The sequence below is a fragment of the Ranitomeya variabilis genome, chromosome 1 (genome assembly GCF_051348905.1).
Source record: "Ranitomeya variabilis isolate aRanVar5 chromosome 1, aRanVar5.hap1, whole genome shotgun sequence".
In the NCBI taxonomy this organism is placed as follows: Eukaryota; Metazoa; Chordata; class Amphibia; order Anura; family Dendrobatidae; genus Ranitomeya; species Ranitomeya variabilis.
Window position 1 is genome coordinate 991,583,733 of NC_135232.1, and position 72,089 is coordinate 991,655,821.

Here is a 72,089-nt window from a genome sequence, read left to right on the forward strand (position 1 = left end):
TACGCCCCCCTGAGGTCAAGCTTAGAGAACCACCTAGCACCAGCCACCTGATTGAACAGATCGGGTATCAGCGGCATTAGGTATGGGTCACGAACCGTAATATGGTTTAACTCCCTGAAATCCAGACACGGGCGTAAACCGCCATCTTTCTTCTTAACGAAGAAGAACACTGCTGCCACAGGCGAGGACGAAGGCCTGATGTGCCCTTTGCTCAGACTCTCAGCGATGTAGTCTTTTAAGGCTTGCCTCTCAGGACCAGAGATGTTAAACATCCTAGCTTTCGTCAATTTGGCCCCTGGTTTTAACCTAATAGTGCAGTCATAGGGACGATGTGGTGGCAATTCTGAACAACCCTTCTCAGAAAACACATCTGCGAAATCCAGCAGAGACTCAGGAATACTAGGAGTCACAGCGGACACACAAGTGGCCAGGCAATTCTCCTGGCAGAATCCGCTCCACTGGATGATGTCCTGGGTTTTCCAGTCAATCACCGGGGTTGTGCATAGCCAACCATGGAAAACCCAGAACCATTTGTGCAGGCAGATTACTGAGCACCCTACATGTAACTTGCTCCGAATGTAGGACCCCAATGTGGAGTTTAACCTCAGCCACAAACTCAGTAATCTCCCCATGTGGGAGAGGAGCAGCATTGATGGTGACCACCCGGATAGGATGAGGCAGTTTTTCGATCCTGAAACCGGCTGTGCGCGCAAACTCCTCATCAATAAGATTAGTGGCAGAACCACTATCCACAAACACAGTGATTGGCAGCTCTCTGCCAGCGACCATAACTTTGGCAGGGAGCATGCATTGAGAAACCACAATGGAGGATATGCATAAGTTCAGATTGGCCTCCTCCACACCCTCTGAGCTTAGTAGTTTTTCCACCGTAGCGCTTTTCTTAGATAGCAGAGGACAAGTATTAACATAATGACCAGTTTTACCACAGCAAAAACAGGCTCTCTGCTTCCTGAGCAAAGGGGCACGATGCTTCACATGTGACACCCCTGCGATTTGCATAGGCTCCGTGGGCTCACCTGCAGCAACCTCGCGTGTACCTACGCTCTCTCCCATAGGCAGCGTCTCTTGCACCCCCTGATGCAGACGGTGATCAATGCGGATAACAAGACTCATAGCGGATTCTAGAGAAGCAGGAGTCTCGTACATCAAAAGGGCTTTTTTAACCTTTCCTGAAACCCCATGAACAAACTGACTCCGCAGCGTGGGATCATTCCACTGTGTATCTACTGCCCAGCGGCGAAATTCAGAACAGTAATCCTCCGCCATACGCTCCCCCTGGCGGATAGCGTGAATTTTAGATTCTGCTAGACCCATTCTGTCAGGATCGTCATAAATGAGTCCAAGAGCAGAAAAAAAACTCTCAACTGTTACATGCAGCAGAATCAGATGGTAAAGAAAACGCCCATGCTTGAGGATCCCCGTTCAGTAATGACAACACCAGGCCCACACGCTGAGCCTCATTACCTGAGGAGATCGGGCGCATACGAAAATATAGTTTACAAGATTCACGAAAAGTAACAAATTTATTGCGTTCCCCAGCAAACCTTTCAGGTAAAGGAAACTTTGGCTCAGCAACTCTACCTGCAGATTCAGCTTGCACATTAGATACTACTAGACCCTGTTGCTGAACTGTCCCCTTCAGCTCAGTGACCTGCAGGGACAGCGCCTCCAACTGGCGGGTTATGGAAGTCATGGGATCCATGGAATACAAAAAATATGGCCAATTATAATGTCACGGGGGTACTGGGTAGACTACAGCTGATTACCCTGGCCCCTGCAATATCCCTCTCCCAGAGTTTACACTGAAGGTGTGCATGTCTGGGCCGCCAGGCCTGACCCTGAGTCCTGTTTCAGTACTAAGCTGAAACCTGCACCCGCCACCCAGTGATAAGACCTCTCACCAACCCCTACAGAAAGCACAGATAGGGAAAACTAAAAAACGCACCACGCCGCAGACACACAGGAAAACACTATAATGTGCACAGGGCAAAACAATACAAATATAGGAAGGAGAAATATAACGAAGGATAATACACCACCAGATATGATATTTCCTCTCCTAGACCACCACTCCAGACCGAGATCACCAGGCACAAGACACAAGCTATAATCGGCGACGTCCAAAGCCCAGCAAAACTATTTAAAGGCAATGGGCGTGACTAAGCCTCCAACCCGAGTACCAGCCAGATTAACCCCGGACAATCTGGATCAATCTAGCCGGCGCCACTGAGCATATAGTGGACGAATGAGGAATTACCGCTGTCTGTCGGACGCCCTAGTGTGAACAGCGTCCGACATGACAGCAGGTTTACTCTTTCTTTTGGTACGGATCAGTATAAAAGACACCTGTCCACAATCTCAAACAGTCACACTCCAAACTCCACTATGGTGAAGACCAAAGAGCTGTAGAAGGACACCGGAAACAAAATTGTAGCCCTGCACCAGGCTGGGAAGACTGAATTTATAATAGGCAAGCAGCTTGGTGTGATGAAATCAACTGTGAGAGCAATAATAAGAAAATGGAAGACATACAGACCACTGATAATCTCCCTTCATCTGGGGCTCCACACAAGATCTCACCCCGTGGGGTCAAAATGATCACAAGAACGGTGAGCAAAAATCCCAGAACCACACCGGGGTACCTAGTGAATGACCTGCATAGAGCTGGTACCACTGTAACAAAGACTACCATCAGTAGAACACTACGCTGCCAGGGACTCAGATCCTGCAGTGCCAGAAATGTCCCCCTGCTTAAGCCAGTACATGTCCAGGCCCGTTGAAGTTTTCTAGAGAGCATTTGGATTATCCAGAAGAGTAGTGGGAGATTGTCATATGGTTTGAAGAAAACAAAGTAGAACTGGTTGGTTGGTAGAAACAAAACTTGTCATGTTTGGAGGAGACAGACTGCTGAGTTGCATCCAAAGAACACCATACCTACTGTGAAGCATGGGGGTGGCAACATCATGCTTTGGGGCTGTTTCTCTGCAAAGGGACCAGGACGACTGATCCGTGTACATGAAAGAATGAATGGGGCCATGCATCGTGAGATTTTGAGTGCTAACCTCCTTCCATCAGCAAGGGCATTCAAGATGAAATGTGGATGGGTCTTTCAGCATGATAATGATCCCAAGCACACTGCCAGGGCAATGAAGGAGTGGCTTTGAAAGAAGCATATGAAGGTCCTGAAGTGGCTTAGCACCATCGACAGGCCCAAAACATCACTGCTCTAGAGGAGATTTGCATAGAGGAATGGGCCAGCATACCACCAACAGTGTGTGCTAACCTTGTGAAAACTTATAGAAAACGTTTGACCTCTGTCATTGCCAACAAACAATATATAACTAGATATTGAGATGAACTTTTGTTAATGACCAAATACTTATTTTCTACCATAATTTGCAAAATAAATATTGCCAAATCAGACAAGGTGATTTTCTGGATTTGTTTTCTCAGTTTGACTCTCATAGTTGTGGTCTACCTATGAGGTCAGTTACAGGCCTCTCTCATCTTTTTAAGTGGGAGAACTTGCACTGGTTTGGCAATTGGTGGCTGACTAAATACTTTTTCCCCACTGTAAATAGCTTTGGTGGTGCTATGATATTGTTGGAATGTACTACTGCCTCCTTGTTGGCTACCGCTACATCTGGAACCCTACAGCTACATTGCGTGACCCCAGATTGGAACCAACAATGCAATTTAAGTATCATATTTTATTAATTTAGGTTTAATTTATTTTTCTTAAAGGTAAGGTACCGCGTTTGTAGATCATTATTAATCAATGTAATGTAGCATAACATGCTGTTATAACCAAGATTTGAATGCATGTAAAACAGATTTTGTGTGTTATACCAGTAGAAAGAAGGAACTGGGGGCTGACATCTTGGTTTCACAGCAGTAGCACGACACTAGCAGTGTCATTTTATGGCACCCCACGGACATAGGAGATAATAGACCGCCGCGGACCCTATCTATAACATTGAAGAGGCATTAGCAGTGAGCTGGGCATGCCTCTGTGGGCTGTTCAACTCACTGCTGTAGGTGTGACTAGCAGCCATTTTACTATAGCCCATTGATCTCTGCCCAGCTTGCTCTCTATCGCTGCAGGACAGAAGCGCTGACTGGAGCCGGAGAGTGGGGAGTGGGGAGTGTGGGTGATTTACCTCCCTGCTCCTCTGTCTGTACTCCAGGCACTGCACGTTCTGGGCAGACATCCCCTGCTCTCACACGCTGCCCTCCCTGGGTGCTTTTCCTGCTATGTCTCCGCCTCCCCACTTGCACACAGTCCCGGAGATCTCCGGTAAGCTGCATTCTCTCCCCCTGTGTCGCTCTTCCTCCTCTCCTCCCTGCATTCTCTCCCCCCCCCCGTGTCCTTCTCCCTCCTCTCCCCCCTGCATTCTCTGACCCCCCCGTGTCGCCCTCCCCCCTGCATTCTCTCCCCCCGTGTCGCTCTTCTTCCTCTCCCCCCTGCATTCTCTCCCCGTGTGGGGGGGTCTCTATGCGTGTGTGCAAGCCCATCGGACGATGCCTGCTGCACTGACAGTGATTGACACATTAGCCAATGATGGGACAGTAGTAGTCCCATCATCCGGCTAATGTGTTGAATGAAAAAAAAAATACTCCATACATGCTACATACATGCTACATACATACTGCATACATACATCCATACATGCTACATACATGCTACATACATCCATACATGCTACATACATACTGCATACATCCATACATGCTACATACATGCTACATACCTACTGCATACATCCATACATGCTACATACATGCTACATACATCCATACATGCTACATACATGCTACATACATACTGCATACATCCATACATGCTACATACATCCATACATGCTACATACATGCTACATACATCCATACATGCTACATACATGCTACATACCTACATACATACATGCTACATACATGCTACATACATGCTACATACATACTGCATACATCCATACATGCTACATACATACATACATACATGCCACATACATGCTACATACATGCTACATACATACGTACATACATGCTACATACATGCTACATACATGCTACATACATACATACATACATGCTACATACATACATACATGCTACATACATGCTACATACATGCTACATACATCCATACATGCTACATACATGCTACATACATACTGCATACATACATCCATACATGCTACATACATGCTACATACATGATACATGCTACATACATGCTACATACATGCTACATACATACATCCATACATGCTACATACATGCTGCATACATTACATACAATACATACATACAGACATACAGTAAATTAAACATAGATTACATACTCACCATTACTTGTCATTTTGTTCCCCGAAGCCAGTGTCATCTGTAAAAAATATGAAAAAAACAAACAACCAATATACTCCCTGTCCGCAGAAATCCACGAGTGTCCCACGACGATCTCCCATGGAGAGCAGCAGCATCAGATAATGCGACTGCTCTCTAGGGGCTCCAGGAACACAATGAGGGCAGGAAGGTATCCTTCCGCCACTGTATTCCTCCGCCACTGTAAAAAAAAAAGACCCTAGTCTCACTTTTTGGCTTTGCTGGGTGAGACATTTTCCCACTCAGCTTTTTGCCATAAAGTGAGACTTTGAACCTTAGTAACCTCAGTGATGCACTGCAGGAGCCATTGTCTGTCAGTGTGTCACTGAGGGTCCTATAGAGCAGTGACATCACCCGATGTCACTGTTCTATAGGGGAGATCGTCATGGGACACTCGTTATTAATTGGACTACGGCGGACAGGTAGTATACGGTTTATTATTTTACATTTTTTTGCAGGCGCTGAAGTATGGTAAGTATGGTGAAATGAAGAATATTAAAATACTTTTTCCTAATGTGTGCGTGTTTTATTAACCCTTTCTTACTATTGGATTAATAACGGATGGGCGACTTATTGACGCCTCACCGTTATTAACCCGGCTTAATGTCACCTTACAATAGCAAGGTGACATTAACCCCTTATTACCCCATATCCCACCGCTACACGGGAGTGGGAAGAGAGGGGGCTAAGTGCCGGAATTTCTGGGGCGGCTGTGGACTGGTATTTGTAGCCGGGGGGGGGCCAATATCCATGGCCCCTCTCTAGGCTATGAATATCAACCCGCAGCTGTCTGCGTAGCCTTTCTGGCTATAAAATATAGGGGGACCCCACGTCATTTTTTGGGGGGTCCCCCTATTTTAATAGCCAGTAAAGGCTACGCAGACAGCTGCGGGCTGATATTCATAGCAGGCGACAGATATTGGCCCCCGGCCGTCGGCTTTCCCCCTCTGGCGCAGAAAATTGCGCGGGAGCCCACGCCATTCTTTTTTTTTTTTTCTTTCTTTTTTTTTAATTCAACGCTCATAAAGGCCTCTTTCACACTTGCGTCGGTACGGGTCCGTCGCTATGCATCGGGCCGATGTACCGATGCACGTTGTGAAATTTGTGCCCGACGTGGGCAGCGGATGCAGTTTTTCAACACATCCGCTGCCCATTCTGAAGTCTGGAAGGAGGGGGCGGAGTTTTGGCCGCGCATGTGCGGTAGAAAATGGCAGACGCGATTGACAAAAAAGCTCACTTGAACGTTTTTTCGTGCCGACGGTCCGCCAAAACACGACGGATCCGTTGCACGCCGGACGCGACGTGTGGCCATCCGTCACGATCCGTCACTAATACAAGTCTATGGGTAAAAAACGCATCCTGCGAGCACATTTGCAGGATCAGTTTTTTTACGCCAGATCCGGGTTTTTCCGCCGGATCCATTTTTTTTCCGCCAGATCCATTTTTTCCTGCAGGATCCGTTTTTTTCCGCCAGATCCGTTTTTTTTCTGCCAGATCCATTTTTTTCCCCTGGATCCATTTTTTCCTGCAGGATCCGTTTTTTTCCGCCAGATCCGTTTTTTTTCCGCCAGATCCATTTTTTTCCCCCGGATCCATTTTTTCCTGCATGATCCGTTTTTTTCCGCCGGATCCGTTTTTTCCGCCGGATCTGGTTTTTTCCACCGGATCCTTTTTTCCACCGGATCCGTTTTTTCCCCGTCGGATCCGTTTTTTTCCGCCGGATCTGTTTTTTCCTGCCGGATCTTTTTTTTTTCCGCCGAATCCGTTTTTTTTTTCGTCGGATCCGTTTTTTCCGCCGGATCCGTTTTTTTATCTGATGCTGCTGCTTTCCACGGGAGATCGTCGTGGGACACTCGTGGATTTCTGCGGACAGGGAGTATATTGGTTGTTTGTTTTTTTCATATTTTTTACAGATGACACTGGCTTTGGGGAACAAAGTGACAAGTAACGGTGAGTATATACTCTGTTATATGTACTGTATGTCTATATGTATGTAATGTATGAATGTACTGTATGTAGCATGTATGTAGCATGTATGGAGTATGTATGGAGTATTTTTTTTATATTCAACACATTAGCCGGATGATGGGACTACTACTGTCCCATCATTGGCTAATGTGTCAATCACTGTCAGTCTAGCAGGCATCGTCCGAAGGGCCTTGTAGTCCCATCGGACGATGCCTGCACAGACACAAAGACCCCCGGCAGGCCGTACATACCCCGGAGATGCCGTACAGATCCCCCGGAGAGGCTGTACAGACCCCCCGGAGAGGCCGTACAGACCCTCCGGCAGGCCGTACAGACCCCCCGGCAGGCACGCTCACACAGGGTTAATGCCGGCGGTAACAGACCGCGTTATGCTATGTTTGACGCACTCCGTAACCGCTGCTATTAACCCTGTGTGTCCCCAACTTTTTACTATTGATGCTGCCTATGCGACATCAGTAGTAAAAAAAAATGTAATGTTAAAAATAATAAAAAAAACCTGCTATGCTCACCCTCCGTCATCGCGTCCTCTCCTCGGCAGTGCAAGCGGCAGGCTCCAGTGCCAAGAATGGTATGCGAGAAGGACCTTCCATGACGTCATGGATTTTCTGGATTGGATTTTCTGAATTCCGCAGAAGTGTATGTCTTTTATCTTCCTCCCATGGTTCTCCACAAAATGTCGCGACAAGGGGTGTCCCATATATTCCTTTTAGATGTTGGTGAGGTGTTCCTTGATCCGTATCCTGAGTTCCCTCTTGGTTCGACCTACATACAATTTTTTGCATGGGCATATGGTGATGTATGTCACATATGCCCATGCAAAAAATTGTATGTACATACATACACTTCTGCGGAATTCAGAAAATCCAACCGAATCCAAGGAAAGGGGACTTCCTCAAGCAGATGTCGAGAATTGAGTCTCAATGGATATTTTTACTGGATAGTCTATCTCCAAGGGGCCTCAACCAGGAGTTGGAATTGCATGCCCTCTGAAGTGGGCATCAAGATTCTAAGTAATTTCAACTTAGTAAAGACATACATGTGTGATTGGTTATATAACCTTTGAGGAAAGGCGGCTAGTACTTCTTCTTATTTGTAACCCTTCCTTGATCCCCCTTGCTCCTCCCCCCAACAGACACATAATCTATACATAATCTATCCGTTTCCTTTAAATGTTTCCTTGCTCTCTCTCTCTTCCCACCCCCCTCCCCCCCATAATAGGGATATACGCACATGAAACAGACTAGGGGGTATGGTTTACCTTCTAGTGCGTATAGGCGCAGACATTACCCTAAGCACGTTAATAGGTAGCTGTATTGGGAGGCAAAGGGATTGGGCTATGCCCCTAATTCAGGTACCCCCACTGATGTAATTTTTAAACAAAAGTTTTAAATATTTTAAGTCTCAAGTAGTTTTTTTATATAGCGTTTCATTTTTTAAGTTTTTAAGTTCTTATGTTTGCCCACGTGCAATATCTATTTAAGATAAGCAGAACAATCCACGCACTATTAGTGACATATAGTTCCATATAGTGACATATAGTTCATAATGTTTAGGTTTTAACCATGTTCTAATAAAGCATTTCATTTTAAATTCATATTCACTTATGAATGTGAAGGCCAATCTGAGAGGTCCAAACCAGTCATGTCCTGGTCATAATAGATATGATATACTGGGTCCACAGCGCTCAGTCTAATATAATTACAAAGATTCCACGCAGTGTAGCCTAATGAGTTATATAGGGAGGCGGGTGGTGGGCGTATTAGCAGCCTATCTGTACCATATAAAGGGAGAAGATGGAATGACACACGGTAACCCTGATGAAGAAGGCCGAGCACCTTCGAAACGCGTTAGTTAGTCATTCCCTTTTTGGCCCCAACGCCGCTCCGTACCTCTTGTGACGTCACAGTACAGGCACTCGCAAGCCGGCGCTAGCAGCCATCTTTTTCCTCGCGGTTACCAGGGAAGCCTTCGGCCGGGGCTCCTAGGTATCGCGCCAGCTGCTACACCTCCTCCTGCTCCCCTTTCTTTCCCCGCCAATGCCGCAACAGCAAGCAACGGTGGCCGGATCGGGCAACTTTTTGGGTCCTGCAGTGGGACTACTACTACTACATAGGGTAAGCACCTTCCTGTAACGCAGTGTTTACGCATATGTACATATATATACATGTTCTAGACATTCCTCCTAACATTTATCCACGCCTTGTGTGAGGTATATATCTATAACTACATCCCGGGTAGTAATCAGGACCTGGATACCGGCTACCTGCCGTCTACTATTACACAGCATTCAACCCCTGAGCGTGGCATCACCCCGTCTTTTTGTGACAAAGTGTATCTTTATTTGGGACAAAAGGTAACTCACAGGTCATTGCAGATGATGATGATGATGATGAACATACAATTTGTCATTCCTCCTACACAGTCACATACCAGGGAGGAAGCCACTCAAGCCAGTGTAATATTGCCCCTTTATTTGGGTCACATGGTAACTCACATGCATTTATTTACAGCCCACAGACTCCACTCTACCTCTCTGCTGTCTGCTCCTCCCACAGGAGTCACAGTCACACTTCACTGGCTGAATCTGAGAAGCTGCCAGGCCCAGACAAGAAAGAAAAAGACTGGGCTCACTCACGCTGCAGGGCCGACTCCTTTCATTCACAGCAGGGAGCCGGCTCTTTGTGTTGGCTCGTTCACAAACGACACATCACTAACACACACACCACTTGTGTGATAGCAGATCACAGAGCAGTCACACACAAAATGGCTCTGCCCTGTGATGCTGCTCTTCATTCTGCCCCAGGGATATTAGACCACCCAAAAGGGGAGGGAAATGGTGATGTCAGCAGGTACTGCCCCAATTTTCCAGCTAACAGTAAAGCTGGTAAGTCTTACTATAGCTGCTTGAGGTCTAAAATGGAAAATGCTCCCCCTAGTGGTCAATATATATATTTGTAAGAAAATATATAATATTTTTCATATAGAAATGTTTGCAAACAGTGCAAACATTGCATTAGTACATTTTATTTACTATTTTAAGCTTAATTTCACAAAAAAACAAACTACAAGAAAACTGGTGGCATCTTCCCTTTAAGGGTGATCTGTTTGCCCTGCTGATATATATATTTTAGTCATTACTACAATTTCCTATAAAATTACCTTCTTCGGTTCTCTGAGTTATCCAGTTCCTCTATTATCGATACTGAAAATGTGTTAATAAATTTACAACTAGAGATTACGATTCCCATTTCTATAGGTTGTGTGCCTGCATGGTCTGACACTGGCAGCACTGATTAGAGACTGTCCCAAATGGGGATATGCCCTTTGTATAAGAAGAATGGTAACACACAGTTGACAGTTGATTAATAGATTTGCAGAAAGAATATCAGAGGAATGTCTCAAAGCTGAGGTCTACGAAACAATGATACAATATTTTGAATGAATAAGAGATGTACGTGTTTACCTAACAGGGCATCTTTTCCTATAGAAACCCATTTACATTCATTTGGTTGTTTTTAACAAGAAAGTTGAATATTTTGGCTGGGTATTGGCAGTATCACAAAATTAATTAACGTCATTAGCCAAATAATCATTTCTGCAAAATTACATGATACTGGATGTTTATTGTCAAATTGATTGTACAGGCAACTCTTAGCGTTTAAGGCTAGCTTTAGACTTATTCACACAGGTATAGGATATTCTGTGCATATTCTGTCCATTTTTTCTAGCATAAAAGTTGTGATCACAGTTGTGATTTTACCAAATCTCACTGATATGATGCAGAAAATTATATGAAAATTGGGGTGCAAAATTTGTCTCCTGCAAGTCAATTTAGGCTGTGGATTTTCACCGTGGATTTCTCTATGGTAAATCCATAGCAGAATCTTGATTTTTTTTTGCATGTAATCCATACAGATATTGCAACACATTTGTAGCACCTTTTTTCTGCTCAGTATATGACCTATGTGGACATTGCCTTAGAATAGGAGTAATTATTACTATATGAAACACTCCACTCTGGTTCATTTTCTTTACTCTCAGCGTTGGATTCCTTGTTACCATTTTAATTACAAGGTTTGCAGCATCAGTCACTTTCAAACAAGCAATGTATTGACTTCTGAAACCCATTAACTGCTCATATAACAAAACCAGATATTGACTTGTTTTGAGATGAAAAGGAAGGGGAAGCCAAGGTCATTATCCTGAATGAAGTAGCAATGAACCTTCATATTTACTCAGAAGGATATACTGTGTCCTTACTCTGATTTGTTCAACAGTATTTTAATTCTCAATTGGAATTAACTAAAAGAGTCCTGCCTGTGGAATGGATGTTAAAATGACAAATATGAAGGAATTAAATATATTTGCAATAAGTCCTGCCATTCTATCCCTAGAGATGCAAATCATAGTGACGTTTATATTTTCACTTGTTGTTGCTGTCTTACTACTATTATTTGTAAACGGGCTGAAAATTGAGACCCCCAAAAAGTTCTTACAAATAAAACTCAGATATAGTATAACTCCACTGTTATGTGCATGGCTACCATATCTGTTTTTAGTGGCTATGGGTTACCATTGACTGTATTTAGAGAAACATACCGCGGGGTTACCTAAGTTGATTTACAGTCATGGCCAAAAATGTTGCTTTTGCAGCATTATTGTGTTTCTAGTTCTGGTGTTTCTGTGGTTACTGAAGTACAATTATAAGCATTTTATAGGTTTTAAACTTTAATTGTCTAATACATCAAGTTTATACAAGAACTAAATATTTACAGCGTTGACTCTTATTTTTCAAGACTTATGCAATTCGCCCTGGAATGCAATATAGCAACTTCTGGGCAAAATCCTGAGCGATGACGACTCATTTTTACTTAAACAGTGCTTAGCGTTTATCACAATTTTTGAGATTTTGAGGACTGACCACAGGTTCTCAATGAGATTGAGATATGACAAATTTACTGGGCATGGACTCAAAATTTCAATGTTTTATTCACCAATACTCTTAGTTAAACTTGTGAGTGAGCGCCCTCCATGAGTGAAAAACTCCCACACATGAATTGTCTCAGTTGGCATGTTGGCACCTTTGCTTCTCTGGACAATTATCCTTCCAGATGTCCCAAACAGTCTGAAGGGGGCTTCATCAGAGAAATAACTTTACCTCATTTCTTTGCTGTCGATTACCAGTAGTTCCTGCAGAATGTCAGTCTGTTCTAAATGGTTTTCTTGGAGAGATGTTGCATCTTTGCTGTCCTTGTTGACACCAGACTATGCTCCAAAAACCTTCAACTCACTGAGTGTGTACGTGTATTGACATCTGTCGGCTGCCTTTCCTGAGTAAACTCTGTCCTTGATTGAAACCGATTCTATAGCTAAATCCTCTTTAGGAGATGGTCCTGGCACTTGCTGAACTTTCTTGGGTGCTGTAAAGTCTTCTTTACAGCCACTGATCCTCTTTCTTTTAAGTTCTTGATGATCTGATGATTGGTTAATTTAGGGGCAGTTTTAAAAGCAGCAATGTCTTTGCCTGTAAATCCCTTTTGGTGCAAAACCAATAATGACTGTATGTTTTTTTCTTGGAGGCAACCTATGAAAACAGAAAAATACAATTATTTCATGCACCACCCACCTTTCGAAGTAACCGGTCTGCTTTTATAATTCAGTCAACATGACACCATTATATGAGATGTTTTGTCCTTGTTAATACTTTCTCCTGAGCTAACGAGATGATCATGGAAATTAAGTAAGCAGGCCATTTTTGTGGCAGGACTGAAAATCAGTAGATATTTTTTTTATGGGGAATTAAAGTTATTTTTCATGGCAAATATTGTCTTTGCAATTTTTAGCAATTCATCTGATCAATCTTCATAATAATCTAAGTTAATACAAATTGCACTAAACAAACTGAGGCAGCAAACCTCATGAAAACCAAAATGTGTGTCAGTCTCAGAACTGTCAGGTTATACTAATAAGAATATAAGTATTACTGATTTTGATTCAGAGGTTTTAGATACCACTGGCAGAAGCAAGATTTTTGCAAAGAGCTCTAAATAGGCAAAGGGTACTAAGTTCCTAGCGACAGCTGGGTCATTGGCCAGCATGTGGTCAGTGCAGCAAATCTCTGCATGGTAGAATATATGTCATACACATTATTTGATGGCATCGACTGGAAGAAAGAAGCTCTCCAGTAATGAGAATCTTTAGCATCATTGCTAGCTAGCAAGTGGGGTTAAGTAGAACTTGCTGTTAAGTTAAAGGGAATCTGTCACCCCGGGACATATATGACCTATGGGCATACAGGTAATAGAAATGTAACACTAATTCTAGCTGTATGCCTCATGTTAATGGTCTTGTTGTGGAGAAATGTATATTGTTTCTTTATGTTAATGCCTGAAAGAAATCCCTGCCCCCTTTCTTTATTGTAATACTTACCTCCCTCCCATCAGCGTCAGTTACGGCCCAGGAATCCCGCACCTGCGCCCCGCACTCCCTCAGAAATACACATGTCATCCTCCCTTTTGTGAGCACTGCATTCAGGGATCTTCTGCGCAGGCGCCGGCGACATCCGATCCAGTGACCACTGCTTCGTGCCGATAAGATGCTCTCCCCACTTCCTCCATGCATATTCATCGTCATGTACACATGGTTCCTAGTGATGACTATGCAGGGAGGAAGAAAGCATCTTGAGGTATGTGTTTCTGAGGGAGTGCAGGGCGCAGGTGCAGGATTCTGGGGTTGTAACTGGCGCTGATGGGAGGAGTTAAGAATACAGTGAAGACAGGAGGCAGGGATATTTTCCAGGCACTGCATGCCCAGGAGCCTGGAAGAATTCATTAGCATAAAGACAGAATATAACATTTCTCAGCTGCAAGACCGCAGTTATGAGGCATACAGGTACTCTTCTCAATCTATACACTTGGCCTGGGACAACTCATAAAGTCCCATGGATTCCAGCACCACCTTTATGCTGATGACACTCAGATCTACCTTTCTGGCCCAGACGTCACCTCTCTGCTGTCCAGAATTCTGGATTGTCTATGAGCCATATCCTCCTTCTTCTCCTCTTGCTTCCTCAAATTCAATGTGGACAAATCTGAACTCATCTTTTTTCCTCTATCTCGTAGATCTTCCTTACTTGACCTATCTATCGCAATTAACGACATCACGCTTTCCCCTGTACCGGAAGCCCGCTGCCTCGGAGTAACCCTTGACTCTGCCCTGACCTTCAAACCGCACATCCAAGCTCTTTCCACCTCCTGTCGCCTCCAGCTCAAAAATATCTCCAGAATCCGTCCTTTCCTCAACCATCAATCTACTAAAATGCTTGTGCATGCCCTCATCATCTCCCGCCTTGACTACTGCAACATCCTTTTCTGTGGCCTCCCTGCTAACACCCTTGCACCTCTCCAGTCCATCCTTAACTCTGCTGCCCGACTAATTCATCTTTCTCCTTGCTACTCCTCCGCTTCCCCCCTCTGCAGATCTCTTCACTGGCTCCTATTCCCTCAGTGTATCCAGTTCAAATTACTAATACTAACCTACAAAGCCATCCATAACCTGTCTCCTCCATATATCTCTGAAATAATCTCCTGATATCTTCCCTCATATAATCTCCGGTCCTCCCAAGACCTCCTTCTCTCCACACTTATTCGCTCCTCACCCAACCGCCTCCAAGACTTCTCCCGAATATCCCCCATCCTCTGGAATTCTTTGCTCCAACACGTCCAACTATCAACCACATTTGGATCCTTCAGACAGAACCTGAAAACCCACCTCTTCAGGAAAGCCTACAGCCTGCACTGACCCCGCTGCCTCCTCACCACTACTGAAGCTACCGCCTCACCAACACCAGAGCTCCTGCAACCCTCAACCTATTGTCTCCTTCCCCATAATCCTGTAGAATGTAAGCCCGCAAGGGCAGGGTGCTCGCCCATCTGTATCAGTCTGTAATTGTTAGTTTGCTTACTGTAAGTGATATCTGTAACTTGTATGTAACCCTTCTCATGGTGTCATATAAATAAATAATAATAATATAGGCAGGACTAGTCTAGCAGTTCTATTTCCTGTATGCCCATATTAATAGGACATATATGTCCAGGGGGTGACAGATTCCCTTGAAGTCACTTTAGGGCTTAGTAAGGACCAGAAAAAAACTTCTAGTCTGAATCACACTCAATTTGTTTTGTCCAAATTGAAGGAAATCGGGCCATTTGAGAAAACCAGTTTAAAAGGAGGTGATGAAGATGGTTCTGGCTAGAGGTGAGCGAACATCGTTGGCTACCTCCTTATTCGGCAAGCTATAGCGCTTACCGAAGAAGCTGCATCGGGAACCTGGATACCTGGAACGCTCCCAATAATCAGCTGTTCGGCACCGCAGCTGCATGTGTCACTGCTGTGTCACAGTCACAACACATGCATGGAGACCAACAAACAGGCTTTCTCCATGCATGTGTTGTGTCAGTCACACAGCCGTGACATATGCAGCACATGCAGCGCCGAACAGCTGATTACCGGGAGCTCTCCAGGTATCTGGGTTCCCGATGCAGCTTCTTCGATAAGCGCTATAGCTTGCCAAATAAGGAAGGAGCCGACGATGTTTGCTCATCTCTAGTTCTGACCAACACTAAGGATGTCTGTGCTAAATTGCTTAGATAAGGGACATAGAGTGTACAGTGTGAAAAAGGTGTTTCTGAGAGGATTTCTGGCAGACCATTGCATGGGTCAGAAAATTGTCACAAGTGTTAATAATTTGTCGCATGTGTAACGCACAGGCATTGGTACCCAACGTCAATTCTCTACCTGTGTTCAAGTAACTTGCTTTTTGTTGCTCTTCTATGAGACTGCGTAAGTAGAAAATGCATTCCCTCTCCGTGAGTAATGCTACGGAACTGACATCTGCTTGATGCTGCTTCTTTCCATCGTCACTGAATAGGCGACTATTCTACTCTGCTCTTTTAAACATCCAAACACATAACAAATAGGTCTATCAGGTGTCTGAGTTTTCTACAAGAAAGGACAATGCAGCAGACTATATTATGTCTTTAAGAGAAAAACTGAAACCTGATGTAGTGATCCCTAAAGATAATGTGAACAGAGTCTTACTTGTATGTCATGTCATATCATGTCAAAATGCATTCACAGTTATGTATCATTATTTTGTAACAACTATTAGCTCCTATTACCAGTGAGTTTAAAAGTTTCTAGTATTTCTTATCATTCATAACTGCATAATGGATAAAGGGCTTTATTCAAGCATTGCAGTTATTTTCAGTACATGCTTACAACGTACTGGAAATATAAAATGGATGCATTGGAAGTATATGCTTCCAATTGTGTTATAAAACCTTAAATGTTGAAAATAAAAACCTGTGGGAATATTTCTAATGTGTAATTCAAGCTCACTTCCACTAGATGGCACAATAACGTCAATATGGTAAAAATGACAGCTCACAAATAACTATATACGTTATAACTTTTATTATTGCTAGATAGAATTCACATTCAAAGTAGTTTCAAGAGAAATTGGCAATTTCAGGCCGTAAACAAAAAATGATTTCGGTTTATAACAAATCAAGTTATGCAATTTAACTAAATTATGGTATAATAAACCTCCACATGTAATATTAAACCTCTTTAGAAAAAGGATTTTCTGAAAAAAAAAAGGACTTTATAAGAATAGCAAAAAAATAAAAATATATTGCAGTGCCAGATAATGCCTGAAAACAAATTATAACTAGATGGGCATTTCCTGAAGGAAATACATGGTGCTTGAACAGCACTGCCAGCTGCCAATGAACCTCAGGAGCAAGTCTGGCATGCAGGGCCCTGCCCCTGGGTATCCAATTTGGCCCCTTGGTAGCCACTTTGATGTGCGGGGCCCCTTGTTAGCAACTTTGGCCCCTTGGTAGAAACTTTGATGTGCGGGGCCCCTTGTTAGCAACTTTGGCCCCTTGGTAGCCATTTTGGCATTTAGGAATCCTTGGTAGCCACTTTAATCGGAGGCCGGGGACCCTCGGCCTCCGATTTGGTGGCCGGGGACCCTCGGCCTCCGATTTGGAGGCCGGGGACCCTCGGCCTCCGATTTGGTGGCCGGGGACCCTCGGCCTCCGATTTGGAGGCCGGGGACCCTCGGCCTCCGATTTGGAGGCCGGGGACCCTCGGCCTTCGATTTGGAGGCCGGGAACCCTCGGCCTTTGATTTGGTGGCCGGGGACCCTCGGCCTCCGATTTGGAGGCCGGGGACCTCAGATTTCGTGGCCGGGGACCCTCGGCCTCCGATTTGGAGGCCGGGGACCTCAGATTTGGTGGCCGGGGACCCTCGGCCTCTGATTTGGAGGCCGGGGACCCTCGGCCTCCGATTTGGAGGCCGGGGACCCTCGGCCTCCGATTTGGAGGCCGGGGACCCTCGGCCTCCGATTTGGTGGCCGGGGACCCTCGGCCTCCGATTTGGAGGCCGGGGACCCTCGGCCTCCGATTTGGAGGCCGGGGACCCTCGGCCTCCGATTTGGTGGCCGGGGACCCTCGGCCTCCGATTTGGAGGCCGGGGACCCTCGGCCTCCGATTTGGAGGCCGGGGACCCTCGGCCTCCGATTTGGTGGCCGGGGACCCTCGGCCTCCGACTTGGAGGCCGGATACTCGGCCTCCGATTTGGAGGCCGAGGACCCTCGGCCTCCGATTTGGAGGCCGGGGACCCTCATCCTCCGATTTGGAGGCCGGGGACCCTCGGCCTCCGATTTGGAGGCCGGGGACCCTCGGCCTCCGATTTAGTGGCCGGGGACCCTCGGCCTCCGATTTGGTGGCCGGGGACCCTCGGCCTCCGATTTGGAGGCCGGGAACCCTCGGCCTCCGATTTGGTGGCCGGGGACCCTCGGCCTCCGATTTGGAGGCCGGGGACCTCAGATTTTGTGGCCGGGGACCCTCGGCCTCTGATTTGGAGGCCGGGGACCTCCGATTTGGTGGCCGGGGACCCTCGGCCTCCGATTTGGAGGCCGGGGACCCTCGGTCTCCGATTTGGAGGCCGGGGACCCTCGGCCTCCGATTTGGAGGCCGGGGACCCTCGGCCTCCGATTTGGAGGCCGGGGACCCTCGGCCTCCGATTTGGAGGCCGGGGACCCTCGGCCTCCGATTTGGAGGCCGGGGACCCTCGGCCTCCGATTTGGTGGCCGGGGACCCTCGGCCTCCGATTTGGAGGCCGGGGACCCTCGGCCTCCGATTTGGTGGCCGGGGACCCTCGGCCTCCGATTTGGAGGCCGGGGACCCTCGGCCTCCGATTTGGAGGCCGGGGACCCTCGGCCTCCGATTTGGTGGCCGGGGACCCTCGGCCTCCGATTTGGAGGCCGGGGACCCTCGGCCTCCGATTTGGAGGCCGGGGACCCTCGGCCTCCGATTTGGTGGCCGGGGACCCTCGGCCTCCGATTTGGAGGCCGGGGACCCTCGGCCTCCGATTTGGAGGCCGGGGACCCTCGGCCTCCGATTTGGTGGCCGGGGACTCTCGGCCTCCGATTTGGAGGCCGGGGACCCTCTGCCTCCGATTTGGAGGCCGGGGACCCTCGGCCTCCGATTTGGTGGCCGGGGACCCTCGGCCTCCGATTTGGAGGCCGGGGACCCTCGGCCTCCGATTTGGTGGCCGGGGACCCTCGGCCTCCGATTTGGAGGCCGGGGACCCTCGGCCTCCGATTTGGTGGCCGGGGACCCTCGGCCTCCGATTTGGTGGCCGGGGACCCTCGGCCTCCGATTTGGAGGCCGGGGACCCTCGGCCTCCGATTTGGTGGCCGGGGACCCTCGGCCTCCGATTTGGAGGCCGGGGACCCTCGGCCTCCGATTTGGAGGCCGGGGACCCTCGGCCTCCGATTTGGAGGCCGGGGACCCTCGGCCTCCGATTTGGTGGCCGGGGACCCTCGGCCTCCGATTTGGAGGCCGGGGTCCCTCGGCCTCCGATTTGGAGGCCGGGGACCCTCGGCCTCCGATTTGGAGGCCGGGGACCCTCGGCCTCCGATTTGGAGGCCGGGGACCCTCGGCCTCCGATTTGGAGGCCGGGGACCCTCGGCCTCCGATTTGGAGGCCGGGGACCCTCGGCCTCCGATTTGGAGGCCGGGGACCCTCGGCCTCCGATTTGGTGGCCGGGGACCCTCGGCCTCCGATTTGGAGGCCGGGGACCCTCTGCCTCCGATTTGGAGGCCGGGGACCCTCGGCCTCCGATTTGGTGGCCGGGGACCCTCGGCCTCCGATTTGGAGGCCGGGGACCCTCGGCCTCCGATTTGGTGGCCGGGGACCCTCGGCCTCCGATTTGGAGGCCGGGGACCCTCGGCCTCCGATTTGGTGGCCGGGGACCCTCGGCCTCCGATTTGGAGGCCGGGGTCCCTCGGCCTCCGATTTGGAGGCCGGGGACCCTCGGCCTCCGATTTGGTGGCCGGGGACCCTCGGCCTCCGATTTGGTGGCCGGGGACCCTCGGCCTCCGATTTGGAGGCCGGGGTCCCTCGGCGTCCGATTTGGAGGCCGGGGACCCTCGGCGTCCGATTTGGAGGCCGGGGACCCTCGGCCTCCGATTTGGAGGCCGGGGACCCTCGGCCTCCGATTTGGAGGCCGGGGACCCTCTGCCTCCGATTTGGAGGCCGGGGACCCTCGGCCTCCGATTTGGTGGCCGGGGACCCTCGGCCTCCGATTTGGAGGCCGGGGACCCTCGGCCTCCGATTTGGTGGCCGGGGACCCTCGGCCTCCGATTTGGAGGCCGGGGACCCTCGGCCTCCGATTTGGTGGCCGGGGACCCTCGGCCTCCGATTTGGAGGCCGGGGTCCCTCGGCCTCCGATTTGGAGGCCGGGGACCCTCGGCCTCCGATTTGGTGGCCGGGGACCCTCGGCCTCCGATTTGGTGGCCGGGGACCCTCGGCCTCCGATTTGGTGGCCGGGGACCCTCGGCCTCCGATTTGGAGGCCGGGGACCCTCGGCGTCCGATTTGGAGGCCGGGGACCCTCGGCGTCCGATTTGGAGGCCGGGGACCCTCGGCCTCCGATTTGGAGGCCGGGGACCCTCGGCCTCCGATTTGGAGGCCGGGGACCCTCGGCCTCCGATTTGGTGGCCGGGGACCCTCGGCCTCCGATTTGGAGGCCGGGGACCCTCGGCCTCCGATTTGGAGGCCGGGGACCCTCGGCCTCCGATTTGGAGGCCGGGGACCCTCGGCCTCCGATTTGGTGGCCGGGGACCCTCGGCCTCCGATTTGGAGGCCGGGGTCCCTCGGCCTCCGATTTGGAGGCCGGGGACCCTCGGCCTCCGATTTGGAGGCCGGGGACCCTCGGCCTCCGATTTGGAGGCCGGGGACCCTCGGCCTCCGATTTGGTGGCCGGGAACCCTCGGCCTCCGATTTGGAGGCCGGGGACCCTCGGCCTCCGATTTGGAGTCCGGGGACCCTCGGCCTCCGATTTGGAGTCCGGGGACCCTCGGCCTCCGATTTGGAGGCCGGGGACCCTCGGCCTCCGATTTGGAGGCCGGGGACCCTCGGCCTCCGATTTGGTGGCCGGGGACCCTCGGCCTCCGATTTGGAGGCCGGGGACCCTCGGCCTCCGATTTGGAGGCCGGGGACCCTCGGCCTCCGATTTGGAGGCCGGGGACCCTCGGCCTCCGATTTGGAGGCCGGGGACCCTCGGCCTCCGATTTGGTGGCCGGGGACCCTCGGCCTCCGATTTGGAGGCCGGGGTCCCTCGGCCTCCGATTTGGAGGCCGGGGACCCTCGGCCTCCGATTTGGAGTCCGGGGACCCTCGGCCTCCGATTTGGAGGCCGGGGACCATCGGCCTCCGATTTGGAGGCCGGGGACCCTCGGCCTCTGATTTGGAGGCCGGGGACCCTCGGCCTCCGATTCGGTGGCCGGGTACCCTCGGCCTCCGATTTGGTGGGCGGGGCCGGGGGGGCACTTACTTTTTACACACGGGGCCGGGGGGCACTTACTTTCCACACCCGGGGCCGGGGGCGCACTTACTTTTGCACACGGGGCCGGGGGCGCACTTACTTTTGCACACGGGGCCGGGGGCGCACTTACTTTTGCACACGGGGCCGGGGGCGCACTTACTTTTGCACACGGGGCCGGGGGCGCACTTACTTTTGCACACGGGGCCGGGGGCGCACTTACTTTTGCACACGGGGCCGGGGGCGCACTTACTTTTGCACACGGGGCCGGGGGCGCACTTACTTTTGCACACGGGGCCGGGGGCGCACTTACTTTTGCACACGGGGCCGGGGGCGCACTTACTTTTGCACACGGGCCCGGGGGCGCACTTACTTTTGCACACGGGGCCGGGGGCGCACTTACTTTTGCACACGGGGCCGGGGGCGCACTTACTTTTGCACACGGGGCCGGGGGCGCACTTACTTTTGCACACGGGGCCGGGGGCGCACTTACTTTTGCACACGGGGCCGGGGGCGCACTTACTTTTGCACACGGGGTCGGGGGCGCACTTACTTTTGCACACGGGGCCGGGGGCGCACTTACTTTTGCACACGGGGCCGGGGGGGCACTTACTTTTGCACACGGGGCCGGGGGCGCACTTACTTTTGCACACGGGGTCGGGGGCGCACTTACTTTTGCACACGGGGCCGGGGGCGCACTTACTTTTGCACACGGGGCCGGGGGCGCCATTACTTTTGCACACGGGGCCGGGGGCGCCATTACTTTTGCACACGGGGCCGGGGGCGCCATTACTTTTGCACACGGGGCCGGGGGCGCCATTACTTTTGCAGACGGGGCCGGGGGCGCACTTACTTTTGCACACGGGGCCGGGGGTGCACTTACTTTTGCACACGGGGCCGGGGGCGCACTTACTTTTGCACACGGGGCCGTGTGATAAATGATCATGTCCTAAAATTGATACCGTACATTTGCATAGCTGCCATCTTTGGAAGGTCAAGTTTGGGGTAATGGAAAGTTCGCCATTATTTCCTATGGGAATTTTTTTTTTTTAAATGCGATTTAAATAAAATCTACATATCGGATCGACTATAAAAGTCATAGCACACCTGTCCCCACCGAGGGCTTCGAAACGCCGCCTGAACGGGGTCTCTGCGCCGAGCGGTTCGGGCCGCATTAATTGCGGAAAACGCGGAGAAGAATAATAATAATAATAAGAAAATATAAGAAATCGGATTACAATATGTTGCTTGAACCTAGGAGGTTCAAGCACCATAATGATGCCTGTAGTATATTTGTAAGCAATGTTTTATTGTTGGACCCTTGTTGTACGCAGAGCGGAGATGGGATGTGCTGTGACTTTGTGAATTTGCTGCAGCTCGTTCCTTTCAACCACCACCAGCTGGACCAAGAGTTTAACCTGAAGCTCCTATGTCAGCATGCACAATTTGCCAAATATACTACTGGTGCCTTCTTATATGGTAAAGCAGCCTTTTATCCCCCTAGCTCCCCATGCCCACCTTGGACACCATAACCACGAACGACTGCATCTTCTCCACACCTTACAGATGTATGTATACATGCCAACTATCCCAAATCTGATGGGACTGTCAATTTTTTGGAAACAGTGCCAGCTAGCAAATATCCAGTTGAAAGATGGAAGGGGGTTACTGTACTGGTTCGTGTGTTGGCCCACCAATTGTTCTTGACTTGTTTTGACATTGATCTATAAGAACATTTTGCCTCAGTGCCATATATAAGAAAATGGAGTCTAAAAGTGTGGCAGACATATATGAAGGAGGGACATTGCACCTACTGAGTGGTCGGGTTCTTTAGAGACTGACCACATTTTCTTATAAATTCAGAAAATCTAGCCTTCTTGCCCATAGAAGCCAATCCTAGCTAAGCATTCATTGTGCAACCTGCCCTGGCTGCTTAGGGCCTTCAGTACAGGAGCATTGTCTGTGCAGCCCCCCAGCTCCATGGCTCCACACAGTCCTGTACCTGATTTCTGCATACAATTCCTCCAATGTCGACATCTTGTACGACATCTCTGGACTATACAGATGAGTGTGGGCCTAATTCTGAGGACATGGGGCACACAAGGCAGACAATAAACCCTTCATTGTTAAAGGAAATCTGTAACCAGGTTCCTTCTGGCGCATCTAACAGCAGCCTAATGTACAGACAGAGACCCTGACTCCAGCGATGTGTCGCTTACTAGGCTGCTTGCTGCAGTTTTTATAAAATCACTGTTTGATTTGCTGCAGATCTTCCAGTTCACTGAATGCTGAGCTCTGTATAACCCCGCCCACTCCACCAGACCTCCCAACCATCCTGGATCCAGCAGGACAGTCCCGATTTTGAGACTTACTTTTCCCGCACTGTACAGCAAGCAGGATGGGATCACTCGGGAGGAAGCGCGGAAGGCTGCACCACGGTGATAGGTAGGCAGCAGCAGTGGTGGCCTGTGCACAGTCTGGGGCTGCACACGGCAGCGGGCACTCTTCAGGAAGCGCAGGACGGGATCACTTGGAAGGAGGAGCGGGGGCTGCACAGCGGCAATAGGTAGGCAGCAGTGGTGGCAGCAGCCTGTGCACAGTCCGGGGATGCACCCGGCAGCGGGCGCTCTGCAGGACGTACAGGACGGGATCGCTCGCACCAGGACGGCGATAGGTAGGTAGTAGCGGCGGCGGCCTGTTCACGGTCCAGGGCTGCACACGACAGCGGGCGCTCTGCAGGACGTGGGCTCGGGGGAGTCTGCACTCTGCGGAAGGAGAGCACCAGGAGTTACAGGCGATATACAGAGATCTTGTCTGCGCTGTGCCGGTAAGCAGGGGCTTGTGTGTGGTGCATGGATTCCCCATGACTAGTGCATTTATACTGTATCCAGCATCATGTGGGCCCATTATACTGTACCCAGCATCATGTGGGGCCATTTTGAGTCACCCACAGGGCAGTGGGGTACTCGGTACCGGGTCCGGTCGCAAGGGGGATGTCATTGTGGCTGCGACCCGGTCTGTGGCCCTGGGTCTCAACATTAAAGGGGAAAATGTTCAAAATTTGTCGTGACGCCACCTGTGGAGTTCGGTCAGTAGTTGGACCGACGCTGCATTAAAGGGGTCCACTTGGGGATGTTGCGGCAGCATAGATGTTACACTTCCCTCAGGTGAAGTGGGGTCCCCAGGGGTCCTAGGTTGTAGGTGTGGATGGTATAGCCAGTAAATAAATGGAGGAGACAAGCTGTAAGTCTTTACCTGGTTTACTACAGATGATAGGCCACAGTCCAGGGCACTGGCAACAGGTACATTAGAGTCCAGGCAGTCCAGAGACAAGTGGAATCCCCTTGGCAAGTCAGGTTGGAGGCCTTCCACTCTGCACTTGCTGTAACTGAGGTCCCTGCTGCCACTAAGGGTTCCCAGCAAAGTCCTAATTCGTTCCCCTGTCCTGGGACTGGTATCTGTATGGTAGGCAGCTTGAGCCGTGCTTACTGGGATCTTTTCACGGAGACTCCAGGCTCCAAGGTGCTGCTGTACCACAGGTGAATATGGGCAAAGTCCTTGTAATCCTATGCCCTCCGGTTCTGCTCTGTGTCATAGTACTCCACAAAAGCCTCTGGCTCACGGTACCCGGATTCTGCGCACTGACTCCGTGGAGATCTTCTCGTAGCCTCCTGGAGTCCTGTATCTTCACTGTGCTCCGTCCCTGTCTGTCCTCGCTCACAGACTTTCTGTACAGACTAACCTGACTCCTCCTCCAAACCAGGATCTTTATCCAGGGAAGCTGCCCTAAAACAAGGTTTTGAGATCCCCCTCCTGGCCTGGATTTGGAAGGTGTTGTGTGTGATAACCTGCCTAAGGGAATCTCACTTGTCTCCAGGCATAGCACTACCCTCCCCGAGAGGAAGGCAGCACTACTGTGGTACCCGGACTCCAGAGGTGCCACATTCCCCCCCCCCCCCCGTTAAATCCAGCACTCCTGGACTGGGAAAGGAAACATAAACAACAGGTTAAAAAGACATTTTTGTAAATACATTTGAAATACATTAGAACAGGTTAAACTTTTCATCCCTTACGGGAGGCACGGTTCTTGAACGTTGCAAAACCAAACAGTTAATAAAAGTACATCTGGCCTTATACCAGGGTGTCCATGTTCATAAATTAAACAGTACCGATGTGAGGGACCCATCATAAACCCCCAACATAGGAGTTGGACGGGCTTCAAGGCATATCCTGAACAGGTGTTCACCACTCCAGATGGTTTTATCTTCGGTCTGCTGAAACAAAGAAGGCTCTAGCCACGCCGGGAAGTGGGCAAAACCAGGGTGCACCTTGAGGGTGCCAAACTATTTGCAATGAAAGTTTTTGGGTAATCACTGTCCATTACCTCAATGTCCATTATAAACCTGTAACGGAATACAAGCAAACATTTTCAAACAGGTAACACCAATTATTGATGGTCCCTATAACGGGTTGGGATTTGACCCTTGGTGCTATGAGAAGACCTACGTACTTCCTGGTCTAAGATGTTTGCTGATGTGTATCCACTGGTGCATGTACTATTTGTAGGCCTGCATTGTGTGGGTAAACTGGGTAATTGTCTGCGACTTCTCAGATTCACCATAGGTCTGACAGTTTCACCAATAGCAGAGGGTGGATTCTCTGGTTCCACTGCTGGGGTGATATTTGCTGCTTTAACCTGCTGGTGTAAGGTTTCTTCTGGTTCAGGATGGCTCTCAGTCACTTCTTCTTGTATTTCCGGCTGGGGAAAAGTTAAGACAGGTATCACTATGGCCTGATGTATCTGAGTCCAAGACTGGGGAAAATCTCCAAGAACGGTGTGAATTTTCTTTTCTTTTTCTTCCATGGGTGGAGATGTTCCTGGGTCTGTTTCTTTGTTCCTCAGTTTGTCAGAGCATACTTTGAGATGGTCTCTGGATACTGCAGTTGAAGTTTCTCCTCCATCTTTTCTGATAAGGCAGACTTTCGTGTTGTGGAAGTTTGAAGGTAGGATAGTATACGGTTCTGCTTCCCACTGGTTGTCAAGTTTGTGCAGACTTCTTTTACGTTTTAGCACTTGGTGACAAGGGAATTGCAGGGGCACGTTGGTTATAGTCTCTTTCTTGCTTTTGCCTCGCTTGCGATAGACTTCTGTTGACGCACTCTTGCACTTGGCAGTACTTTTGTTTTCTCTCAGTATCCCAATCTGCATCAGGTGAGGTATTTTCTGGGGTTAGGACTCCCATGTCTAGATCAACAGGTAGTTTGCTGGATCTTCCTCTCATCAGGTATGCTGGAATGCAGTTGGTGGAATTCACTGGGATATGTGTCATGAATCCCAATGGCTAGGGATAGCAAGGGACAAGCAAAGTAATACAAAATATCGGACGAGCTCTAGGGTGATGGAACCTGGGCTGACCGCTGCCCTACGCCTGACAAACGCAACTAGAGATAGCCAGGGAGCGTGCCTACGTTGGTTCTAGACGCCACGCACCAGCCTAAGAGCTAACTAGTACTGCAGAGAAAATAAAGACCTCACTTGCCTCCAGAGGAATGAACCCCAAAAGGTACAGTTGCCCCCCACATGTATTGACGGTGAAATGAGAGGAAGGCACACACATAGAGATGATATATAGGTTCAGCAAATTGAGGCCCGCTGTAAACTAGAAAGCAGAACGATACAAAAGGGGTCTGAGCGGTCAGCAAAAAACCCTAATCAAAAAAACCATCCTGAGATTACAAGAACCCATGTGCCAACTCATGGCACATGGGGAGAACCTCAGTCCACTAGAGCTACCAGCTAGCATAGAGACATAATAAGCAAGCTGGACAAAAAACCAAACAACTGAAAATCAGCACTTAGCTTATCCTGAAAGATCTGGGAGCAGGTAGGCAGGAACCAAACAGAGCACATCTGAATACATTGATAGCCGGCAAGGGAATGACAGAAAGGCCAGGTAAAATAGGAAACACCCAGCCTCTGATGGACAGGTGGAAACCAAAGGCCGCAACCCACCAAAGTCACCCAGTACCAGCAGTAACCACCAGAGGGAGCCCACAAACAGAATCCACAACAGTACCCCCCCCTTGAGGAGGGGTCACCGAACCCTCACGAGAACCCCCAGGGCGATCAGGGTGAGCTCTATGGAAGGCGCGGACCAAATCAGTCGCATGAACATCGGAGGCGACCACCCAGGAATTATCCTCCTGACCATAACCCTTCCACTTAACCAAATACTGGAGTTTGCGTCTGGAAACACGAGAATCCAAGATCTTCTCAACAACATACTCCAATTCTCCCTCCACCAGCACCGGAGCAGGAGGCTCAACCGAAGGAACAACGGGCACCTCATACCTCCGCAACAACGACCGATGGAACACATTATGAATAGCAAACGATGCTGGGAGATCCAAACGAAAAGATACAGGGTTAAGAATCTCCGAGATCCTATAAGGACCGATGAACCGAGGCTTGAACTTAGGAGAAGAGACCTTCATAGGGACAAAACGAGAAGACAACCACACCAAATCCCCAACAAGAAGTCGGGGACCCACGCGGCGACGGCGATTAGCAAACTGCTGAGTCTTCTCCTGAGATAACTTCAAATTGTCCACCACCTGATTCCAAATCTGATGTAGCCTGTCCACCACCACGTCCACTCCAGGACAATCCAAAGACTCCACCTGACCAGAGGAAAAACGAGGATGAAACCCCGAATTACAAAAAAAGGAGAGACCAACGTGGCAGAACTAGCCCGATTATTAAGAGCAAATTCGGCCAGTGGCAAAAAAGCAACCCAGTCATCCTGATCAGCAGAAACAAAACACCTCAAATAAGTTTCCAAGGTCTGATTAGTTCGCTCTGTCTGGCCATTCGTCTGAGGATGGAATGCAGACGAGAAAGACAAATCAATGCCCATCTTGGCACAAAACGTCCGCCAAAATCTAGACACAAACTGGGATCCCCTGTCAGAAACGATATTCTCCGGAATCCCATGCAAACGAACCACGTTCTGAAAAAATAAAGGGACCAACTCAGAGGAGGAAGGCAACTTAGGCAAGGGCACCAAATGAACCATCTTAGAAAAGCGGTCACACACAACCCAGATAACGGACATTTTCCAGGCAGGAACCAAACAGAGCACATCTGAATACATTGATAGCCGGCAAGGGAATGACAGAAAGGCCAGGTAAAATAGGAAACACCCAGCCTCTGATGGACAGGTGGAAACCAAAGGCCGCAACCCACCAAAGTCACCCAGTACCAGCAGTAACCACCAGAGGGAGCCCACAAACAGAATCCACAACAGATATGGTTATACAAGTCTACCAAGTCTGGCAACATTTCTGGCCATAAGTTCCTTTCATGTAAAGGCAATGTCTTTAGTAAGTCAATCACTACTTGGTTCATCTTTTCCCACATGCCGTTGGTTTGCAGGTGATACGGAGTTGTTTTGATCTTTTTGCATCCATACAGGTTGCAGAATTCATGAAATACTTCCGTTTCAAAGGCTGGTCCTTGGTCAGTAAGTACTTTTTCAGGATATCCATGTGGTCTACAGAAGTGCTGTTGGAAGGCTCTGGCTGCTGTCTTTGCTGTCTGATCCTTGACAGGTATAACTACCAGGAATCTGGAGTAGTGATCCACAATAGTCAAAGCGTAGACATAGCCTGACCGACTTGGAGTTAGCTTCACATGGTCTAAGGCCACCAGTTCAAGTGGCTGTTTAGTGACTATGGGCTGTAGGGGAGCCCTCTGGCTGTCACGGTCCTTTCTACGCAGGTTACATGGGCTACACTCTAGGCACCACTTTTCGATGGCTTTCCTCATGCCAATCCAGTAAAATCTTCCACGTAACAGGATCTCCAACTTCTTCCTTCCGAAGTGTCCTGCTCCATCGTGGTATGCTTCCAGGACCATTGTCAAATCTATCTGCCAGACTAACTCATGAGTGCGTGGATCGATGTTTCTTCGGCACAGCTTACCATCGTAGATGAATAGTTTGCCTTTCTCCTTCCACAGTTGTTGCGTCTCTTGCGGATCATTTGGATCAGGGTGTGAATCTGCTTGCATCAGCAGCTCTTTCAACAGACGGACCGCAGGGTCACTGTCCTGGGTGTCATGATTCTCAATGGCGAGAGAACATAGCCCAGCATATATGAGAACTAGCTCTTGGAAGATGGAAACTATACTGACCATGAACTAAACCTGCCGCACAACTAGAAGTGGCCGGGTAGCATGCCTACGTTTTTTAACCCTAGATGCCCAGCGCCAGCCGGAGAACTACCTAATCCTAGCAGAGGAAAAGACAGTCCTGGCTCACCTCTAGAGAAATTTTCCCAAAAGGCAGACAGAGGCCCCCACATATATTGGCGGTGATTTTAGATGAAATGACAAACGTAGTATGAAAATAGGTTTAGCAAAATCGAGGTCCGCTTTCTAGATAGCAGGAAGACAGAAAGGACACTTTCATGGTCAGCAGAAAACCCTATCAAAACACCATCCAGAAATTCCTTTAAGACTCTAGCATTAACTCATAACACCAGAGTGGCAATTTCCGATCACAAGAGCTTTCCAGACACAGTAACGAAACAGCAGCTGTGAACAGGAACAAAATGCAAAAACACACAAGGACAAAAGTCCAACTTAGCTGGGAGTTGTCTAGTAGCAGGAACAAGCACAGAAGGCTTCTGATTACATTGTTGACCGGCAAGAAACTGACAGAGGAGCAAGGTTATATAGCGACTCCCACATCCTGATAGGAGCAGGTGAACAGAGGGGATGATGCACACAAGTTCAATTCCACAAGTGGCCACCGGGGGAGCCCAGAATCCAATTTCACAACAGTACCCCCCCCTCAAGGAGGGGGCACCGAACCCTCACCAGAACCACCAGGGCGATCAGGATGAGCCCTATGAAAGGCACGGACAAGATCGGAGGCATGAACATCAGAGGCAGTGACCCAAGAATTATCCTCCTGACCGTATCCCTTCCATTTGACCAGATACTGGAGTCTCCGTCTGGAAACACGAGAGTCTAAGATCTTTTCCACAACGTACTCCAACTCACCCTCAACCAACACCGGAGCAGGAGGCTCAACGGAAGGCACAACCGGTACCTCATACCTGCGCAACAATGACCGATGAAAAACATTATGAATCGAAAAGGATGCAGGGAGGTCCAAACGGAAGGACACAGGGTTAAGAATCTCCAATATCTTGTACGGGCCGATGAACCGAGGCTTAAACTTAGGAGAAGAAACCCTCATAGGGACAAAACGAGAAGACAACCACACCAAGTCCCCAACACAAAGCCGAGGACCAACACGACGACGGCGGTTGGCAAAAAGCTGAGTCTTCTCCTGGGACAACTTCAAATTGTCCACCACCTGCCCCCAAATCTGATGCAACCTCTCCACCACAGCATCCACTCCAGGACAATCCGAAGATTCCACTTGACCGGAGGAAAATCGAGGATGAAACCCCAAATTACAGAAAAACGGGGACACCAAGGTGGCAGAGCTGGCCCGATTATTGAGGGCGAACTCCGCCAAAGGCAAAAAAGCAACCCAATCATCCTGATCCGCAGACACAAAACACCTCAAATATGTCTCCAAGGTCTGATTAGTCCGCTCGGTCTGGCCATTAGTCTGAGGATGGAAAGCAGACGAAAAAGACAAATCTATGCCCATCCTAGCACAGAATGCCCGCCAAAATCTAGACACGAATTGGGTCCCTCTGTCAGAAACGATATTCTCAGGAATACCATGCAAACGAACAACATTTTGAAAAAACAGAGGAACCAACTCGGAAGAAGAAGGCAACTTAGGCAAGGGAACCAGATGGACCATCTTAGAGAAACGGTCACACACCACCCAGATGACAGACATCTTCTGAGAAACAGGCAGATCCGAAATAAAATCCATCGAGATGTGCGTCCAAGGCCTCTTCGGGATAGGCAAGGGCAACAACAATCCACTAGCCCGAGAACAACAAGGCTTGGCCAGAGCACAAACGTCACAAGACTGCACAAAGCCTCGCACATCTCGTGACAGGGAAGGCCACCAGAAGGACCTTGCCACCAAATCCCTGGTACCAAAGATTCCAGGATGACCTGCCAACGCAGAAGAATGAACCTCAGAGATGACTCTACTGGTCCAATCATCAGGAACAAACAGTCTACCAGGTGGGCAACGATCAGGTCTATCCGCCTGAAACTCCTGCAAGGCCCGCCGCAGGTCTGGAGAAACGGCAGACAATATCACTCCATCTTTAAGGATACCTGTGGGCTCAGAATTACCAGGGGAGTCAGGCTCAAAACTCCTAGAAAGGGCATCCGCCTTAACATTCTTAGAACCCGGTAGGTACGACACCACAAAATTAAACCGAGAGAAAAACAACGACCAGCGCGCCTGTCTAGGATTCAGGCGCCTGGCAGACTCAAGGTAAATTAAATTTTTGTGGTCAGTCAATACCACCACCTGATGTCTGGCCCCCTCAAGCCAGTGACACCACTCCTCAAAAGCCCACTTCATGGCCAAAAGCTCCCGATTCCCAATATCATAATTCCGCTCGGCGGGCGAAAATTTACGGGAAAAAAAAGCACAAGGTCTCATCACGGAGCAGTCGGAACTTCTCTGCGACAACACCGCCCCAGCTCCGATTTCAGAAGCGTCGACCTCAACCTGAAAAGGAAGAGCAACATCAGGCTGACGCAACACTGGGGCGGAAGAAAAGCGGCGCTTGAGCTCCCGAAAGGCCTCCACAGCATCAGGGGACCAATCAGCAACATCAGCACCCTTCCTAGTCAAATCAGTCAATGGTTTCACAACATCAGAAAAACCAGCAATAAATCGACGATAAAAGTTAGCAAAGCCCAAAAATTTCTGAAGACTCTTAAGAGAAGAGGGTTGCGTCCAATCGCCAATAGCCTGAACCTTGACAGGATCCATCTCGATGGAAGAGGGGGAAAAAATGTATCCCAAGAAAGAAATCTTTTGAACCCCAAAAACACACTTAGAACCCTTCACACACAAGGAATTAGACCGCAAAACCTGAAAAACCCTCCTGACCTGCTGGACATGAGAGTCCCAGTCATCCGAAAAAATCAGAATATCATCCAGATAAACAATCATAAATTTATCCAAATAATCGCGGAAAATGTCATGCATAAAGGACTGGAAGACTGAAGGGGCATTTGAAAGACCAAAAGGCATCACCAAATACTCAAAATGGCCCTCGGGCGTATTAAATGCGGTTTTCCACTCATCCCCCTGCTTGATTCGCACCAAATTATACGCCCCACGGAGATCAATCTTAGAGAACCACTTGGCCCCCTTTATACGAGCAAACAAATCAGTAAGCAGTGGTAACGGATATTGATATTTAACCGTGATTTTATTCAAAAGTCGATAATCAATACACGGCCTCAAAGAGCCGTCTTTCTTAGACACAAAGAAAAAACCGGCTCCTAAGGGAGATGACGAAGGACGAATATGTCCCTTTTCCAAGGACTCCTTTATATATTCTCGCATAGCAGCGTGTTCAGGCACAGACAGATTAAATAAACGACCCTTAGGGTATTTACTACCCGGAATCAAGTCTATGGCACAATCGCACTCCCGGTGCGGAGGTAGTGAACCAACCTTGGGTTCTTCAAAAACGTCACGAAAGTCAGACAAGAATTCAGGAATCTCAGAGGGAATAGATGATGAAATGGAAACCAAAGGTACGTCCCCATGAGTTCCTTTACATCCCCAGCTTAACACAGACATAGCTCTCCAGTCGAGGACTGGGTTATGAGATTGCAGCCATGGCAATCCCAGCACCAAAACATCATGTAGATTATACAGCACCAGAAAGCGAATAACCTCCTGGTGATCCGGATTAACACGCATAGTCACTTGTGTCCAGTATTGTGGTTTATTACTAGCCAATGGGGTGGAGTCAATCCCTTTCAGAGGTATCGGAGCCTCCAGTGGCTCCAAATCATACCCACAGCGTTTGGCAAAGGACCAATCCATAAGACTCAAAGCAGCGCCAGAGTCGACATAGGCGTCCGCGGTAATAGATGACAAAGAACAAATCAGGGTCACAGATAGAATAAACTTAGACTGTAAAGTGCTAATTGAAACAGACTTGTCAGGCTTCTTAGTACGCTTAAAGCATGCTGATATAACATGAGTTGAATCACCACAATAGAAGCATAACCCATTTTTTCGTCTAAAATTCTGCCGCTCGCTTCTGGACAGAATTCTATCACATTGCATATTTTCTGGGGTTTTCTCAGTAGACACCGCCAAATGGTGCACAGGTTTGCGCTCCCGCAGACGCCTATCGATCTGAATAGCCATCGTCATGGACTCATTCAGACTCGCAGGCACAGGGAACCCCACCATAACATCCTTAATGGCATCAGAGAGACCTTCTCTGAAAATCGCCGCCAGGGCGCACTCATTCCACTGAGTAAGCACAGACCATTTGCGGAATTTTTGGCAGTATATTTCAGCTTCATCTTGCCCCTGAGACAAGGACATCAAGGCCTTTTCCGCCTGAAGCTCTAAATGAGGTTCCTCATAAAGCAACCCCAAGGCCAGAAAAAACGCATCCACATTGAGCAACGCAGGATCCCCTGGTGCCAATGCAAAAGCCCAGTCTTGAGGGTCGCCCCGGAGCAAGGAAATTACAATCCTGACCTGCTGTGCAGGGTCTCCGGCAGAGCGAGACTTCAGGGACAAAAACAATTTGCAATTATTTTTAAAATTTTGAAAGTGAGATCTATTCCCCGAGAAGAATTCAGGCAAAGGAATTCTAGGCTCAGACATAGGTGCATGAACAACAAAATCTTGCAAATTTTGTACCTTTGTGGCGAGATTATTCAAACCTGTAGCTACACTCTGAAGATCCATTTGAAACAGGTGAACACAGAGCCATTCAAGGATTAGAAGGAGAGAAAGAGAGGAAGGCTGCAGTATAGGCAGACTAGCAAGTGATTCAATTAAGAGCACACTCAGAACTAGAGGGAAAAAAAAAAAAAAAAAAAAAATTGTAGCAGACTTCTTTTTTCTCTCCTTTCTCAGCCAGTAATTTAACCCTTTTTTGGGCCGGTCAAACTGTCATGATTCTCAATGGCGAGAGAACATAGCCCAGCATATATGAGAACTAGCTCTTGGAAGATGGAAACTATACTGACCATGAACTAAACCTGCCGCACAACTAGAAGTGGCCGGGTAGCATGCCTACGTTTTTTAACCCTAGATGCCCAGCGCCAGCCGGAGAACTACCTAATCCTAGCAGAGGAAAAGACAGTCCTGGCTCACCTCTAGAGAAATTTTCCCAAAAGGCAGACAGAGGCCCCCACATATATTGGCGGTGATTTTAGATGAAATGACAAACGTAGTATGAAAATAGGTTTAGCAAAATCGAGGTCCGCTTTCTAGATAGCAGGAAGACAGAAAGGACACTTTCATGGTCAGCAGAAAACCCTATCAAAACACCATCCAGAAATTCCTTTAAGACTCTAGCATTAACTCATAACACCAGAGTGGCAATTTCCGATCACAAGAGCTTTCCAGACACAGTAACGAAACAGCAGCTGTGAACAGGAACAAAATGCAAAAACACACAAGGACAAAAGTCCAACTTAGCTGGGAGTTGTCTAGTAGCAGGAACAAGCACAGAAGGCTTCTGATTACATTGTTGACCGGCAAGAAACTGACAGAGGAGCAAGGTTATATAGCGACTCCCACATCCTGATAGGAGCAGGTGAACAGAGGGGATGATGCACACAAGTTCAATTCCACAAGTGGCCACCGGGGGAGCCCAGAATCCAATTTCACAACACCTGGGTCTCTGCCCATCCATGGTGGGGCAACGGGTTCATCGTGGCTTCTTATTTGTGCCCTTTCCACGCATAATGAGAGTACTGAGTTGCTCCAGGGCGATGGAAAGCTGGCAGCTCTACCTCTTCAAGTTCCTCGGAATCCTCTTCCACATCTGGTAGGTTGGGCATTCTGGATAGCGCATCAGTGTTGGCATTCTTGTGCCCTGCACGGCACTTGATAGTGAAGTCGTAATTGGACAACCGGGCCATCCATCGCTGCTCCAAAGCACCTATTTTTGCCGTCTCCAGGTGAGTCAGCGGATGGATGTTTGTGTAGACTGTGAATCTTGCTGAGGCCAGGTAGTGCTTGAACCTCTCTGTTACTGCCCAGACAATGGCGATGAACTCCAGCTTAAAGGAACTATAATTTTCAGAGTTCCTTTCTGTGGGGCGAAGCTTCCTGCTGCCATACGCAATTACCCTTTCCTTGCCTTTTTGCACCTGGGACAGGACTACTCCCAATCCCACGTTCCTGGCATCCGTGTACAGCACAAACGGTTGATCATATTTTGGGCAGGCCAGTACCTCATCTCCTGTGAGGGTCAACTTCAACAGGGTGAATGATCCTTCCAGCCTGTCGTTCCAGTCAAACGGGGTATTCTTACCCATGGTTTTCTTAGATTGGCCCACCAACAGGTCTTGCAGTGGTGCAGCTATCTTGGTAAAGTCTTTAATAAATCTTCTGTAATAGCCTACCAACCCTAGTAACTGTTGGACTTCATGGAGGTTACTGGGTTTCAGCCAGTTCTTGATCACGGTGACTTTGTCCGGGTCTGGGGCCACTCCTTCAGAGCTCACCACATGGCCCAGGTACTGTACTTTGGGTTTCAACAGGTGACATTTAGATGGTTTTACCTTGAAGCCAAAGTTGGACAGGGCTTCAAACACTTTGGCCAGGTGCTTCAGGTGATCTTCATACGTCTTGGAGAAGACAATGACGTCGTCCAGGTATAACAAGACAGTTTTGAGGTTCTCGTGCCCAAGACAGCACTCCATCATTCTCTGAAATGTTCCTGGGGTGTTGCACAGTCCTAACGGCATGTAATTAAATTCAGCAAAACCCATTGGTGTTGTGAAGGCTGTCTTCTCCTTGTCCGCCTCTGCTACGGGAACCTGCCAGTACCCACTGTGAGATCCAAGGTAGAAAAGTAATTAGCAGATTTTAACGCAGCCAATGATTCTTCTATTCTAGGCAACGGGTATGCATCCTTGTGTGTGATGCGGTTAATCTGCCTATAATCTACATACTGTACATTCTCATGGTGCCTTCTTTCTTCCTGACGAGGACTAATGGTGCTGCCCAGGTACTACAACAATCTCTGATTACCCCAGCCTCCTTCATCTCTCGCAACATACTTTTGGCACACTGGTAAAGAGCTGGATGTACAGGCCAGTATCTCTCCTTGATAGGTGGATGACTTCCCGTGGGGATGTGATGTTGTACCCCTTTTACCTGCCCAAAATCTAGTGGGTGTTTGCTGAATACCTGTTCATACTCATGGACCACCCGGTAAGCCCCTTGTTTCTGGTGTGAAGGTGTAGAGTCAGTGCCCACATGTAATTTCTGACACCAATCTTCCATTTGTCCTGCAGAGCCATTGTCCTCCGCCTGGTTGGACGGGACCAAGGGTTCTGTCACCTGTATCACATTGTTATCAACAGTAAACAGTTTGGCAAGTGTGGCATATCTGGTTAAGTGAACCTCCTTCTCCCCACAGTTGAGAACACGTACTGGTACCCTCCCCTTGCGGACTTCAACCACCCTTCTGGCTGTCAGGATTGTAGGCCTACTGTCTGAATACACAGGTTCTACCAGTGCCTGGTAGTCTTTACCTCGGTTACCTATTGCTGCCCGACACCGAATTAACATTTCACTCCTGGGGGTATTGCAATGGGGATTGGATCACTCACTGTGACTCTACCATTTTCTCCACCAGACAGTTCTACCTACTGTCTCTGTACCAGGGCTCTGATTTCCTTTTGCAGGACTCTCTGTTCACTGGAACCAGCAGTTTCTGCCACCTGTTGTAATAAGACAATAACCTCGGCAAGACAATTTTCAATAACATTAGTACCAATGGTCATCATAGGGTTACATTCACGTCGATCAATATCAACAATCACCATGCCTTGGGCTTTTAATTCTACCCACCCCACTTTAATTGTGACCTCCTTGTATCCCACCTGCGGCAAAGGCTGACCCTTACTGGCTACTATCGTTAAGTCACTATCTGGACCACGGGTAAAGTCTGTATCAGCCCAATCACGCTTATAAAGGATGTAAGGCATAGTTGTAACCTGTGAACCGGTGTCCAACAAAGTGTTCATCGGGATGCCGTCGATCACAGTGGGGAGAACAGGTCGTCCTCCGACGTATTTGGCTCGCTAGTTGTGTGGGCCTGGTCTTTCTACTCCTGGGGGTTGGCCCTCTGCCCCAGGGGTTGCTCGTTTAAATGACAATACCTTGCAATGTGTCCTGCCTGGTTACAGCGGCAGCAGATGGGTCACCCATCCTGGTGATATCGTCGTCTCTCCCTCTGATCAGCGGGATCCTCTTCTGTCGTTGCCAGGGGACGTCCTCCGGTCTGGAAGCCAGCTTGATCTCCTTAGGGGATTCCTGTAGAGACTGTACAGTCCGGGCTAATGCAGCAAAACTCTTGGTCAGCTCCTGCACCTGGAGGCGTAGTCCTGAAGAAGAATCCTCATCTAGGACCTGTGCATCAGCTTCAACGGGGACCTGCGGATATGATGCCACCTCCTGGTAGCACGTGAGGGCTGGATGCTTAGGAGGCACTGCACGGCTGGGTGCCGTAGCTGTGGCTGTGTCTGGCTGGCTAACTGGAGGTGTGGGCTCTGCAGGGTCTGGTAGCGGTACAGGGCCTGCGGCTGTGTCCACCGCAGGGCAGGTTGGGGGCCTTCCACTCTGTGCTTGCTGTAACTGAGGTACCTGCTGCCACTAAGTGTTATCAGCAAAGTCCTAATTCATTCCCCTGTCCTGGGAGAGGTACCTGTATGGTAGGTAGCTTGAGCTGTGCTTACTGGGATCTTTTCACTGAGACTCCAGGCTCCAAGGTGCTGCTGTACCACAGGTGAATATGGGCAAAGTCCTTGTAATCCTATGCCCTCCAGTTCTGCTCTGTGTCTTAGTACTCCACAAAAGCCTCTGGCTCACAGTACCCGGATTCTGCGCCCTGACTCCGTGGAGGCCTTCTAGTAGCCTCCTGGAGTCCTGTATCTCCACTGTGCTCTGTCCCTGTCTGTCCTCGCTCACAGACTTTCTGTACAGACTAACCTGACTCCTCCGCCAAACCAGGATCTTTATCCAGGGAAGCTGCCCTAAAACAGGGTTTTGAGCTCCCCCTCTTGGCCTGGATTTGGAAGGTGTTGTGTGTGTGATAACCTGCCAAAGGGAATCTCACTTGTCTCCAGGCATAGCACTACCCTCCTCGAGAGGAAGGCAGCACTACTATGGTACCTGGACTCCTGTGATGCCACAATTAAACTGTATGCAGCATTATGTGGGGCCATTATACTGTACCCAGCATTGTGTGGGGCCATTATACAGTATGGAGCATCATGTGTGACCATTATACTGTACCCAGCATCATGTGGGCCCATTATACTGTACCCAGCATCATGTGGGCCCATTATACTGTACCTAGCATCATATGGGGCCATTGTACTGTACACAGCATCATGTGGGGCCATTATACAGTATGGAGCATTGTGTGGCCGTATTTTTTTCTGTTTATATTTATTGCTTATGAAGCAGTGTGCTCAGCATTGCTAAATTGGTGTGGTTGGAGTATGGATATGGGTGTGACTGGTTGTGAAATGGGTGTGGTCAGGGGCGTGGCCTTAATTTTGCTGCGTCGCGATGCGTTCTCCACAACTTTTGTCCCTCGTTGCCTTCTTCAAAAGTTGGGAGGTATGCCTATGTGTACACTGTGCATAGGCAGAAAGCTGCCAACCAGTGGTACAGGACGGGTTATAAAAAGCTCATGGATATGAATGACTACATGGCAGCAGGTTTACCGTTCCTTTAGTGATAATATCCTGCTGACAAAACTCTGACAAAACTCTGATTCCAATCCAGTGATTGACCGCAGCGGTCAGGTGTTGTAGACTTGATATCACCCGGTAGGTATGAACAAAGACCACGGGGTGCAGCAGAGAGGCAGCTCTGTAGTGGCAGGGGCTTTAGAAGGTGATTATAGCTTGCTTTATTTTACACTATAAGCTATATATATATATATATATATATATATATATATATTTTTTTTTTTTTTTGGAAAGCTTACTCCACACAAATATCATGGGAATTGCGAGCAGCCAGTGTGTCCATTCACAGTCAGGAGTCAGGAAATGCTTACTTGTGCTCGCATGTTCACTTCTGGGTCAGGTATTTCCTGTGCGCTGTTTACTTTAAATTCCAGGAAATACTTCCCCTTCAGTCACATTTGCTTATATTTTAATTAAAGCATCCTCCACTTGTTAAATTACCGGAAATGATCGACAGAATATAAGTCGTACACGGCTGCGAACTAGAAAACTGAGGTGTCACTCTGTAATGTACAGCGCATAATGACGGCTTCATACAACATTTACTCAGCTGGAAAAGCAAAACCCGAATGGTGAAAACCCAAACAGTCAAGTCAGGAATACCGGAAGAGATTAAAAGATTAAAGACTGACATGTAACAATATTGTTGTGTTAGGAGCTGATGACTAAGTGCGGGAAACTGTGACTGATGCCACAACGAGTTTCCTTATGATAGGCACAAAAATGGCCCTTTAACTGAACCAAATACCTTTTCAAGCAAATTTTGCGGGTAGTGTAATTACACCTAAACAATCATTGACATTAGACAGAAAGCAAATGAAAGTAGGCATTAAGCCTTGTTAAAAAAAAAGTCCATGTAGTAACCAACATTTTTTTCAAACCAAAACTAGAAAACTTTGTGTGACTCATCGGTGTGATAAACTTGTTTCATCATTCCCAAGAAGACTCATGGCTGTTCTAGCTCAAAAGGGTGCTTCTACTCAATACTGAGCAAAGGGTCTGAATACTTATATTTATGACCATGGGATATTTAAGTTTTTCTTTTTTAATAAATGTGCAAAAAATTCTACATTTCTGTTTTTTTTCCAGTCAAGATGGGGTGCAGAGTGTACATTAATGAGAAAAATGAAATTTTTTAAATTCATCAAATGGCTGCAATGAAACAAAGAGTGAAAAATTTTAAGGGGTCTGAATACTTTCCGTATCCACTGTAGGTTTGACTAGATTCAAGTCACGACATCTAGGATTGACACATATGGATGTGATCATTTTAAATACTGAATTGCTATTGAAATGTCCATAATTTAATTTCTAGAATAACAAACTACACCTGGTTGTTCAGGGTCTTAAAATGGAAAATTTGTAATACAGTTTAAAGAAGTTGTAATACAACATCCCTATAAAAGAATTATCCCTAATTTATAACTACATAAATTGTCATAAATTGTATCGCTTGTCTCATTATAATAAATTATACAAATTACACCCTTGAATAATTGCATCATTTTAGCTTTCAATATGACTTTCTAATAATGATTATTACAGACAAAGATAATTAAAAAAACAAACAAAATGGAACAAATATTAGAAACTTTGGAAAATGTAAACTAAACTACTAATATACTGTATATATATATATACCGAAAGTCATTACATTTGTCATTGCATGGAAGCCAAAATGATTCCAAAACATAGATCAATTTGATGAAAAATGACCTTATTTAACTTTCCAGAATAACTCTCATTGCCTTTTACTGTTTGCCAATCTGATATTACAGTCATTTCCATTGAAAACATATTCCCACATATGTTTATATTATTCACATAAAGCAATCACCCGCTTATTTATGGAAATGTTACATTTATGTCTCATAGCTTCATCGTCCCATTTTCTTCCTTAGAAATATTTACACCAGTCATCAATTAAACTGCTGATGACATTCTGATACTGTACAGGTTGGCTGAATGGATGGCAGAGTGCCTTGTATATGAAGACACATCAGAGAGAATATTTTGGAACACGTGTAATGGAGAGATTGTCCAGTGCCAAGAAAAAATGATTTATTCATATAGTCATAATTTAGACAAATTTTGTGTTATGTCCAGAGAGAATTTTCAAGGTGTAACATAATTATGCCATTTAGTAGCAAAGTTAAGGTGATATTTACTGGGAATCTGGATAGCCAAATCTTGGTTATTTACAGTGGGGAAAAAAGTATTTAGTCAGAAACCAATTGTGCAAGTTCTCCCATATAAAAAAGTGAGAGAGACCTGTAATTGACATCATTGGTAGACCACAACTCTGAGAGTCAAAATGAGAAAACAAATCGAGAAAATCACCTTGTCTGATTTGGCAAGATTTATTTTGCAAATTATGGTGGAAAATAAGTATTTGGTCACCTAAAAACATGCAAGATTTCTGGCTCTCACAAACTTGTAACTTCTTCTTTAAGAGGCTCCTCTGTCCTCCACTCAATACCTGTAGTAATGGCACCTGTTTGAACTTGTTATCAATGTAAAAGACACCTGACAACAATTTCAAACAGTCACACTCCAAACTCCACTATGGTGAAGACCAAAGAGCTGTAGAAGGACACCAGAAACAAACTACCAAAAACCAGGCTGGGAAGACTGAATCTACAATAGGCAATCAGCTTGGTGTGATGAAATCAACTGTGGAGGCAATAATAAGAAAATGGAAGACATACAAGACCACTTATAATCTCCCTCATTCTGGGGCTCCACGCAAGATCTCACCCCGTGAGGTCAAAATGATCACAAGAACGGTCAGCAAAAATCCCAGAACCACATGGGGGGACCTTGTGAATGTAGCATACAGCTTGGACCACTGTAACAAAGGATACCATTAGTAACACACTATGCCACCAGGGACTCAGATCCTACAGTGCCAGACGTGTCCCCCTGCATAAGCAAGTACATGTCCAGGTCCGTCTGAAGTTTGCTAGAGAGCATTTGTATTATCCAGAAGAGTATTGGGAGAATGTCATATGGTCTGATGAAACCAAAGTAGAACTGTTTGGTAAAGACAAAACTCGCCATGTTTGGAGGAGACAGAATGCAGAGTTGGATCCAAAGAACACCATACCTACGGTGAAGCATGGGGGTGGCAACATCATGCTTTGGGGCTGTTTCTCTGCAAAGGGACCAGGACGACTGGTCCGTGTACATGAAATAATGAATGGGGCCATGTATCGTGAGATTTTGAGTGCAAACCTCCAAGGTCCTGGAGTGGCCTAGCCAGTCTCCAGATCTCAACCCCATAGAAAACCTTTGGAGGGAGCTGAAAGTCCGTGTTGCCCAGCGACAGGCCCAAAACATCACTGCTCCAGAGGAGATCTGCATGGAGGAATGGGCCAACATACAACCAACAGTGTGTGCTAACCTTGTGAAGACTTACAGAAAACGCTTGACCACTGTCATTGCCATCAAAGGATACATAACAAAATATGACCAAATACTTATTTTCCATCATAATTTGCAAAATAAATCTTGCCAAATCAGAAAAGGTGATTTTCTTGATTTGTTTTCTCATTTTGACTCTCATAGTTGTGATCTACAAATGATGTCAATTACAGACCTCTCTCATCTTTTTAAGTGGGAGAACTTGCACAATTGGTCGCCGACTACATACTTTTTCCCCCACTGTATGTCATCTGTACATATTTTTAATTTTAATCTAATTAATAAATCAATTCAACCTGATAATACAACACTTTTTTAAGTACAAGCAATTTAAAAACTGTTCCCAGTGAATATTGTTAAAATTGCATGCAGATATGGGTTTTACATCTATAAATATTGAAATAAGCCCATTCTTCCCTGTTGTTGGGTATAGCCTTTTTTACTGTTGTTTAGTGTTGAGCATTCCGATACCGCAAGTATCGGGTATCGGCCGATACTTGCGGTATCGGAATTCCGATACCGAGATCCGATACTTTTGTGGTATCGGGAATCGGAAGTTTCCAGTGTATGGTTCCCAGGGTCTGAAGGAGAGGAAACTCTCCTTCAGGCCCTGGGATCCATATGAATGTGTAAAATAAAGAATTAAAATAAAAAATATTGATATACTCACCTGTCCGGAGGCCCCTGGACATCACCGCTGGTAACCGGCAGCCTTCTTTGTTTAAAATGAGCGCGTTCAGCACCTTCCATGACGTCACGGCTTCTGATTGGTCGCGTGCCGCTCATGTGACCGCCACGCGACCAATCAGAAGCCGTGACGTCATGGAAGGTGCTGAACGCGCTCATTTTAAGCAAAGAAGGCTGCCGGTTCACAGCGGTAAGGTCCAGGCTGCGTCGGAGAGGTGAGTATATCAATATTTTTTATGTTAATTCTATATTTTACACATTAATATGGATCCCAGGGCCTGAAGGAGAGTTTCCTCTCCTTCAGACCCTGGGAACCATCAGGATACCTTCCGATACTTGAGTCCCATTGACTTGTATTGGTATCGGGTATCGGTATCGGATCAGATCCGATACTTTGCCGGTATCGGCCGATACTTTCCGATACCGATACTTTCAAGTACCGGACGGTATCGCTCCACACTATTGTTGTTACATTTATTTCACTCACAGATATAGGGTGTCATCCTAGACACCAGAATGTTGGCCTGTCAGGTTGTGTTCACTCAGGTTGTGTTTTTATTCATTCAATGTGCATGTAGTGTAGTGTGAGTGTGTTAATCTACTCACCTACCGCCGCTTTCTCCGGTGTCCAGCACTGTTCTTTTTCTCTTTTCAGTGACGTCACCTCAATTGAGACTAGCCAGCTCCATCTATGCTCTATGTGTGAGCCGGAAGTCTCTTTAAGAATGAAAGCCTATGAAGCCTTGTTCTGATGCTACAGGAGCTTACAATGTAAAAGCCACTTTTGGGTCATGCAGTGCTCAGTGTGACCCGGAGAGTCTGCAGATGGGTAATGTCACCTAAGAGAGGAGTAGAATGGCGCTCGATCCCAGACAGAACAGGGGTAAGTATCTAATTACTGTTACTTTACATTACGTGCATATATACACACATTAAATAAAAAAATATATACTTGGGAGTGCAACAGTAATGCCGGCATGCCTGCATGGTTCCTCTTCCCCCTTTCATGCAGGGATGCCAAAATACTCACCGCCATGGCCACGAGGTCACCTCACTGTCTCTGGCACATATCCCTTCTTTCTGCACACTGTTCCTGTTCCTGTTCTTAAAAGGGCATTGTGCGCACATTATAAATGCCCCCAGCCAATAGCTCAGCACCCGCAGTACCAGGGGCTGTCTAGGAATGTTACCTGGCAGCCACCTGCAGCTCAAGCCTGACTCCACCATCAGGAGCTCCTGTGAAAACCAGGTAGCTGTTTAACTCAGTCCCTCCTAGGTAAGTCTGGCCCTGTGGCACAGTGGGTCCACGAACCACGTGCGCCGCTTGCGGGCGTAACATTTTTCCAGCTATATTTTTGTAGACATTACTGTAATATTTATACAGTCCGTACTATTAATTCTCTATGCTTTTTTGTAACTGACCCATTCTCATCATACATTGATATTAGTTCTTAACTCACATCAAATATCTGGCTCACACCTCAAATCTCTCCCATTATTTTATATCAACAAATAAACTATAGTTTACATTTTAAGTGAATCTCTCACCAGGTTACCTAATCTGAGAGCAGCATAATGGGGACAGAGATCCTGATACCAGAGATGTGTCATTTACTGGCTACTTGCTGTAGTTTTGATGAAATCACTGCTGATTCATCAGCAGGAGATTATTGCTACAGGACTACTTGGCCTACTGACATGTAGTCCAACCCTGCCCCCATCACTGATTTCCAGTTTTCTACCTATGCACAGTTTACATAGGAATCTGCCAATCAGTGATGAGGGAGTGGTTATAAAGAGCCGAGCATTCAGATGTTACAGCATAGTGGAGAGGATTTTATGAAATCCCATCTCCACTATCTGCGCAGGGCTGCATCTGGCGGCCCTGCATATCTGGACATGCAGCGTGTCTTTATAGACCGCAGCATGTCTGTTTATCTTGCGGAGATGCTCAGTCTCCGCAAGATAAATACCACAGTCTATGAATACGATGCAGTGATTCCGCATGTGCTCAATGAACACATCACCGTGTGTGCAATAGGGGCGGCACTTTGGGCGGAGTGGGGTATCCGCTGTGTCCAAAACGCTGGGTTTCCTAAACGTGGAAACATACCCTAACAGTGATTTTATCAAAACTGCAGCATGCAGCCCAGTATGCGATATGTTGCTGAAATCAGGGGTTCTGCCCCTACAGAATGCTACTGTCAAATGGGTTAGCAAAAATCTTATAAAGATTCCTTTTAAATGGAATTTTAGAACTTGGTTTAGAAAGTTTGACAAATAATTAAATGTATGTAACTGTTTTATTGACTTTCTAAGAAAGCTAATAGCTATATGGATCTTTGTCACAGCCAACCTAGTGACTGTGATGAGCACAATAATATCTTTTGATTGATATAGATTAACAGAAGAATGTGCAAAGTGAGCAAGAAGTGGACCACCAAGAGCAGAAGCTGTATTTGAAAAATGTCCCTCGCAAAGATAACAAGCTATATAGCAGATTTAACACTTTGTGAGGTCTGAATTCTTTTTCTTGTTTTGGAAAGCAATCCATGCATTTTAGAGATTTCTACCTGTTTTATAATAATCCAATGTCACATAGCTAAAGGGAACCTGTTATCAGGTTTGTCCCATATCAGACAAGACCAGTAACTTTACAGCCTTGCTATACAGCATTCTACTATTCTGTATACATGCCCCCAATCCAGCCTGCAAGACACGAAAAAGACCTCTTATAATAGTCATATACGGGGTGGTTGGGTCTGATGGGGGTTGCTGTCTTGGTCCCTTACCTCCTTTCTTCTTGCAATCGTCATCCTCCATCTTACTTCATGTGGATGATGCGTTCTTCTTCATCCACACAGTGTCCTCAGCACCACGCTCCTGCGGAGGTGTACTTCTCTCTGTCCTGTCAAGGGCAGAGCAAAGCACTGCAGTGTGCATTCACCAGGAAAGGTCAAAGAGCCCCTGTGCATCCTCACTGCAGTAGTTTACTCTGCCCTGGTCAGGCCAAAGAGAAGTACCCTTGCGCAGGAGCATTATGCCAGGGACATTGTGTGAATGACGTGGGACACGTCACCCATGCAAAGCAAGAAGGGGATCAGAGACCACAAGAAGAAGTGAGGCACTGGACCTAGACAGCATCAGCCATCAGTCCCCACTGCCCCGTAGATGAATATCATGAAAGGTCTTTTTATTGTCTTGCAGGCCAGATTGTGGGCATATAACGTGACATGTAAAAGTTTGTGCACCCCTCGTCCAAATTACTGTTAATGTGAACATTTAAGCAAGTTGAAGATGAAATTATCTATATAAGGCCTAAAGTTAAAGATAACACATTTCCTTTGTATTTTAAGAAAATCAAATTTATATTTTGTCAACTTTTACATTTTAATAATTATAAAAAGGAAAATGGGCTGATGCAAAAATTTGGGCACCCATGGAGATTTTTGTGCTCAGATAACTTTGACCAAGCTTTCAGGCCTTAATTAGCCTGTTAGGGTTATGGCTTGTTCATTATCATCGTTAGTAAAGGCCATGTGATGCAAGCTTTATAAAAACCCAGTCTCCTCAAACTTGTGCCAAAAAAGAACAGCCATAGGTTCTCCTAAGCAACTGCCTAGCACTTTTTATAGCCTAGAAGGCTATAAAAAGATAGAATCCATTTTCAAGTTGACCTTTCCTCAGCTCAAAATGTAACTAAGAAATGGCAATTAACAGGAACAGTGAAGGTCAAGATAAGGTCTGGAAGACCAAGCAAAATTTCAGGGAGAGCTGCTTGTAGAATTCCTAGAGAGACAAAACAGAACACCCATTTGACTGCAAAAGACCTTCAGAAAGATTTTGCAGACCCTAGAGTTGTGGTACATTGTTCTACTGTTTAGAGACACCTGTACAAATATGGTCTTCACGGAAGAGTCATCAGAAGAAACCTCTCCTGCATCCTCGCCATAAAATTCAGTGTCAGAAGTATGCAAAAGAAAATTTAAATAAGCCTGATGCATTTTGGAAACAACTCCTGTGGACCATTGAGGTTAAAACAGAACACTTTGGCTACAATGATTAAAGGTATTTATGGAGAAAAAAATGGCACAGAATTTCAGGAAAAGAACATCTTGCCAACCATTAAGGATTGGGGTGGATCAATCATGCTTTGGGGTTATGTTACAGCCAATAGCACAGGGAACATTTCACAGATAGAGAGAATGGGAGACATAGAAAAACCCCAGCTGCTATAGCCACCTATCACCATACCATGGTTGCATTGCATGAAGGGCCAATTGGCAGCAGAGTGAAAGACACCATGTTGGAGGACATGAAGTGTGCTGTGGTCACACTTAGCAGCTGTTACTATCGGAGCTAGCTATGATCACAGCTTTTACTCTCATATGTCGGCTATGGAACACAGTCTGCATCTGCACTGTGTGGATTGGACTTAGCTGGAAAAAAAAAATCAGACAACCCCTTTAATACTATTAAGTTTAGTGTTCTATTTACTACTGTTTTATATTGATGGTGATGATACAGTTGTTTCACATTATAAGAAGTATGTATTTTTTCTGAATTGGCAAGAGAACTGCTGTTTTCTTCATGTACATACAAATATTGTAGAAAAAGCAGCATTATCATTTACTACAATCTATGCTTTGAAGACAATGGGGGTCTTGAGAACAATGGGTCATTAGATATATGGGGTAATGGAATATCTCTAGTTTTGGCTGACATTGACACGGTGATTGGCTGAGACGTGAGGAAGCACAGATGCAGCCTGATATTAACATTCACCCTAGGTTGTCTATTTTTTTTACAGGAAAATATTAACATTGGGATGAATCACTCAATATAAGCATAATGTAGCTTGAAAAAATTAGAATATGAACTGTTATAATTGTGGGTGTTGTATCCTGGTTTCATAGAAAAAAATATTAAATGTAAAATAAAGCTTGTAATACCTGACTGCCTCATGAACACCTACAAACACTAGACATGCTATCCATGAAAGACATATGAAGTATCATATGCAATTATGGCATGTCTGTAAAGTTACAGTAGTATTTCACATGCCCATATACATACTGTAGATACATCTAAATTTATAGGATAGGGGAAAACTTACTGGACCCCCAAAGATCCAGAGAATAGGGTTCTGGAAATATGAGAATGGGACTCTGTAGAGCCCTGTCTTGAATGAAGAGGAGATGTTTGAGCATGACATCCACTCCATTCATTAGGACTGATGGAGAGCCAAGCACTGTGTTGTAAAAATGAAAAATAAAAAGCTATGGCTCTTATTATGTGCCAATAAAACAAAATGTAAAAAAGTTTCTTCTTGGAGGTCCAAAGTAAGCCGGCCTTTAAGGGGTAATTCAAATGAGTGCTGCCACTGTAAACTTTCTGTGGTCCACCGCTGCATCTCTTCCCAACTGCTTAGGGGATCCTGAAAGACCAGGCTGGAGCGAGCCGCCCCACCCCCTCCCACAGGCGGCGTATGTGGAAGCCGCCATGACAGGGGGTTTGGAGCAGGAATAAGGGGGGTGTGGGGTTCGCTCTAAGGGGAGGGCAATTTGTGGCCGGAGAGGGTTATGGGGTGAGTGTGGGGGAGGAGCTGGTCACTTCCCGCTCAGAGGACTTGTGAGCAGGACACCAGCGCTTACCTGATGGCCTCCAGAGACCACGTGCTGGCGCAGCTGCGGGCAGCGTCAGCGTCAGCGTCACAGCCTCCCGGCTGGTTAGAGGCTCGGGTGTCCAGCATCCTCGGCGGCAGCGGTGCGGATCCCCCCGTGGCCGGGCCCGGTGAGCGGCGGTCCAGGCGAGTGCGGCCCCCGAAGCGCCTATCCCCCCATCTCACCCCGGTGTCCCAGCGCGGCGCAGGAACCCCTTCGGGGACCCTCCAGGCCGCGCGCCTGCTCATAAGCGCCCTAGCAGGCCACGGTCTGGGAGAAATCCTTCAGCCGCACTGGGGCCTGCGGCGGGAGTCGGGCCTTCTCCCCCATCACTTCGGGGGGTAGGGCCTACGCGCACCAAAGCCACCAACGGCCGGAGCAACGTCGCGGCGGGCTGCCGCAGTGATAACCGGGCGGCCTGCTTCCTGCAGCAGCACGAGACGGCGGGGGAGCATCCCAGCGGGAGCGGCTGGCAGTGCCCCAGATCCGGCGGGGCTGCTGGACACGACCAGGGAGCACCATTCACCTCCCACACATGCGACCGGGGCTGCATCCTTTCGTGTGGCGGGGACAGACTGCAGCGTTTTGGATGGTGGGTCCGGGTCAGGGGCTATAGGACACCAGGCTGCCCCCTCAGCTGATGGAGTCATCTCGGTCCCCTCTGCAGGGGTCAGGTCGGCTGGAGCTGCATTGTGGAGTGAAGTTCACGTACAGTAGGGCCCAAGGACGGCTTCGGGATCGAGAGATGGCTGGACAACGACAGCATCTGCGGCTGGCGGGATCACAGCTCCCCTGCAGCCTGGTGAGAACCCATCTATGTATCGTTTGTCCCCGGCGTTTTCGACGCCTACTTCGATTTCTGTGGATCGGGTTGGGGGTATGTAGAGCGGGGTGATGGAGTTGGTATGGGGGCAGATGGGAGTTGTGAAGGGGTGGGGGAGTTGTTGTCGGGTGTACGGGAGCTGTTGTCACGGTTGGGCAGTGGTAGGCCAGGGCCGTCCCCGTTGTCAGCTTGGGGGGGATCGTCCGATGTGGGGTTGGCGTTGTCTGGCAGCGGTTCTACGGAGTGGGGCAGGTCGGCTGAGCCAGTTTCTGTATCCGTGCAGACAGAAAAAGAGAAAGAAGGGGGCATTCGGCTGGATGATAAGGCGCGTGGAGAGGTATATGTTTGTTTTGAGGGGCCGTTGGAGGCGCATTTGAAGAAGGAGGTGAGGGAAAAGATTTGGAAAGACGAGTACGTGGAGATATTTTTGCTTTTGCCGTAGGAAAAATTTAACCTAGATAAGAGTAAGAAGGAGGATAGTATAAGGAGGATGAGGAAAACGGAGATGGCACCTTATTCCTCAGACTTTTGTGAATTGGCTTCAGGCATTCGCGATTTTGGTGAGTGTTATTGGCTAAAAGGCTCCCGATAATTGCTCTGCTTTGTTTTGCTACATGGATTCTATAGGTGAGGCCCATAGGGCCTATGGAGGTCAAGCATGGTTATGGTATGACGATCAGTTTCGGCAGCGGAAGGCGGTTCGTCCTGCGATCAGGTGGGATCAGAAGAACATTGGTTTGTGGTTGCGCGTGATGGCACCAACGAAGTTTGGTCACTCCTTTCAAAGCGGGGCCGGAACTTCCAGCCAAGGCACTAGGTAGCTCTTCAGGAACCGGGGGTCAATCGGGACAATCCGGCGGTCAGAAGCACGGTGTGTGCTGGCAGTTCAATGAGGGCCAGTGTAAGTTCGGAGCATCTTGTAAGTTGTAAGTTCAAGCATTTGTGCTCGCACTGCAATGGTGCTTCCCACGGAGCTTCCAGATGTTGTAAGAAAAAAGGGAAGCCTGAGAGTAATTCAAAAGGGGTGACGCCGGTGAGGTTGGACGCGATGGCCCCCTATCTAAATAGGTTCCCTGACAGGGAGAGGGCGGAGTTGCTCTGGGCCGGTTTTAGTGTTGGTTTTTGCATACCCGCTCCGACTTTCGCGGTACCACCGAGTTTGAAGAACCTTAGATCAGCCGAGTTGCATGCATCGGTCGTGTCAGAAAAGTTAAGCAAAGAGGTTGCTTTAGGTAGGATGTCTGGACTCCTCCTTTGGATGACTTGGTTGTGTCGCCTTTGGGCGTGGTCCCCAAGAAGGAGCCTAATAAGTTTTGGCTCATGCAGCATCTGTCCTACCCAAAAGGGAGGTCTGTGAATGATGGGATTTATCCAGAGCTTTGTTCAGTGGTTTATACGTCATTTGATGAGGCAGCTAGGTGGGTGCGCAGTTGTGGTAAGGGGGCATTGTTGGCTAAGACCGATATTGAGTCGGCCTTCCGTTTATTGCCGGTTCACCCCGATAGCGTGAGGTTGTTAGGCTGTTATTGGGATGGCGGGTTTTACATTGACCGATGTTTGCTGATGGGCTGTTCGCTGTCGTGCGCTTATTTTGAGGCCTTTAGTTCCTTTTTGGAATGAGCGGTTCATGATGTGTCCGGTTTGGATTCGGTGATTCATTATCTGGATGACTTCTTGTGCATAGGTCCGGATCAGTCTCAATGTTGCGAGGTCCTGTTGAGGATGGTTGTTTGGGTTGCTGAGCGTTTTGGGGTCCCGCTGGCACCGGGCAAGACTGAGGGTCCGTGCACGAATTTGTCCTTCTTAAGCATCGATTTGTCATCGATTCAGTGAAGTGGGAGTTTAGGTTGCCGGTTGACAAGGTGCTTGGCTTGAGAAATGAGGTGGCCCGCGCTAGACGTTTGAAGAAATTGCCGCTGCGTGAAGTCCAGTCGCTCCTGGGAAAATTGAATTTCACATGCAGAATTATCCCAATAGGGAGGGTTTTTTTCACACAGAGTGGCTAGCGCTACGGCCGGGATCACCGCCCCACATCATTTTGTTCTTTGTCGGCTGAACACAAGGCCGACTTGGAGGTTTGGGACCGTTTTTTGTCCTGTTACAACGGGCGTTCATTGTTGATGGAGGAAGCAGTGGGTAACGCTGACTTAGGTTTATTTACAGACACGTCAGGCGGTATTGGCTTTGGGGCCTTTTTCGGGGGCTGTTGGTGTGCTGCTAGATGGCCGGAGGAATGGTTTTTGGTGGCGGCGCATCTATGGGGCGACGATTTCCGAAATAAAAGAGTTCGTTTTAATTGTGATAATATGGCGTTTGTGTGTGCCATTAATAGTTTGATGACAGCTTCGCCCCCTGTGATCAGAGTTCTTCGGCAGTTGGTTTTGTCTTGTTTATCCATGAATGCCTATTTTACGGCATCACATGTGCCCGGTGTTAATAATGGCATTGCCGACTCTTTGTCTTGCTTCCAGTGGGAGCGTTTCTAGTCGCTGGCTCCGGATGCCGAGGAGACGGGGCTGGAATGCCCGGCGGAGCTTTGGAGCGTGGTGTCCAGGCTGCAGAACCTTTAATTCAAGCGTCCTTGGCGACTAGTACGTGGGCGGTTTATCGGTCGGTATGGAGCACTTGGGAGAGTTGGCTGGCGTCATGTGGAGTTGCGGATACGGGTCAGGATCGAGTGGGGGCGTTGCTGTTATGGTTGAGACATGGGGCGGATCAGGGATGGTCGGCAGCGAAGGTCGACAGGACAATAGCAGCTTTGGCTTTTGGTTTCAGACTCCGGGGTCTACAGGATTTGACAAAGTCATTTTTGGTAAAACAAGCTGCCAAGGGGTTGAGAAGAGCAGGTAGCTGAGGTGATCGCAGGCACCCGGTGTCTTTTGAAATGTTGGAGCAGTTGGGGGTACGGCTGGGTGATATATGTGTTTCTAGTTTTGAGGCTGTGTTATTTCGCCTAGCTTTTTCGTTGGCATTTTTTTGAGCTTTGAGGATTGGGGAGCTGGTGTCACCTACTACTGTTCGTCAAGGGGGACTTTGGGCTAGGGATGTTTTTGTTACTGGGGGGTCGCTGCAATTTTGGATTCGGAAGTCTAAGACAGATCAGGCGGGATGGGGTAAAAAGGTGGTTTTGGGCGCCGTTCCGGGTTCCGTTATGTGTCCGGTCCGTTGTTGGCAGAATTTTGATAGGCTTCAACCGCATTGTGACGGGCCTTTGTTGCATCATGAGGATGGGTCATTTCTTTCTAAATACCAGTTTGTAGCGGTTTTTCGGCAGTCTTTGGAGGCCATCAGTGTGGATTCTTCCAGGTTTGCCTCTCATTCTTTTCGGATTGGGGCTGCTACAGAGGCAGTGCTGAGTGGTTTGGCTCCTGTGGTGGTATAGAGGATAGGTCGGTGGGTGTCCGGCCGTTATCTCAGTTATGTGAGGCCTTGAGAGGCGTGGGCTTACCAGTTAATTTATTTGTTGTTTGCACTTGTCTAAGTTGTTTATATTTTCCAGGTTCATCCTCGCTGTTGGTTTGGATTGTCGGCCACTCCTACGTGAACTGGGGCGCAAAGCGGGCAGACGTCCGACAGGATGGAAGACAGCTCGGCTCTTTCAGGGACGTGGCCGTCGTCAGGTGGCTGGGGTTTCGGGGCTTGGGTTGGAACAGAGTCCTGCAGGAAGTACACAATGGTGTTCGCTTGGACAGGCCCCCCGATATTTTGGTGTTGCACGTTGGGGGAAACGACTTGGGTGTTTGCCCTTGTCGTGAGTTGATTCGGGACATTAAACATGATTTACTCAGGTTGTGGGTTTCCTTTCGGGAAATGTCTGTTGTGTGGTCAGAGATTGTTCCCCGGAAATCCTGGAGGCATGCTAGGTTGGTGGACAAGATTAATAAAGCCAGCATCAAGGTGAATCGGGCCGTGTCTGGTTTTTGTTGTGCGGAATGGGGGCTTGGCCGTGCGCCATTTTGAGTTGGAACGTGGGAGCGACGAATTTCTTTTAGGTGATGGCGTTCATCTGAACGCAGTGGGCATTGATTTGTGGGCCCTGGGGCTGCAGTCTGGAATTGAACGAGCCATAGCAGTTAAGGTTGGTGGGGTCTCGGGTACTTGAGGGGGTCAAGTATCCTCGTTGTGGCGGGGGAGGGGTCATTGGAGTTGGTGCTAAATTGGCCTGGGGGATCCGTCGGGATATGGATTCTCCAGTTGGTATAAGTTTTGGTTGCGGGTATGGTGATTTGGGGGAATCTTGGTAATGGTGGGCCAGATTCCTAAGTTGGAAGTGGACAATGGTAACCCTTCGGGGTATTTTGGTGCTCTCGAGCCTGTGGGGTAACGGCTGAGAGTAATCTACGGTTGGTTTTCCTGTCCACTAGTTTACATTATGGTTAACACCAGACTTTTAACTTCAAGGACCCCTTCCCAGTACATGTTATGTTTATATGTTTTCTTTGTTATAATAAAAGCCGCTGTGGCCAATTATATCCAACTTGGGACTCATGTCGTTATTCAGGGTTGGGAAAAAGGGGGGTCAGAGACCCCATGGGGAGGCACTTATTCACGGTGGTCGACAATACCAATGTCAAGACAAATGCACAGCGCACGTGGCATATCTGACCAATCAGGGTGAACTGTAAAAATGAGCCCCGTACTGACCTCAATGTCATTAACGTGCGTTCTAGCCTGTTTTGGCTTGGGCTTGTTGTTTTTCTTGAACTTAACATTTTGTGACTCAGTTTCTCTGATGATAGCCACTTTCAAGTAGTTGAAGTGTTGTGAGCACTGCCTGGAGCTGCTTATTTGCTAACAATGGCAGACGGAGGCCCACTGTTTATTCCAAATACAACACACCCCTTTACTGTTGTAGCTATATTTTTAATTCACTCTCATTGCCACAGATGTATAAAATCCAGATCCTAGCCACACAGTCTTCCTTTATTAACATTTGTGATAAAATGGATGGTTCTAAAAAGTTCACTGAATTCCAATGTGGTACGTTTATAGGATACCACCGTTGTAACACAACAGCTCATTAAATTTCTATTCTCTTAAACATTCCGTGATCAAGGAACCACACAAAGGCAGACCATGTACAGTTTGAGTGTCAAGGCACCTGCATAAAGTCACCAATGCTCTGTTGATTCAATAACTGCAATAACCGCAGAGTTCCCATCCACCTAACATCAGCACAAAACCTCTGTGACTGGGGTTTCATGGCATGGGTTACCGTGGCTGAGCAGGGGCATGCAAGCCTTACAACATCAAGATCAATGCTAAACATCAGATGTAAAGGTGTAGATGACAGAGCCACTGGACTTGAGTAGTGGAACTGTGTGGTGTGGAGTGATAAATCACTTTTCCTCTTGCAGCCTTATGATGAGTCTAGGTTTTGAAAAAGCCAAAACATGACATGCTTGATTCGATTGTGCCAACTGTAACATTTGATGTTAAAAGGATAATGATATGGGTTTGTGGAGCGCCCCACTAGGACCCTAGGGTACTCGGGCCGGGTCCGGTGGTCATTAAAGGGGTAGCCATGGCGGCAGCGACCCAGTCCTTGGCCCTGGGCATCCAAGTAAAAGGGAAGGTCTTTAAAGGGATTATTTGGAACAAAGAATGTTTGTGACACCACCTGTGGTATTTGGTCAGGGACGACTGATGCTGCTTAAAGGGGTCCACTGGGAATTATGGTACTGCAGCAGGGAAGGTATGGCTTCCCACTGGTGAATCTGAATCCCCAGGGCTCCCGGTGTAATAGGCAGAGATAGTGTAGTGCCAGAAAGAATCAGAGGACACAAGGTTGCAGTCTCTTTACATTTTACTGGTGGTTTTCGGCCACAGTCCAGGGTACCGGTAACAGGTGATGGTGAGGTCCGGTCAGCCCGGAAGTGATTATGGATCCCCCTTTCAGGTGAGGTTGGAAGCCTTCCTTCCTGTGCTGTAAGGTGAGTCCCTTGCTGCCTATGGCTCCACACAAGGTCTTCTCTCTCTCTGTCCTAAGACAATACCCACATGGCAGGCAACATGAGCCTTTTTACAGGTGTCTCTAATTATGACTCTGGGCTCTATATGTTGCTGTGCCTTCGGGTGTGGGTGCAGACTGACGACCTGAAATCTTCTGCCCTCTGGTTTCTGACGTGGGGCATACAGTCCCACACAGCCTCGGATTCCCGTTGTCTGGTTCCTGTGCTTCAGTGTGGAGGGAGCTCAGTCGCAGCTCACCTCCAGCTTCTTTACTTCTCTTATGTTTCTTCTCTTCTCGCACGTCCTACAGACACAACTCTATCTGACTTCTCCACTCTGGTCAGGAGCTGCAGCACCATGTGCCTGCATGGCTCCAGCTCTCCTGCTCTCTCTCTACTCTCCTCCACTGTCTGCTACAGACTACTCTAACTCCTCCTCCAAGCCAGAACATATATCTAGGGCAGCTCCTCTGAAACCAGGTTCAGAGCTCTCCCTTCTGGCCTGGAACCAGAACATGTTGCATGTATTGTGCTACCTGTTAAAGATATCCTCCTCACTTCCAGGCATAGCATCACCCTCCCCGAAAGGAAGGCAACACCACTGTAAGAACCGGCTTCCTGGGGTGTTACATTTGTTCTTAGAGACACCTCCAACATCTTGCAGAAAGTCTTCCCCAAAGAGTGGAGGCTGGTGTAGTGTAGCTGCAAAGTGGAGATAACTTCCATATTAATGCCTATGGATTTGGAATGTGATGACTTAAAAACTACCGAAGGTATAATGTGTAGGTGTCTCCTTACTTTTGTCCACATAGAGTATATCCATTAACCTGTTTATTAGCTGTTTGAAAAATAATTACTCCTGAGCCTCTCTGACTTTACTCCTGAGCTTCTCCACTAGAAAATGTATTAATCTACAAAGGTGCTATATATTTGGCTACAGAGGAATGACAATGGAAACAAGCAATGACACAGATAAATACAAGCTAGACAAGAAATGCAAACCATTTCACTTTTACTAGAAGGTTTATCACATACGATCTATGACTTTTAGCATCACAGTGTCCAAATAAGCTTCCTGTTTCATTTGACTACAAAAGTGACTAGATTATGCCAAATATTTTTTTTATTCTAATCTTCTAAGGAAACATAAAGGAAGTAAATGCTAGGGCGTAACATGAACTGTACCCATAGATGATTTAATGACCTGACATCTTGTTGTCAGAGGTTAGGACAAATGGTCACTTTTACTCTTCAGCACTTTTATAATGTATTCATTTATTCCTACTATACAAATTCAAAGGAACACAGTATGTAGTAAATATACAAAAATTGCAAATCTCAGCAACTTCTTTGTAATGGAACTGTCTATTCAAAATAGGCTTTCACAAACAAACTTTTCACAAGTGCCTTGTTTTACACCCTTCCTCCACTAGACAGGCATTTAGCCTTTGCTGCAGGGGCTCCTGGGTTGTGTCCATGAAGTAGTTGAGACCATTGGAGGCAGCTGTTGGAAAATCTTCAGCTTAGTTTAAATCTATGCCATTGTTCATCCTAAGCTTACAAATCGAGATTTCACCTCTTGACAGGTCCTGAGGAGTAGGGTCAGTTTAGCAAAACAATATAGTAGAGCTGACAGTGTCATGAGAGGAGAGCAGATAAAAGGGTTTGAAGTGATACCTGTCCCCCACATCAACCTTATCTGAAAGATGCGAGTCATCTGTGCTCTATAGTCAGCATTGACAAATCATGCAGGAAGAGACACCAGGAGATCAGCTCTGTATCCTTACACCTTGCAGGCTGAGAAACTTACGCTATGGTGGGGGTTAGGGTGGGCAATACTTTTGAAAGTGTGTTTTCTTCAGTAGGCACTGCTTGATACTGTTTCTGTATGTAAACTAAAAATGCAGAAAATAATTCAGCCAGATACACAGAGATTTTGGAGTCCCTACCTACCTTCCATCAGGATTTTTGCCATGGCCGAGTCCTATTTGAACCTCATCTATAAGATCTGGTTGTTGCAGGATGGTGCAAATTTTACTGAATATAGCCTTCTCCAGCTTGCTCAACCAATCAGTCCTGATGCTGCTCCTCCCCCCTCAGGTTGCCACAGGAATATGGCTCTGAGAGGATTGAGAAGCATTGTCTGTTTATGTTTGCATCAGTCCCTGTACACCATACTCCCTTTACAGGGGTTACAAAAATAAAACATCATAAAACATAGCAGCTAGCACTGCAGTATGTCAAAGCCAACAATCAGAAGCGAAACAAACTTGAGGCTTATTGGACAAATGTCTGATAGTTGTTTATCGTCATATAATGTAAAGCACTGTGGAATATGTTGGCGCTATATAAATAAAATAATAATAATAATTATTATTATTAACTAAACTGCCATCTGAGAATCTGAGAGAGAGGTTATGTCAGTGTTCTACTACTACAAGAAAATGACTAAATAGACAGTTCATGATGCTGCTCGCTTAACAGCTAACCATGTTCTTGATGTCTGAGCAAAGGCAAGCAGCACCACAAGACTGAAAAAACATGTGGTTGAAAAAGAGGAAGGTCTCTTCAAAGAAAATGAAAATCTAAAGAAAAACAAAGAAAACAAAACATGTTCTGATAATCTGAAGAAGGAGGAAGAATGGAATGCAGGTTTTGTTATCGCACATGCTAAGGCTATGGATATGACAAGAATACCGGAAGACAGATAGTTTTTGCTAGCTCGGAGATAGAGATTGGTGGACACCTGGATGTTCGGGCAGAGGTGTATCTAGTCTTTCCAGCACCCGGGGCAAAGGATCAGGTTGGCACCCCCCCCCCCAAACCCTCCCCCATTTGAACCTTAACTCTATTGAAACTGTATGACCAAGCCAAGGTACATTCCTGAATCTCCATAATGTTAAAATAGATACCAATACAAGTAAAACTAATTGAGACATCAGTAGGTTAAGTGTTTTTGAATATCCATATTGAATCAGGAGCCCCATATAATCCTGCATAAAGGTTAATAATGGCTCCATAAGATGCTCCATAGAGACATTTGCCCCATATAGTGCTGCACAAACGTTATGGCCCCATAAGATGCTCCATACAGATACTTGCCCCATATAGTGCTGCACAAACGTTATGGCCCCATAAGATGCTCTATACAGATACTTGCCCCATATAGTGCTGCACAAACGTTATGGCCCCATAAGATGCTCTATAGAGACACACCTGCCCCATTATAGTGCTGCACAAATGTTATGGCCCCATAAGATGCTCTATACAGACACTTGCCCCATTATAGTGCTGCACAAACATTATGGCCCCATAAGATGCTCCATACAGATAATTGCCCCATATAGTGCTGCACAAACGTTATGGCCCCATAAGATGCTCTATACAGACACTTGCCCCATTATAGTGCTGCACAAACATTATGGCCCCATAAGATGCTCCATACAGATAATTGCCCCATATAGTGCTGCACAAACGTTATGGCCCCATAAGATGCTTCATACAGACACTTGCCCCATTATAGTGCTGCACAAAGATTATGGCCCCAATATAGTGCTGCACAAACATTATGGCCCCATATAGTGCTGCACAAGGCATTAAATAAATACAGAAAATTAAATAAATTCTGTAAAAAGCAAATCAAGGCAGCAAAGATTGAGACAGAGAGACTCATTGCCAGAGAGAGTAAAAATAATCCCAAAATATTCTTTAACTACATAAATAGTAAGAAACTAAAAAGTGATAGTGTTGGCCCCCTTAAAAGTAGTCTGTGTGAAATGGTGGATGAGGATGAGGAAAAAGCCAATATGCTAAATGACTTTTTTTCATGAGTATTTACAAAAGAAAATCCCATGGCAGCTAATATGACTAGTGATAAAAATTTCCAATTAAAGGTTACCTGCTTAACCCAGCAGGAAGTACGGCGGCGTCTAAAAATCACTAAAATTGACAAATCTCTGGGCCCGGATGGGATACACCCCTGAGTACTGCAGGAATTAAGTACAGTCATTGATAGACCATTATTTTTAATCTTTAAAGAGTCCATAATAACAGGGTCTGTACCACAGGACTGGCGTATAGCAAATGTGGTGCCAATATTCAAAAAGGGGACAAAAACTGAACTCGGAAATTATAGGCCAGTAAGTTTAACCTCTACTGTGAGTAAAATCCTGGAGGGCATTCTAAGGGATGCTATACTGGAGTATCTGAAGAGGAATAACCTCATGACCCAGTATCAGCACGGGTTTACTAGGGACCGTTCATGTCAGACTAATTTGATCAGCTTCTATGAAGAGGTAAGTTCCGGACTGGACCAAGGGAGCCCAGTGGATGTAGTGTATATGGACTTTTCAAAAGCTTTTGATACGGTGCCACACAAAAGGTTGTTACATAAAATGAGAATAATGGGGATAGGGGAAAATATGTGTAAGTGGGTTGAGAGCTGGCTCAGGGATAGGAAACAAAGGGTGGTTATTAATGGAGCACACTCGGACTGGGTCGCGGTTAGCAGTGGGGTACCACAGGGGTCAGTATTGGGCCCTCTTCTTTTTAACATATTTATTAATGACCTTGTAGGGGGCATTCAGAGTAGAATTTCAATATTTGCAGATGATACTAAACTCTGCAGGGTAATCAATACAGAGGAGGACAATTTTATATTACAGGATGATTTATGTAAACTAGAAGCTTGGGCTGATAAATGGCAAATGAGCTTTAATGGGGATAAATGTAAGGTCATGCACTTGGGTAGAAGTAATAAGATGTATAACTATGTGCTTAATTCTAAAACTCTGGGCAAAACCGTCAATGAAAAAGACCTGGGTGTATGGGTGGATGACAAACTCACATTCAGTGGCCAGTGTCAGGCAGCTGCTACAAAGGCAAATAAAATAATGGGATGCATTAAAAGAGGAATAGATGCTCATGAGGAGAACATAATTTTACCTCTATACAAGTCACTAGTTCGACCACACTTAGAATACTGTGGACAGTTCTGGTCTCCGGTGTATAAGAAAGACGTAGCTGAACTGGAGCGGGTGCAGAGAAGAGCGACCAAGGTTATTAGAGGACTGGGGGGTCTGCAATACCAAGATAGGTTATTACACTTGGGGCTATTTAGTTTGGAAAAACGAAGGCTAAGGGGTGATCTTATGTTAATGTATAAATATATGAGGGGACAGTACAAAGACCTTTCTGATGATCTTTTTAATCATAGACCGGTGACAGGGACAAGGGGGCATTCTCTACGTCTGGAGGAAAAAAGGTTTAAGCATAATAACAGACGCGGATTCTTTACTGTAAGAGCAGTGAGACTATGGAACTCTCTGCCGTATGATGTTGTAATGAGTGAGTCATTACTTAAATTTAAGAGGGGACTGGATACCTTCCTGGAAAAGTATAATGTTACAGGGTATATATATTAGATTCTTTGATAGGGCGTTGATCCAGGGAATTAGTCTGATTGCCGTATGTGGGGTCGGGAAGGAATTTTTTTCCCCATGGTGGAGATTACTCTTACCACATGGGGTTTTTTTGCCTTCCCCTGGATCAACATGTTAGGGCATGTTAGGCTATGGGTTGAACTAGATGGACTTAAAGTCTTCCTTCAACCTTAATAACTATGTTACTATGTTACTATGTTACAAACATTATGGCCCACATATAGTGCTGCACAAACATTATGGCCCCATATAGTGCTGCACAAAGGTTATGGCCCCCATATAGTGCTGCACAAACATTATGGCCCCCATATAGTGCTGCACAAACAATATGGCCCCATATAGTGCTGCACAAAGGTTATGGCCCCCATACAGTGCTGCACAAACATTATGGCCCCCATACAGTGCTGCACAAACATTATGGCCCCCATATAGTGATGCACAAACATTATGGCCCCCATATAGTGCTGCACAAACATTATGGCCCCCATATAGTGCTGCAAAAAAATTATGGCCCCATATAGTGCTGCACAAATGTTATGGCCCCATAAGATGCCCCATACAGATATTTGCCCCATTTGCTGTTACTGCGATAAAAAAAAAAATCACATACTCATCTCTCCTTCGCTCAGGCACTTTCAATATTCACCGCTCCTCGTTCCATTCGCCGCTCCATCTTCCGCCTCCTCTGCACTGACGTTTAGGCAGAGGGCACGCACTAACTACATCATCGCGCCCTCTGACCTCAGCGTCACTGCAGAAGATGGACCGGCGGCTGGAACGAGGAGAGGTGACTATCGCGCAGCGCTCCCCTCCCCGTTATACTCACCTACTCCTGGCGCGGTGCAGTCCCTGCTTCCCCGGCGCTGCTGCTTCTTCCTGTACTGAGCGGTCACCGTTACCGGTCATTACAGTAATGAATATGCGGCTCCACCCCTATAGGAGGTGGAGCCGCATATTCATTACTGTAATGAGCGATACCATGTGACCGCTCAGTACAGGAAGAAGCCGGGGCGGGCAGCCAGGGACCTGCGGGGACCTCGCCAGGAGTAGGTGAGTATAATTAGACAGCCCCGCTTCCTGGCCCTGCCAACCCCCTCCTTGTACCACCGCATCATCAGGCGGGCCCGCTGGCACCCCTTGTCGGCTGCGCCCGGGGCACATGCCCCGGCTGCCCCCCTGGATACGCCACTGTGTTCGGGTCCGGTGGGTTCGGCCAAACAGTTACAAAAAGTTCAGATTTGGGTACCAGAACAGTACCCGGATCCAAACCCCATTCACTTGAATGAGGGCCCGAACATCCTGTGTTTGCCGGGGCTGGGGGCTGGTATTCTCAGGCTGATAAGAGGCGCTTTGCTCGGCTCTTCCTACTTGCCCTGTAGTGGTGGCAAGTGGGGTTCATATTTGTGGGGTTGATGTCACCTTTGTATTGTCAGACATGAATGCCTAGCTCCAACCATTCAGAAACTCATCATGCAGCAAACCTCAGCTCCTGCACCCTCCCCTTAGTCCATGCAGGTAGAACAGGTGAAGATGACCAAGCATCGTCAGGAGATCCGCCGCTCGGATGGAAGGTGCTTCTATTGAGGCAGCCCTCTGCTGGAGAGACCGTGAGACATTTGGACCTAGGGTTTATTGGAGAGGTCACCCTGGGCAAGAATCAATCATCTCCATTGCTGATTCTGTCAGTGTCCTTGTCTTGTGGCAGCATCCGCTTTGTCTAGTCAGCCTACCTGGACTGTTATTCCGCAGGTGATTTCATTCAACAGGCCATTGTGGAACGATATCAGATTCCAATCCAACATCTTCCCAAGTCATTGGTGGTGTCTTCAGTGGATGGAAACCCCCTTTGCAAAACCATCCTATTCATTACTGAGACTGTAGACCTTTGGGTAGGAATGCTACACTCGGAGAAGGTTAATCTCTATGTGCTGTCGGGTGTCACACCCTCTGCTACTAGGTCTCCCCTGACTGCGTCAACATGTACTAGTCTTGGATTGGAAATGGTCAGGAGTGCCACGAGAGATGTTTAGTTCCTGTTCATCCCTCTCGACCTCCAGCTTCTCCATCTAATTTATCTGGCTTGCCTGCTGCATACTGGACCTACACTGACCTCTTTGATAAAAAGGAAGCTTAGACTCTATCATCTCATAGGCCTTATGACTGTCCCATCAACCTTAAACCAGGCACATCTGCCCCACAAGGCCAAATCTACCCCATATCACAGGCTGAGACTCGTGTCACCTCCGCTCCGGGCATATTAAAGAGAATCTTGCCAGGGGATTTATGAGCAAATCTACCTCCCCGGCTGCAGCAGGTTTCTTTTTTGTGAAGAAAAAGGATGGCTCTCTGACACTCTGTATTGATTACAGGGATCTCAAACAAATTATGATCAAGAATAAATTACCCTCTGATAGCCATTATGAGTATCAGGTAATGTTTTTGTGTTTTTGGGGCTCTGTAATGCAACTGTCATCTTTCAAGAACAGGTGAATGGCCTCTTCTGGGACCTTCTCTACATGTTTGTGGTGGTATACTTAGACAACATCTTGGTGTCCTCTCCCAATCTGCCTTCACACTAGAGGGATGTTCGCCAGGTTCTGCAGAGATCGAGTAAGAACTGTCTGTACACCAAATATGAGAAGTGTGTCTTCACACAGACCTCTCTTCTATTTCTTGCATACATCATCTCAGAGACCAGCCTGAAAAGGGATCCTGATAAGGTATCCACTGTTTTAAAGTGGTCCCGTCCAGACGGGTTAAAAGCCATCCAACGGTTTCTCGAATTCACAAACTATTACCTCTTTTTTATGCCACACTTCTCCTCTCGGACTTCTCCTATTTCCACCCTGACTGGCAAGGAGGCTAATCTAAGATATGAACTCCAAAGGCAGAGAACGACTTTGTGCATTTAAAACAGGCATTCTCCTCAGCTCCTGTGCTGTGATTCTCTGGAAAATAACAAGCAGTTCTTTCTGGAGGTGGATGCTTTTTCTTCAGGGGCCAGAGCCATTTTTACTCAGAAGTCTTCTTCTGATCACATGGTAACCTGCAGCTTCTTTTCCAAGACCTTCTCTGCTCCAGAACGCAATTACTCTATAGGCGATTGAGAACTATTGGCGATTAAACTGGCTATGGAGGAGTGGCACTTCTTGCTAGTGGGAGCTATGCATCTGGTGGTTATTTCCACTGACCCCAAGAATCTAGGATATCTGCAGTCTGCACAGCGACTTAACACATGACAAGCCAGGTGGTCTCTGTTCTTCACCCGCTTCGACTTCACTCTGTATTTTTGGTCGGCAGATAGGAGCATCAAGGCGGATGCGCTTTCTAGATCCTTCCACTCTTTCGAGCAGGAGGAGGAACGATTAAAGAATATTGAAATTTTTATCTTGCAAAAAAGAAGGCCAAGAGGAGACTTAATAGCTGTCTACAAATATCTGAAGGGATGTCACAGTGTAGAGGGATCATCATTATTCTCATTTGCACATGGAAACACGAGAAGCAATGGAATGAAACTGAAAAGGAGAATATACAGATTAGATATAAAAAAAAAACTTTTAACAGTGTGGGTGATAAATGAGTTGGACAGGCTGCCATGTGAGGTGGTGAGTTCTCCTTCAATTGAAGTCTTCAAAAAGAGGCTGAACAGTTATCTGTCTGAGATCGTTTACTGAATCCTGCATTGAGCAGGGGGTTGGACACAATGATGCTGGAGGCCCCTTCCAACTGTAACATTCTATGATTCTATGATTTTATGAGGACACCCAACACATCATTGAGCAATCCAAAATTTTTACGGTTTCTGTGTTAGATTTAAGTTAGATTGTTTGAAAAAGATCATGTAGATTGAAACGTCGCCACAGAGGGAAGAATAAAGAAACTGCAATTTTTCACCAACGTATGAGGCGCTGTCTTCATTTTCTAATTGAATACTGTGTTAGATTTGTCTCAGCTCCCTTTTGGATAGACTTACGTGGCTGAACCAGATAGGAAGCGGGTTCTTCTGTGGTGTCACTCGTCTAAGGTGTCCGGTCATGCCGGTCAGAAGAAAATGACTCTCCTCATCTCCCAACATTATTGGTGACTGAGCTTGTGCAAGGATATTCATATTGAAGAGATCTGTACTCACACAGCTACTCTGGAGGTAGGCACAGGAGACGGTTTTCATGCAATAGTCCAGGCAAGTTTATTTCACTTCATAAACTGCTCCAGAGGCAAAACAAACCAGAACCTTTTCTGGCACAAAGCGAAATCAAAACTGAAAACAAATAGTCCATGTGGTAGCGCAAGTCTGCCCACTCAGGTCAGTGCCTTTAGCAACACACACTGAAGGTAAACACGAACTGCAGGAAAATAGTCCATATAGCCCTGCGAGTCCACCCGCTCAGGTCAGTGTCCTTCACAACAGACACTGGAGGTCTCCTCTTCTCCACAAACCCTGAATGAAAGACTCAGCCTCCATTTTATCCGCCAAACCACGCCCCCGGGGTTGGGATATGTGAGCAGTCATTCCCACAAATCTTTTATGGCTGCTTGTAAAACCCGGCCCTGGAATGGCCCCAAAACAACTCTCTCAGCACTATAGATGCTGGAGCATACATCTGAGCTTACATCACCACAGCTAACAGCCGCGATAACACATATCTCCCTACCAGGACTTGTCCAGCGGTCATCTTACATCCCCCTCTGCCCAAAGCCGGGGGCTTGGCACCTTCTCCCAAAACAATTGTGGACTCTCAACAGAGCCTCCACATTGCCATGCAGTTTCCCTGACATTGCTCTACATGAAAATTAAAATCCTGAAGTTCTAGGATCTACCTGGTCACTCAGGCATTGTTCCCTTTTTTCTCTCTCATCCACTTCAGTGGGAAATGGTCTGACACATGTCAGCCTGCCCAAAAGGTAGTACCTTAGAGAGTCCAAAGCTCATTTGATGGCTAAACATTCCTTCTCCACAATTGGAATAGTTTTCTTGTAGGATGACAACTTCCGGCTAAGATACATGATGGGGTGCTCATTCCCACTCAGCTCTTGAGATAAGACAGCTCCCAGCCCAATATCCGAAGTGTCCATCTGGACCACAAACTCCTTGGAGAAATTGGGTGCTACCAGCACCGGCTGTTTGCACAGGGCCAGGTTTAGTTCCTGGAAGGCAGTCTCAGCTTCTAGAGACCACTTAGCTATAGCCGACTTTGTCCCTTTGAGGAGGTCTCAGCTACCATGGCGAAGTTTGGGATAAACCGGCGGTAATAGCCCACAATGCCCAGGAACGCCCTGACCTGCTTCTTTGAGAGAGGTTGTGGCCAGCCCTGGATCGCCTCAACTTTATTTATCTGGGGCTTTATTTCGTCCCTACCTACAGCATAGCCCAAGTATCTCACTTCCTCTATTCCCAAGGCACATTTTTTCAGGTTTATAGAAAACCTTCCGCCTTCCGTAGAGCATCCAGTACCATGTGGACTTTGCTCAGATGGCTCCCCCAATCTTGGCTGAAGATTATAATGTCGTCCAGGTAGGCCGCCTTGTACCTTTTGTGGGTGGGCAGGATCTGGTCCATGGCTCTCTGTTAGCTCGAGTGCCTTGTAACCCAAAACAACTCTCTCAGCACTATAGGTGCTGGAGCATACATCTCAGCTCATATCACCACAGCAAACAGCCGCGATGACACACATCTCCCCTCCAGGACTTTTCCAGCGGCTTTTTTACAATAGAATTTTAAAGTTGGAAGGGACCTCCAGGGTCATCATGTCCAACCCCCTGCTCAAGACAGCACAGAATTCTGTAAACATCTCAGACAAAATTCTGTTCAGCCTCTCTTTGAAGACTTGCATTGAAGGAAACCTCACCTCCTCTTGTGGCAGCCTGTTCCACTCATTGGTCACTTTCACTGTCAAATTTTTTTTTTACACTGTGACATCCCTTCAAATATTTTTAGACAGCTATTAAGTCTAATCTTAGCTTTAGCATCTTCTTTTTTGCAAACTAAACATTCCCCGATCCTTTAACCGTCAATCGTAGGACATATAGCAGTTAGAACGATTACCATCCTGGTAGCTATTCTCTGAACTTGCTCCAGTTTTTCAATCTCTTTTTTAAAATGTGGTGCAAACAACTGAACACAGTATTCCAGATGAGGCCTGACCAAGGAGGAGTAGAGGGATAATTTATTCATGTGATCTAGACTCTATGCCTCTCTTAATACATCCTAGAACTGTGTTTGCCTTTTTTGCTACTGCATCACACTGTTGACTCATGTGCAGTCTGTGATCTACTATTATTTCACCCAAATCTTTTTCACACATGCTGTTGCTTAGTTGTATTCCTCCCATTCTGAAGATGTAATGTTTGTTTTTCTTGTATAGATGTAGAATCTTGCATTTCTCCCTGCTAAATACCATTGTCATGGGGCTACCGCGACAGAGAGGTTCCAGAGAACCGCAGCGCTCTGGGCCTCGTTCACACACGGTGAACAGAAGCTCTTCTCCTGAATTCTGACCTGGCTGTCTTGTACCAGCAGGGCAGGAGTTAACCTTGTTGCTGAAGTTGCTGAGAGCTTGGTCTCTCAGCTGAATTGGTTTTTGTAATCTTCTCTCCTATATAGACTCAGCTTTGACTACAACTGTTGTCAGTGATCAGTTCTGCTGCCTGGCTTGAAGTGGGAAGGAGTGTGCTGTTAGAAGCTTGGAGGTTTATCTACAGAGATTGTTGTCTGCTGTTTTGGTTGCATGTTAAACCTGTTTTCCTTCCTAGTTTCCCCCCCTCTTCCCTTCTCTGTGTTTCCTCTGTGGCTGTGTGAGCATTTGGTGAGTTTGAGATTTTAGTTACCTTGTCTGCATACCATATTTACTTGTCATATTAATACACTGGTGCAGTCCTCCTCCCTGGCGGGAAGAGGGGGCCACTGATAGGGCCTGCACAGGTGGCAGGGATACGCTGGCGGCTCAGGCCTCCTAACCATTATAGGTACCCCTGAGATAAGGGTAAGCCAGGGCCCCTTTATAGTGGCAGGGACAGGTGCGGGTCCCAGTACGCCGTCCTGCCCCTTTATCGCCGTTAACGGTGTGACAACCATTCTATAAATTGCTGCTCATTGTTCAAGCTTATCTAGATCCTTCTGAATACTTTCTCTAGTGTTAGCTATCCCTCATAGCTTTGCATCGTCTGCAAAATTGATTAGTTTACCTTCAGTTCTCTCATCTAGATCATTTGTTAAAATGTAGAACAACACTGGGGCCAGGACAGAGCCTTGTGGTACCCAACTTGAAACACTCTTCCATTTGGATGTGCAACCATTATTACCACTCTTTGAGTACGATCACTGAGCCAGTTATGAATTCACCTAACCATAGCCTTGTCAATCCCATACTTGATAATTTTTTCAATAAGGATAGTATATGATACTTTATCAAATGCTTTGCTGAAGTCAAGATATATAATACCTAGCACTTTTCCCACATCCACCCAGTCAGTGATTGAATCATAGAAGGAAATTAGATTAGTATGGCTTGACTTGTTTGCTACAATCCCATGCTGGCTCTAGTTAATTACTGTATTCTTATCCAAGTACTTACATACATTTGGTTTAATAATTTGTTCAAACATATTTCCTGGTATAGAAGTAAGGCTCACTGGCCTATAATTTCCTGGCTGCATCTTCTTTCCTTTTTTGAAAATAGGGACATTTGCCCTTTTCCAATCTTTTGGGACTTCTCCTATTCTACAGGATTTTTCAATGATTCTGGCAAGTGGTTCTGCAGTTTTCTCTGCTAACTCTTTCAGTATCCAAGGTTGTAATTCTCCTGGAACAGGAGATTTAAATTAAGCTAAATTAGCTAAGTGTTCCCTCACCATTAGTGTTGAGCATTCCGATACTGCAAATATCGGGTATCAGACGATATTCGCTGTATCGGAATTCCGATACCGAGTTCCGGTATTTTTGTGATATTGGAAATCGGAATCGGAAGTACCTATAAGTTCCCTGGCGTGTGCGGTGCGTATGGTTCCCAGGGTCTGGAGGAGAGGAGACTCTCCTTCAGGCCCTGGGATCCATATTCATGTAAAAAATAAAGAATAAAAATAAAAAATATGGATATACTCACCCTCGGACGAGCCCTGGCTGTCACCGCTGCAAGCGTCTGCCTCCGTTCCTAAGAATGCAGTGAGTGTAGGATCTGCGATAACGTCACGGCTTGTGATTGGTCACGTGAGCGGTCCCATGAGCGGTCACGCGACCAATCACAAGCCGCAACGTCATCGAAGGTCCTTCACTCTGCATTCTTAGGAATGGAGGCTGCCGGTTGCACCGCTAAGGTCCAGGGCCCTCTCCTTCAGACCCTGGGAACCATCCAGGATCACTTCCGATATTTGTGTCCCATTGACTTGTATTGGTATCGGGTATCAGTATCGGCGATATCCGATATTTTTCGGATATCGGCCGATCCAATCCGATACCGATACTTTCAAATATAGGAAGGTATCGCTCAACACTACTCACCATCTCTGTGTTTATATATGATAGTGTGGATTCTTTTATTCCTTTGACAGCATCATGAAGATCAGTTGATGTTACAATTGCTTTCTTAGAGAACACAGATGCAAAATAGAAATTTAAAAGTTCGACCTTCTCAACATAATTTTTGACCACTTCATCCCCTTCATCCTATACCATTGACCATTGGATTGACTTTTTTTTTGCTTTTGCTTTTTTTTGCAGACATTGTCTCTGCCTGTCCCTCTTGTGCCCAGAACAAAACCCCGAAACAGCTTCCTATTGATCGGCTACTTCCTTTGCCAGTACCATCTGCTACCTGGCAGCATATTGCAATGGATTTCTTCGCCATTCTTCCAGTGTCGGATGTGTCTACAGTAATCTGGGTGGTTGTGGATCGCTTCTCCAAGATGTCGAATATAACTCCACTGTCCGGTCTCCCATCTGCTTCAGTGTTTGCAGAGAAATTCATTCTACATATTTTCCACCTCTATGTCTCTGATAGAGGAGTCCAGTTTACTTTTTGCTTCTGGAGGACCACCTGCAAATTTCTTAATGTCACTCTGGATTTCTCTTCAGCCTATCACACCCTCAATCCAATGACCATGGTAGAGAGGGTCAATCAGGTCCTGACCAACTTCTCTACAAAAACCATGTGAATGAATCTTCTGCCAAATCTCTACGGTCAACATCTCAGTATTCCATTCCCTTTCTCTACTACCTCCGATATTCTGGCTGCTGAGTTCCTCATCAAGGATTTTTCTAAAATCTGGGAGGACATCAGGTCCACATTATTAAAATCCTCGGAATGGATGAAAAAATGCACAGGTAAGAGATGTCTGGATCCGCCTCTGTTTCATCCTGGGGACAAGGTCTGACTGTCCTCTAAGTATGTCAGACTCAACGTACCATCCTGTAAACTGGGTCCTTGCTTCTTCGGACCATTCAAAGTTCTAAGAAAGATCAATCCAGTAGCCTGCAAGCTCAGAATTCCGGCATCTTTACAGATCCCCAATTCTTTTTATGTGTCTCTCCTCAAGCCTGCTGTACTCAGCTCTTTTAGATCTTGGTACCACTCTTGGTCCAGTTAGCACTGAAGACGTTTTGAGGTAGAGAACATTTCGGTCACCAAGATGATAAGAGGAAAGACCTTTTTTCTTGTGGATTGAAAGAGGTTTGGTTCTGAGGAGATGTTTTTGGAGCCTAGGGAGACCATCGATGCTCATCTCCTCCTGGAGAGATTCCTTGCAGGCTTGTGAAAGAGGAGACGTAAAGGGGGATACTGTAGCACCAACGTCTCTGCATTCTACCTCCCTTCTCTGGCAGAAACACCAACTCACTGCTGCTGTCCCGCACTCCATCTCTCCTCTCCTGATGCTAATGTCTGGGTTATGCACAAAGCACGCAGATCCCATGGCACTGTGCTTGGTGCGCATGCTCCCTCCTTAAAGGGGCTGTGTGCCTTCCTAAAGTGTCCACATCCAATGGCTGAGAGACAAGTACTATTTAAGGCACCTCCACCTGCATGGAGGTGCCTATGCAACTTTGTAGTTTGTTTCTAACATGCTTGCTAGTTCTCAGGTCCCAGTGCTCGAATCCCAGTATACTGTACATGTCCTGTATATTAGCCATGCCTGCCTGTCTGTCAGCTGTACCTCCCTGCCTATCATCCGTGCCTGCCTATCAGCTGTGCCCGCCTGTTGGTATATCAGTTGTGTCCTTCCTGGCCATTCCTGCCTCCTGTCCCTAGGGGTTCAGGTGCCATCAACCCGAGGTAGGTCCTGGTGTAGCACCTGATTCCATTGTCCTCATCACTCCTCAGATTGTGGTATTGCCACCCGCTATACATCTGAGGTCGGACTTGGTAAGGCACTTAGTCACGCCCCTCCAGGTCCCTCCTCTGATCATGACTCAGTGGTTCCACTACCCACTTTTTCATTGCCCTGGCAGTGTGCTTGTGATTATTATCATGCTGAAAGAGCCATTCACATTTCATCTTCAATTCCCTTGCTGATGGAAGGAGGTTTGCACTAAAAATCTCACTATACAGTCATGGCTAGTGTTGAGCGATACCGTTCGATACTTGAAAGTATCGGTATCGGAAAGTATCGGCCGATACCAGCAAAGTATCGGATCCAATCCGATACCGATACCCGATACCAATACAAGTCAATGGGACTCAAGTATCGGACGGTATCCCTGATGGTTCCCAGGGTCTGAAGGAGAGGAAACTCTCCTTCAGGCTCTGGGATCCATATTAATGTGTAAAAGAAAGAATTAAAATAAAAAATATTGCTATACTCACCTCTCCGACGCAGCCTGGACCTCAGCGAGGGAACCGGCAGCGTTGTTTGCTTAAAATTCGCGCGTTTACTTCCTTACT

At 47.2% G+C, this 72,089-nt stretch overlaps 1 long non-coding RNA gene across 1 annotated transcript; it reads left to right on the forward strand.

Moving 5' to 3' along the window:
• Window positions 1-9,214: 9,214 nt before the first annotated feature.
• LOC143782475 (uncharacterized) lies at window positions 9,215-45,826 on the forward strand. Its single transcript, XR_013216977.1, has 3 exons — window positions 9,215-9,509; window positions 43,996-44,223; window positions 45,741-45,826. It is a non-coding gene; the product is annotated as an uncharacterized LOC143782475 (long non-coding RNA).
• The last annotated feature ends 26,263 nt before the right edge of the window (window positions 45,827-72,089 follow it).